Source organism: Crinia signifera, chromosome 6 (genome assembly GCF_055691185.1).
Source record: "Crinia signifera chromosome 6, ASM5569118v1, whole genome shotgun sequence".
Taxonomy (NCBI): Eukaryota; Metazoa; Chordata; class Amphibia; order Anura; family Myobatrachidae; genus Crinia; species Crinia signifera.
The window spans coordinates 160,387,378-160,459,466 of NC_139222.1; the positions used below are offsets into that span (position 1 = coordinate 160,387,378).

Below are 72,089 nucleotides of genomic sequence, written 5' to 3' on the forward strand. Positions count from 1 at the left end.
GACATGCCACGTCAGCTACATTGGATGATGAGGCACCGCTCACGGTTGGTACAATGAAACAACTGCTTGCCTCGTTTAAACAAGACATTACAGAATAATTTAAAACTGCTCTACAAACCTGCCAGCAATCTGTAAATGCACTGGGCGAGAAAACAGACCACCTAGAAAAATAAACTGGGATAAGTCATCAAATCCCACAATCACCTAATCTCGCTACACAAGGACCTCCAGGTGGAGGTTACGGCCCTGAGACACAAAACTTGTGACTTGGAGGACCGATCCCTTCGTAACAAAATTTAAATCTGAGGTACCCGAAATCAGTCTCCAATGCGGACCTTGAGCAATATGCTACGAAGTTGTTCATGAAACTGTTACCTGAGGTCACTATAACCAACTTCCTGCTAGACCAAATTTACTGACTACCAAAAGCAAAAAATGCATCAGATGACGAACCTAGAGACACTCTGATGTGACTACATTATCATCACATTAAAGAAAAATCCTACAAGCCAGCAGACCTTAAAGCCCTTCCACCGCTATTCTGGGCGATCTGCAAATGTTTGGAGACCTCTCCGCTACAACGTTAGCCCTATGAAGGACCTTCCACCCAGTGACGAAAATACTCCGTGAAGCAGAGATCCAAGATAGATGGGGTTTTCAGACTATACTAATCATTCAATGCAATGGATCCACCACTGTTATCTTTACACTGAATGAAGGCGCCAGGATACTAGCAGCCTGTAACCTAGAGAACATTTCTTCTATGGCTTCACACAGCCTCCGAATCCCTTCGGAGTGATCAACGGTTAGTCCCTCCACCCAATACTGACTGTCATTTGCTAGGACAATGGTCGTGCAATCCCCAAGAATCAGCAACTATCAGTACTGCCTTATCTCTCTTTATATCATAACTATCGCTGAATAGAATGTATTCATTCCACGCAGAGGCGGATTGGCCCACCGGGAAACCGGGCCATTTCCCGGTGGGCCGGACCAGATGTTCCTCCGGCTGAGCTGCCTCACTTGTTTCCAGGGCTGCCCGAACCAAGCGGCAGCAGCCGGGTCACAAACGGCACCATTGCCCAAAACAAGTATCTCCAATTACCCCAAACCCATTATTAGCTATACTCCATATCTATCGTGGTAACATGCCTGCCAATGATCGCTACGTGATGGGCTACATTTTGTTGGCCACAAAACTCCTTCTAGCATGACACTGGTGCACCTCTTTTGTACCAACTTTAGATATGGTTGGATCGAAGGTACAACTGCATTGCAGATTTGAAATAGTTTGGATTACCTATTCTTCATCAGCCTCGAACCCCCTGATTAAATGGTTTCAATGGACTGAGTACTGGCTTTCCCGGATGCCTACACCAATGCCTAGGCTCCAACCTTTGTTAACACAACTCTAGACTCTAGACTTGTCTAATTGTTTTGGAAGCTGATTGACTCAGGCCTTCTATATTACTCTCCAACGCCCAGGACCCCTCTTGTTCAGTGAACCCTCATGCGAAATCCATTTCCTATGAAGCATATACTGTAACTGATAAGAGTTGCCTTTCTCTATCCAAACAACCAACATTTACAAGTGTTTGGAGTGTTCCCCACCCTCTCTCCCCACCCCCTCCCTTCCCATATATTGTTTGACTTGTCCTTTTGTTTTGTAACAAATCTACTGTTTGTTGTTATTAATGTGTTTACATTGTATTGAAATTCTCAATAAAAAATGTATACAAAATTTTAAAAAAATCCTGATTTTCTTTTATGTTTGCCTGATTTCTTATTTATTTTTGGCAGTCCAATTTGATTGACCAAAAAATACAAAAATTCTGTAAAATCCATGTGTTTTCACTGGGCCACAGATACTTTTCACCTGAAAATGGGGCTGATTTTGGGGTTTTGGTTTTCGGCTGCCTGGGGCAGGTGAAACAAATCCCTGATAAGCCTCTGCATGCACCGGCTCATGTGAATTCTTTTAATTAATTGTTGCAGGTAATTGGAAACTCCCTTATGAATGTGTATTTTGTATACACACTTGCTAATGCCAGCGGGAAGGAGGGATGATATTTAGTATACTCTTAGTGATTTTCTAACTAATATTGCTCAGAAGGGGGTAAAATGGCGATATTTTTTTTTCAATATTGCTTAGTGTGTAAGAGGCTTTAATCCCAGTTCCTGTGCCTTGTTAAACTTAAATAGTATTGTACATGAAGTGGTAAAACCTGTTAATGTACTGTAATATTACTGTACGTTTTGTTATGTGACTTTAACACAAATCTAGATATCATTTGGTTCTCTGTTATTAGTGTATAATTTTTATGTCATGTGCACACAAGGAGTAATCATTTTGTGAGCTAGGTAATGGGGCCGACCCTATTTCTTTCAAAAATTTAGCAACGCCTCTGCAATGCCCTGGAGCTGTTGGTATTTATGAGGTGATTTGGCAATCTCAGCTGAATCACATTTAATACTGGCAGAGCACGGATAATACATGCCTACTCACCCTTCTGTTCCCTGAAAAACGTGAAAATCTTGTATTTTTGTGTCACAAGTGCTGATGCTCAGTTTTGGATTACCAGAAAAATCCTGCACAATATGCACCACTAAAATGACATCTGCCAGTACTCTTAGGGTGCTGTCTTTCTGTCCTCTGTAAAACAAATATTAGAGAGATACAGTAGATGAAAATAAGTGAAATATTTGTTAAAATAGATTTGCCATTTACACATAACTCCCAATTTTAGACTTCTTTGAATATTGACTTGCCGGGCTGTAGACACAGCCAGTCTGAAAATCGGGCAGAGCCATGACAGGGGTGGGTTTGACCTTGGAGGAAGGGGGCACGGTGTAGCATGGTGATCCCTGTTATTGTCATTGGCGGGCTTGCCCAGTACTCCCAAGCAGCGGGTCATCCCCTGGCTTCCCTCCCTGCACTGCTAGATGCTGTGCAAAGCAGCAGTGATAACAAACTCCCCCAACCTGCGGTACACTGTTACCTGCAGGTGGGACACTGTCCAATAAGCTATAATCGGGACAGTTGAGAGGTTTGCGTAGATGTCTGCTGTCATCATGTGACATAGCTATTAGGCCATACAAAATGATGTTACACCAGGCATGGTGGACAGGAAACAACATGACTGATTCATGCTACATTAATTGAGGATGCAGTGGAGGGATATTTTGCTATTGCACATGCATCCATGCAGTACTGCAGACACGTGGCAATGGTTTAGTGGCGTATCCAGATATATTTGCAAAGTGATTAACAGGTAACCTGTGTTTGATGGAGGTAACTATGGGTTGTTAGCAAAATGCAGACATGATGGGACCATTTTGTGGGCATGCAGATTGATGCTTAATTGTAGAAGCTACGGCATCTTAGGTGATACATACATTCTAAAGCCCCCCAGCACACATCGTATCAGATCGCATCCCATGTGCATGCATTGTGCATGCACTGCGATCCGATACGATGTGTACCTAGTACAAAAAGTACAGTATGTGCAGCACATACTTTTTGTACCGTACTATGTGATGCACGGGAGTGCGCATCGCATAGTACAGAACGGATGCCGGCGAACGGCTCCATGTATGGGCACCTTTAGACAGCATAGGACTGCTCAGATGGTCGCTGGTACAACCGATTTTCCAATTTTTTTGTAAGCAGCATGTGGGAAATGGCCATTTAACAAGTTGGTGTCTGAATTATTAGCACATTGGGGTAGATGTATGAAGCAGTGATATGGGAGGACAAGTGAGTCTGAGGTGAAGTGGCCCATGGCAACCAATAAGCTGCTCTATATCATTTTATATTATGCAAATTATAGATGTTACTTAAGTGCTGATTGGTTGCAATGGGCCACTTCTCCTCTGGCTCACTTCTCCCATAACACAGCTTCATACATGTATCCCCCTGTCACAAGTCTGCAGCGAACAAATTCATAGCTGTGAATATAATTACTTATACCCATGAATCAGGCGCAATGACTCACGGGACTACCACTGTTTAATTAAACAAGAACTATTTGGGGTAAGTAAGACCAGCTATTGCTAGGTACTTCCATTAAAACTGTTCTAGAGAAATTTAAGATTTTTTTTTATGTTTTACTCAAAGATTAAAGGAGTCGCTTTCTAGTATACTGTAACTTATTTCAAACTACAATATACTTAAATAGTAGAATGACAGAAATACTTACACTTTATAATTGAGAAGCAAATCTGTATTTATGATTGTATTTATTCCCACATTGGGTATAAGTTGTGCAGAGATATGAATAACATCAATGGATTGTATGTGAATCCTGCAAAAACAGACAATTCTTCCAAATTACTTTTATATACATTTGAAAGAAGCTTTAACTTCGAATTTACATTGCATTTATATTTCTTTTTACATATTCATTTTAGTACATACTGTATAAAACATGTTTATAGTTACCATGCATTCCAGCAGAGGACACATTTATATTTGGCTAGATTTCTGCAGTTTTGAGTCTACAGGTTGAGTATCCCGTATCCGAATATCCGTTATCCGAATTATTCCGAAAACCATACATTCCAGAAAGTGAAGAATTTTTTTTTTTTATATAAAAACTCACTGGGGACATCTGTAACAGCATCACTGGGGACATGATATGTAACTGGCACTATATATGTACAAGAAAATGATTGCTTGCCATTCAAATTCAGTATCTGAGATAGTACACAAATTTTGTTTCATGTTTTGAAACCTTGTTTTTTGAACAAATAAAATATATTTGTGTGTATTTTATGTGGTAATAAAATATATATGTGTGTATTTTATGTGTTTATACAGCATAAATGCAAGATACTTCAAAAAAACATCATTGAAATATTAAAATATTCCGAAATACGGAATAATCCGTTATCCAAAATTCTCCTGGTCCCGAGCATTTTGGATAAGGGATACTCAACCTGTATTGAAATTAAAAAGTATACTCAAAAATGTTTTAATTTCAATAACCATTTCTCACCCAAAGATACAAGTTATTACAAGACTAGAGAACCTTACACATTTGAAATAATTTTACTCATACCTAACATTATTTTACTAATTTATTACGGATTTAGAAATTATTTCTAAAAATTAAAAAAAGAGACAAAAAAGGTACTGATACTATACATCCATGAATACCACCACATAAAAGTACTCTGTATTATATCATCATTATCTTTAATAATAGGGATTTTTTATCACATCCGTAAATTTACGACATCCAAAATTCTACGAATATAAGTACAGGTCGAGTATCCCGTATCAGAGTATCCGTTATCCGAATTATTCCGAAATACGGACATTCCAGAAAGTGAAAAAAAAATTTTTTTTTTGCTAAAAACTCACTGGGGACATTTGTAACAGCATCACTGGGGACATGATATGTAACTGGCACTATATATGTGCAAGACAATGATTGCTTGGCATTCAAATTCAGTGCTGAGATAGTACACACATTTTGTTTCACGTTTTGAAACCTTGTTTTTTGAACAATTAAAATATATTTGTGTGTATTTTATGTGGTAATAAAATATATTTGTGTGTATATTATGTGTTTATACAGCATACATGCAAGATACTTCAAAATACATCATTGAAATATTAAAATATTCCGAAATACGGAATAATCCGTTATCCAAAATTCTCCTGGTCCCGAGCATTTTGGATACGGGATACTCAACCTGTATGAGTATATCTAGAAGGCTACTCCCTCTATCTGTGTAGGTTTTGCATGTTTGCCAAAGAAATAAACTATATATTAATAGCAGAATGGCAAAATGTATGTGACATACAGTACTTCTATAATACCATTGTTTGAACAGGGCATATCACATACCATATGAAAGATCTTGGTCTGTAGATTTTGGCTTTGTAATTGGTTGCTTAGCTTCAGAGTTATGTGGCAAAGCATCTTCCTGCTATTTACAATATGTCAACATTGTTCTCTGGAAAATGTGACTGTTGGTGAACTCCCCTGATCACCTCGTGGCTTTCCCGGACAACGTGACCTACTGGGAGGTCTGGAAACTGTGACAGTTATTTCCAGCTATCCACTAAGAAGGGATTTTATGAAATTTGACTTTTAAATGGCTGAAAATCTTTTACATTTCAGCTACTGTTAATGGGATCAATTATGATTGGATTGTGTAAAGATCTCAGAATAAGGTGCTTTGCATTTATCTAGATCATCTAACACAGCGGTTCCCAACCTGTGGTACGCGTACCCCTGGGGGTACGCGTCCACAAGCTGGGGGGTACGCCGCGGCCCCGACTGTAATGGCCGCCGCGGCAGTCACACAGCGCGACCTCAGCAGCGGTTTGCCCTAATTAAAAATGGCCGCGGGAGGGCTGCTGTGCGTGTGTGGCTGCACGCAGCTCCTCCCGCGGTATTGGCAGCTTAGGGGGGAGCCAGTGGCCTCTGCAAAGCAGGGAGGAGCAGTACTGCAGATGCTCTCTCCCTGCTGTGATTACGCTGCCCCCCCACCCCCCCCGACGGTAACTCACGGGGATCGCTGTGCAGTGTCCCTTTGGCGGATGTGAGGTCACAGGCAGGGTCCCTGCGGCGGATGGGAACTACTAGCTCCCATCCGCCGCAGGGACCCCGCTGCGGACCCCACATCCACCGCAGGGACCGGGTGCCTGCCATAACAATGATAGGCAGAGGCGGTGACAGTGGGGGTGGACCGTATTACTGCGCTGCTGCTGAGTCTGGAGGGAGGCAAAGAGGTGCTGCCTGCTCATCCAGCGCCCCCCAGCCATCAGCAGCCACCTGCGGTCCCCAGAGCATGGCCACCAGGATGCGACTGGCCAGACACTGGGAGTGGGACTCGGGAGACTGCTCAAATTGACTAAGCAGGAGCCAGGAGACATCAGCAGCAGCCCGGCCTACAGCTCCAGGAGCCAGAGGATATCAGGTAGTGATCTCATTCTCAATGTGCCTTGACATGTGTGGTGGGATTATTTATGTATATGTATGTACGTTTGAGTGAGAGTATCAGTGTGTGTAGTATGTATGTATGACAGCGGCAGTGTGTGGGGCATACTTGTTGCTGGCACTGTGGGGCATTGTTGCCACTGTGGGGCATTGTTGGCACTGTGGGGCATACTTGTTACTGGCACTGTGGGGCATTGCTGGCACTGTGGGGCATTGTTGGCACTGTGGGGCATTGTTGGCACTGTGGGGCATACTTGTTGCTGGCACTGTGGGGCATTGCTGGCACTATGGGGCATTGCTGGCACTGTGGGGCATTGTTGGCACTGTGGGGCATTGCTGGCACTGTGGGGCATTGTTGCCACTGTGGGGCATTGTTGGCACTGTGGGGCATACTTGTTACTGGCACTGTGGGGCATTGCTGGCACTGTGGGGCATTGTTGGCACTGTGGGGCATTGCTGGCACTGTGGGGCATACTTGTTGCTGGCACTGTGGGGCATTGCTGGCACTATGGGGCATTGCTGGCACTGTGGGGCATTGCTGGCACTGTGGGGCATACTTGTTACTGGCACTGTGGGGCATTGCTGGCACTGTGGGGCATTGTTGGCACTGTGGGGCATACTTGTTACTGGCACTGTGGGGCATTGCTGGCACTGTGGGGCATTGTTACACTTTTTTTTTCTCGTCATTATGACTTGCCCCTGTTAAGCCACACCTCTTTTTAGGCCACGCCCCCTAAAATTTTCACGAGGGGGTACTCCTAAATGAAAAGCCTAATCAAGGGGTACGGGAGACAAAAAAGGTTGGGAACCACTGATCTAACATAAAGGACATCTTTAAATTAAGGGGGGGGAGAGAAAGGGGGAGTGCTGGTATATGACAAGCACTTCACGAAATAGTAATTATATAAAAATACCAGTATTCCTCTATGTAACACAACATAATTAATCTATACCTAAGTTATAATAGAGTTGTATTGTTTGTGTCTGTACATAGAATTTTTTGGAAAGAAATGTGCTCCTTGTGTGTATGAACTATGGAGACTTTTTTTTCCAGAACTTATTTTTGTTTGTTTGTCTTTTCGTTCTAGTATCACACAAAAACTACTGGATAAATTTGGATTGATTTTTCGCTATTGGTTAGAAAGTTAGAATTTGACACCAGATAAGAACCTCTTGGTCCATCTAGTCTGTCCTTTTTTATCTTTAAGCAATATGAACCCTTTTTGAACCTTATTTCTTTGTAAGCATATTGTCATGTCTATCCTATGCATGTTTAAATTGCTCTATTGTCTTGGCCTTTACCATCTGTGATACGAGTGGTAGTAGAAGTCCCCAGCCAAAATCTAACCTACAGCATCAAATTGGTTAGTAACGGCTCTGGTCCCCTCAACGTAGCCTACCCACTGTCAGCAGTGGTGGCAGACTCATTTTTTAATTACCCTTCTCTTTCTCACAATGACATTGATATTTCCCTCCTGCTAAATTGTTTAGAAATGCTCCTCACAACTACTGCAGAGGATGCACAGGGGAATCTTATTTGTGTGGTACAAATGATCGCCTGCAAGAAGCAAAGTTGTATTTATTATGTTTGTGTTAGGAGTGTGCAGTCTCCCTATCCATACTATCAATGCCAAATCACCAAATTCCCAGGAGAATGAGCAACAGCACAAGAGAAGTGCCTCTTCTCCATCTATTCTTCGGAGTCAGGTCAGGTCAGAGTATATCTCCTATAATGGAGAGTGCACTAATATACAAGCACGACTTGATGTGTGGTGTAACTCTATAACTACCACAGCCACTAATGGTTATTCTGCATAAATCTTTTAAGCTATCATATCATCAAGACTGCATTCAAGTATTCCTGAACATCTACCACACCTGCAGTAATCCTTTCAATCCTGCAATCTGTTCATGCTAATTAATAAACTGATCCTGGTTAATTGTATCTTTATTTAGGCTCACATCCAATAGAAATCCACTGAAACCTGTTAATCTTCTGCCAAAAATGTATGGGTGCAGGTCTCTTATTTATTTATTTATTTATTTATTAACAGTTACTTATTTAACGCACACATATTCCGCAGCGCTTTACAGAGAATATTTGAACATTTACATCAGTCCCTGCCCCAGTGGAGCTTACAGTCTATATTTCCTACCGCTAAGTGGAGTGCATCTAAATGAATGAGAACATTGATAAGATGCTCTCCATATATATGGACAAGAAACAAGAAACATTTATTGGAATCCAGGTTTATCACACAAAGATTGCAATAATGATGTTGTAAAACCTGACATATGAGCTCAATTCTGTATATTAGTAATAGCCAGGGGTTAAAGTGAGGGGGAACAGGGTGGAACCGAGGGTCTTATTCTAGTTCACTCTTTCTGACAAAATCCTTCTTAGATGGACAAAACCATGTGCACTGCAGGTGGGGCAGATGTTACTTGTGCAGAGAGAATTAGATTTGGGTGGGGTTTTACTTCAAAGTGAGATCTATATTGCAGTGTAAAAATAAAGCAGCCAGTATTTACCCTGCACAGAAACAAAATAACTCACCCAAATGTAATTCTCTCTGCACATTTTACATCTGCCCCCTGCAGTGCACATGGTTTTGTCCATCTAAGAAGGATTTTGTCAGAAAGAGTAAACTAGAATAAGGCCCTGAGTTCCACCACCTCCAATGGTGAGGTGGAACATTTTAACCTCCACATTGGCCCTGTACAGTAATTCTCATAGAAAAGCATTCTAGTTTGCAGGGGGATGCCAAAAACCCTACCACTGGCCCTGTTTCTGAATGGGGTGGAGGGGACGGGGTGTATTTAGGTGGCATAGAGAAATGACTTCCCCCACCTCTGCATGACCACTTTAATAGCCTTGGAGTCATGCGTTGCCAAGCTATCAACAAAGATTTTAATGTATGGGCAAATCTTCTGTAGTTTCAAGCAGAAAACCCCCAAAAAACACAAATGCAAGTGTAAAGCTATACAAGATGGGACATAAGTATATAAAGAGAGTAAACCAAGTGGTAACATAGTAACATAGTAATTAAGGCTGAAAAAAGATGTTAGTCCATCGAGTTCAACCTATCTAACTTGTAACTACTGACTTGAGTAAGTCATATCTATAGGATTCCTTTTGTGGCAAAAAATGTATCCAGTTTTGATATAAATTCAATAACAGTAGGTGCTGTAATCACCCCCACCGGCAATGAGTTCCAGCATGTTACTGCTCTAATGGTGAAAAATGCTCTTCTTAATTCAGTATGGAATTTCTTTTCCTCGAGCCTCAGTTCATGCACGCGTGTCCTAAGTATAGGCCTGTTAGTTAACAAAGCATCTCCCAGTTCCATATGATTCCCAATCCTGTATTTTAACATACTATCACCCCTCAACCTCCGTTTCCGTGAAAACATATTCAGCCTGGATAACCGATTGTCTTCTAGTGATATAAGAACTTTTACTAGTTCAGTCTCCCTTCTCTGTACCTGTTCCAATTCATTTATTAACTTTTTTTAAGGTGCGGTGCCCAGAACTGAACACAATATTCCAAGTGTGGTCTCACCAATGCCTTGTAAAGAGGCACTATCACATTGGCATCCCTTGAATCCATTCCTCTTTTAATGCATGCCAGTGTCCGTTTGCTTTTGCTGCTGCACTTGAGCAGTGTGCACTGTTACCCAATTTTTCATCTATGATGGCCCCCAAGTCCTTATCTACAGCAGAATTCCCTATAATAACTCCATTTAGCCTATACGTAGCTTGTTCCCATAATTAATTACTTTACATTTTTCAACGTTAAACTGCATTTTCCACCTTTCCGCCCACCTTTCCAGTTTATTTAAGGTACTTTGCATCATGGAAACGTGTCAAAAGAAATTAGCCTTAAATGTAGTGGGTAGCCACAGGAAATACTGTTGCTTTATGAACTTAGGAGCCACTAGGGACTTCAACTGCAATCAAAAGTGGTTTATATCTCTAAACACTTGTGACCCCCATATCTGTCAAGGGAATATGAGATAAGTTTTTACAGTAACACAAGTCAGGACAATAATTGTGTGCTGGAGTATGTTAAAGATTAAATAATAGCAAGATATTAAGTATAAGTTATTTGTGCGACATCTAAGAAACAATGTACTGAAAAAGAAGGGATAGTCCAATTTGCACACGGGCAATGTATTGTTTACAATAAAAGGGGGGCTAACATTGCTTCAGCTACCCTGTGCCAGCTGCACATCCTGAACCCTAAATGTCACAAAACATACTGGAGACTTCAGCCACAGACCCTAAAACATATCAATCCGGGCTCTGTCTGATCTTCTGTGTAGACCCCTGGGTGTTTGACACTAACTGTCTACATCTGCTGCATTCTGAGTCTCCTATTGGGGAAGCAAACTCCGGTCTCATATCTGGTGCTTACTATACTGGTTTCAGTCCAATTCCAAGCAATATTGGCTCCAAGCAATACTGGTTCCAGCCTGGTTATGTTACATCAGTTCCAACTAATTGTGAGTCCAGCCAGTTAGAAGCAATAATGCTTCCAGCCCATTTTCACAAAATACTCATTCATGGCTGGTTCCAAGTAATACCTGTTCCTGTTCTTCCTGTTCCATCAATCCCAGTACAAATTCTAGTTCTGAGGCCTTCTCCAAAGACTTTTCTCTTGACCCTTCACCTACAGACTTTTGTCACACTAAGCCTCAGAACCCATTCTAGTTGAGTATTTTTTTCAGTCCAAGACTTTTCCTGTCTACAATATCAACAAGTGGGAGGTTTGTGATACCATGTACAGTGGAGAGAGAAAACCATGGTTAGGAGGCTGTGTACCTATTCAGGATCACATTTTCTTCCTCCCACCTTCCCTCCCCCTATTTCCATCCAGTAGGTGCGCAGAGACCAGAAAGTGGACAGGTTCTGTTATTTGGGAACCTCCTGGAACGAGTCAGAGAAGTTCACAAAGTTGATGATTGTTGAGCCACACAGAACGTGTGGAACTGCAGCTGGACCAGCTGAGACCGTACTCCCGCATCCTTGTACCCAGAGCCATTCCTATCATGGGTAGAAAACAGGCTCTTCAGCTGGAAGAGATTATGCACAGACCAAATTACAGCCTGGTACTGTAAGTAAGTGGGTGCTCAGTGAATAGGCTGGGAGCTCTCTGCACCACTATGGGTCTGACCTCAGTACTGTATAGAAGCACCCTGCTGTAATTGGAAGTGATATTGCATTAATATAAATATGGACAATTTTATAACAGCACTGAATGTACCCCATCTTGCAATGCACGGTACTCTACTCCATGGCATGCACATTCTCACCACCTCCACAGGAGACATTTTCCCAATGCACACCTCTAATTTTCTTGTCTTTGGCTATGACTTGGTGCTCAGGACATACCTTTAGAAGGTACAGTAGCACAACTAGTCACCAGCAATTTTGATTCAGCCTACAGTAGCTCAGAGGGGGGGTTGTGGGAGCAGTGGTAAGCCATTGTGGGTAAAGTGGGCAATGATCTTGGCAGTGGCACTCCTGACAGCTGGCTGTACATGTGCAAACAGTGGCGTGAATAAACAAAACAGATACTATTATCTTCTAGAAGGTGTTAAAGAAGTAGATTCTGATTGGTTGCCCATTGTAACATCTCAGACGTGAGTTTGTCATGTTTTCTTTTTTTTAAACTGACTTGTTCCTACTTAACCATCCAAGTGTGCATAGAGTCTGCAAAGCACAGCGAGTCACGTAAGCGGGTGTGGTACACTAATACGATCTCCATGTCGACATACAAGCAACAACAACAAAAATAATTAATAAACTCATGTTGACCTTTTCACATGTCGACCGTTTGACCATGTCAACCTAATGCCTATGAACCGTTTTCGTGTGTTGGCCTACTGCCTGTCGACCAATAGTGGGTGACATATTGAATGTTCGACCTAATTATCCATATCCTGTTTATAGACACCTTTGTGCATTATATTATACTTATTTTAGCATTTTATGTCAGTTACTTGTAAAGGGATTGCTCAATATATGTATTCTAGCTTTTGTACATGGGAAGCAGTACATACTTCTGTGCACCTGATATATCTCCGGATACCGCTGTAGACATTTCACTGTTGCTTAGAGCATCTTGCAGCCGAAACCTCTGTGCCTGAAATACTGTCAAATAGAAAATAAATATATGACAAATTTTGCTTTTGGACCCTGAATGAATGGTGCACAATAAACAGATACATTTATTTAATAATACCAAGTGTTATAGCGACTGTAGAATTACAAGGTACAGTAATGGGTGCACATGATATAACACAGTATAAGAGGCAGGTAACAATATAATATGACTGTGGTTTAAACAGGTAATAAAGAACAAAGGCAATTCACAATAAAAACAGAGACATTTGTGGAAGTTTCCAAATGAACCTAAAATATTGAAGCCAGAGGCGGAACTACCATTGGTGCAGCAGGAGCATTGCACTGGGGCCCCTGAGGACTAAGGGGCCCAGTGCTGCCCAACCCAGCAGCTTGTACTCCTGTCACCCACTGGTGTTGGCTTCAAATTATACTTTTGCTCGTGGCCCACCAATCACAAGTTCTGCCATTGATTCAAGCTCATCTAATCATTCATCTGTTGCTGCATCATCATTAGCCACTCACTGCAATAAACTCAATGGCACCTGTGAAATATTTATTATACTTACTGAGCTCCATGGCCTTCTCGCTGTATCTCAGCAGGCCAACACATGGTGGGATTGCAGCGTCAGTCTTCAGTGCTAGTCCCAAGAAAGCTACCATATAGTAGACTGCAGTCATCTTCCCAGACTCCACAACACTGATCAAAACAAAGCAGACAATAAGCCTAGATTTCTGTTTTTTGATAAACTAAATATGTTTTTGTATTCAGCATTTTAGCCAGAGAAAGACTAAAAACAACTCTTTTTTTATTTAATAAATGGAAAGTTTACATATGTGTGTGTGTGCAGTCCCACTCTGTATATATATTTAGAGAGATATATATATAGAGAGAGGTTGTGGCTGGCACTCTGTAGACAGTAAAAATAGTACCTAAGTGCCTTCCCCAGGTTGTTGGAGAACAGTCAAGGTAGTAATGTACAGTATGCAGGGAGGAACTCACCTGGATTTCACAATGTTGAAATAAAAGACCAAACTGTGGTATAAAATCTACACCGGTGAGTGCCGCCCTGCATTCCTCGATATATATAGAGATATATATCTCTATATATATCGAGGTATGCAGGGCGGCACTCATCGGTGAGAGAGAGAGAGGTAGTAGAAAAACCACACACCACTTAATTGTTCACAGGTGGGTGCTAGATCACATACTATTATTGATACCTTGGGTTACATTTAATCGACTCCGATTTTGTTTTTTTCTGCGATAATTAGTAAACAAAATGGTGTTATCGCATTTTTTTTCTCAAATCGTTCATTTAATAGGGTGCGCAAAGGGCCGTATATCTCATTTTTTGTGCGAAAAATCGCACTTTCTAAATGTGCATTAAAAATCGCATTCTATTAAATGTCACCCCATGCTTCTGAAATATTTGGAAATAGAGATCTTCACACCAGGGTATACTGTAAGTACTTAAATCCAAGTTTTTATCCAATAAGAAAAAATATAACACATGGCAAATTGTGTAGCGTCTGTGTATTCCCGCAGCTGGCCCCATTGCCAAGAAGCTCGACAGCCTGTTTCGGTGGGTTTACCACCTTTATCAAGATATATAAATCACTGAAGGACCCAAAGGTTCTTTAAAAATTATATAATAAAGATCATTTTCTTCCTATTTTCCTAACCTGCTTCTTGGTCACTTTGGGTATGTGCGGTGGTTACAGTGGATATGATATCATCATAAATGCATGACAAAAGGAAGCCAATGCATGACAAAATATATAAATACAGCTGCGAAAAAAGATGTCATGAAAAGCAGCAATTTTTTATGACACTTTTCGTCATTGTTGATAAATAGACCCTTTAGTCTGAAATAGGAAAAAGCCGCATTTTAAATTGACATATTGTTGTCTCAACTTCCAGGCAAATACACAGAATATACTGTATGTAAAGCTGCATACACAGGTGCGATTTTGGCTATGGCCAATTATGACTACAGTATGTACATTTTCCCTTGATCTCCCCAGAGGCCAGAATTATTGATATTGACTATATACACTATGCAATTTTGCCTATAAGGATTTCCCTGGAACCCACCAGAGGCCAGAACCACCTTTATTGACTATACACACTGTGCAATTTTGGCTATGCCCAATTTTGTCTATGTAAAGTTTTAACTATATTGTACTATAGATTGACACTTTCTAGTCAAGATTGTGCTGCCTTTGCAATCAATGTTTTTCTTACGATACCAACCCTGCAATGACGTGCATAAACATCACAATCTGTATACACATGGTGCAATGTTACTATGTTTAAAATGGACTATAGAGCCAATATCAGTAGTTCATAAATGTCAAGGCCTGGTGGGATAGGTGCTTACGCTTTTGGACAATCCAACAGATCCTGCTGCTCAGATTCCCTTTCATTGTGGGTAGACATCACATCTCCCTACCAGTGTCTGCCTCCTGCTTGTCCAGTAGCGGGCAGCCATCTTCTCTAGGTCCATGATCAGATGGCCAATTACTGCACACCATCCATCAGGAGAGCCCAGAGGGTTTACAGCTGATTCTCTTCAAACAGCAGGTGCTAGTACAATGCTTCACAGCCATCCCTTAGGTGTATTGTCCTGAGCTGCTTCTAACATATTCAGAACCTGTTCCAGCTTGTTGATTCCAGTCCAGTCAGCTTGGTAATTCCCTGATTCCTTATTCTTCATTTCTTCATTTCAGCCTAGTAATTCTCCGGATCCATATTCTTTGTTTTTCCAGTCTCCAGTACCGGTCCAGTCAGACTAGTAAAATTCTGGATTCATATTCTTAATCTCTTCAGGCTTCAGCTCCAGTCTAGTCAGCCGTGTAACTCTCCAGATCCATTTTATTTGTCTGTTCAGTCTCCTGCTCTGGCTTAGTCAGCCTGGTAATTTCCAGGTCCATATTTTTTGTTTCTTCAGTCTTCAGCCTGATATTCAGCTATCCAGTCAGCCTAGTAATTCTCTGGATCCTTATTCTTTGGTCTTCAGTTCTGGTCCAGTCAGCCTGGTAATTCTCTGGATCCTTATTCTTTGGTCTTCAGTTCTGGTCCAGTCAGCCTGGTGATTCTCCAGATCCATATTCTTCATTTGTCAGTCCTCAGTTCCAGTCCATTCAGCCAGAAAGTTCTTTGAATCCACATCCTTAATTCTTCAGTATTCAGTACCTGAAACCACTTCATTAGCCATCCACATCTGTTCACAGAAGATCCCAGGCAGGGGGCCGTGACTTGCATGTCAGGTGCCGCTAAAGTCCAGACCTCCTTGCGGGGGTTCTTGGTGAACAACCCCGGTGTGTTAGACTCTGCGCCTCTGTCCTGGGTCACACACAGTACATATTTTTTTTCCATCAATAGATATTTATTAAAGTTTAATTCCGTTTTCACAGAAGGGTAAGGGTATAGAAAAGGAAAAGGGAAGGGGGAGAAAAGGGGAGAAGGGGAGCATGGAGTCAGCTGTTACCAACCAATATTGTACAATACTATATACAAAGACCTAACCACCATCTCAAATATTAGAACAATTTACATTGAAACATAATAAGCATAAGTATATGCACAAACAGTATAGTAAGCCTGCAAAACTACAACTCCCAAATCCAAACTCCAACAGTACTCAAGACTTTCAGCCAGGTCCACAAAAAAACACTAGCATGACAATATGTATGTGTGTATGCCACATTAGTAATAAACTTGTAAAATTGTAAGCCAATCATTTGAGGTGAGTTGTAAAGTGCTGACATCTGTATTCCTATTTTGTGTATACAAATACTCTAAAGCAGGTCTCAATGGTAGCTTATCACAGATCATTTAAAAACATTGTAAGGTACTTATGTAATATCTGGGCTCCCGGTTTTCTTATGAGACCGTGCCCGCTCGCCATGCTTCGGGCACGGTGGCTCGCTGCGCTCGCCACACTATATAAAATCAACTCCATGCATAGTTGGATAGTAGGGGTATGAAAAAATGGGGTGCATTTAACATGGGAGTTCAGATAATACATAAGTACCCATTGTAATTAGAGATGTGCGGCGGCCACTTTTTTGGTTTTGGTTTTGGATCTGGATCTTCCTTCGTGTTTTGGATCTGGATTGGTTTTGGCAAAACCACCCTTGTGGGTTTTGGTTTTGGATCTGGATTTTTATGAAAAAATGCTAAAAATGGCTAAAATAACAGAATTTGGGCCTGTTTTTGCCCCTAAAGTATTATTAACCTCAATAACATTAGTTTCCACTCATTTCTAGTCAATTTTGATCACTTCACAGCTTACAAAATTGTTTTCATTTACTGTAGTTGGGCCAAAAGGTTATACCGAGGTAGCTGGATGACTAAGCTGAGCGACAGCAGTCGGCATCACATACATGTGGACCTTACACTTCCAACCTGGCAGAGCGGCACTGCAGGGGCAGACAGGGTGGCAGTTTATTAAACTATCCCAAAAAAAGATAAATGCTCCAAACAGCAAATACAAAGAGGTATCGGCCTTGTCATGACTGGTGGTAGCAGCTTCAGCACTCCCACTATTTCCTCCTCCATCATCCTCCAAAAATGTGCTTTTATTTTATTTATTACTATTATTTATTTTTCTTACTTTACACTGGACACAGCCTGTCACACTGGACACAGCACCTTGGACACTGGACACTGCCCCTGGAAACAGCACCTGGACACTGCCCCTGGACACTGGACACAGCCTGTCACCCTGGACACAGCCCCTGGACAATGGACACAGCCTCTGGACACAGCTCCTGTACACTGGACACAGCTGTCACACTGGACACAGCCCCTGGACAATGGACACAGCCGTCACACTGGACACAGCCTCTGGACACCGCCCCTGGACACAGCTCCTGTACACTGGACAATGGATATATGTCACGCTGGACACTGGATATATGCCGTCACACAATGGTTAGATGTCACACTGGCCACTGGACATATGTCGTCACACTGGACACAGGATATATGTCGTCACACTGGACACAGGATATATGTCGTCACACTGGACACTGGATATATGTCGTCACAGTGGACACAGGATATATGTCGTCACACTGGACACAGGATATATGTCGTCACACTGGACATAGGATATATGTCGTAACACTGGATAAATGTCGTCACACTGGACACTGGATATATGTCGTCACACTGGACAATGGATATATGTCACGCTGGACACGGGATATATGCCGGCACACATTACATGTCACACTGGACACAGGATATATGGTGTGACTTGTGACACTGGACACAGGATATATTGTCGTCACACTGGACACTGGATAGATGTCGTCACACTGGACACAGGATATATGTCGTCACACTGGACACAGGATATGTCGTCACACAGGACACAGGATATATGTCGTGAGTGACTCGTGACACTGGACAATGGATAAGATATAGGCCGTCACACTGGACACAGCCCCTTGTATTACTGCAGCCCCTGTACACAGTGTACTACTCAGCAGCACTGCAGCCCCTGCGTGTGAGCACTGCAGCACTGAGTTAGTTAGTTAAATCACAAAAAACACAGGGTTCAGGGCTAAATAAATCACAACACAGGGCTTAGGGCTAAATAAATCACAACAGGGCACGGGCCACAGGACAGCCCCTGGACAGTGGACACTGCAGCCCCTGCGTGTGAGCACTGCAGCACCTAGTTAGTTAAATCACACTACAGGGCTCAGGCCTATAAACAGTCACTGACTCTCAAGTCTACAACACAGGGCAGTGAGGGCAGGTCACGGAGCACAGCACAGGGCAGTGAGGGCAGGTCACGGAGCACATGGCACGGAGCACAGCACAGGGCAGTGAGGGCACAGGTCAGGTCACGGAGCACATGGCACAGAGCACAGCACGGAGCACACGGAGCTTCCCAACCACCCTCTTCCCTCTCCAAGATTGGAGTGAAGATGGCGGGGCGCGCGTGCGTCTTTTATAAGATCCCGCTCCCGCGAGAATCCGACAGCGCAATGATGACGTTCGGCCTCGTTATTGGTCCGGAATTCAGGCGGGAACTCCCGAGCTGGCTCGGATCTGGCCCGGATCCCCGATATTCGGATCTGTCGGATCTCGGGGATCCGGACCCGCTCATCTCTAATTGTAATTACAGCAACCACAAGTAATGCACTTACTTCACATATTGCAGGTCCATTGTGTTCTGTGTTTATACAGTACACACACAATACACACACACATATATATGATGCAGTAGAATGCACAACATAATATTGATGTACGCTATTTGGCAGGACCCTCTTCCTTCTCTTGTTTTCCATCTAGACCAAGGCATGTCACCAATTTTGTTGCCTGAATTTACTGTATGTGATACTGTTGCATTGCTTCCCCATACAATAGGTGCAGGATCACTGACCACACACCAATTCTCACCATTGCCTGTTCATGGAAGCTACAGTGTTTTGCCATACCAGTACCCATGGTACTGTAATCTGCTGCGTACAGTTTATTTTTTCTTGGGGGAGGGTTTAACCAATAAGGTGCAATGGGGAGCAAAAAATTATTTTTTTTTTTTTTTTATTTATTTATTTTTTTTACAGCTATTTCACCAATATTTTTCACAAGGCATCCAATTAGGTCTCCTGTAAAAACAAAGAGTTTTTGTGTGAGAACACACAGGTTCAGCACTTATGTGGGATTTTGTACTGCCTGCTTGGTTATCAGGGCTAATTGGATAGCCCTGGGCAAAGCAATTTCCCATGATGAAGTGATCAATGATCGTGGGTATTTGGAAACTCCCTTTGTACAACATAATAAATAAAAAATCATAATGAATAACAATATACGAAATTGTACTGTACCTGCCGTAAGCCTTTTCTTTCCTATTCCTTGATCTTCTTCTTTTGTAGCTATAACCAATTCTTCTATTTTCTGTAATTGTATTTTTATGTTATTCTAACTGTATTCCTCATTTATAGCCTCATTATCTGGAAAGTCTCTATGCTCATAACTTTGCTTTTATAGGGTGAAGAAACAAAGTTATAAGCAAGGGCTGAGATTGATATACAGGAGGAAAACAAAACAGACTCTCCCAAAATGTAATTCTCTGTCAACAGAACTAGCTTACAGGCTTGTATATAGTGAATTGTTGTAGTATAATAACATAGCAATCCAGATTGTCTGCTCTGTTTGTAGTGATATCACAATACTGTACACACAAAAAAGAACACTATTTACTCTGTGAATCTCCCCTTTATAATATAGTAATCATTTCTAATATGCACACTCTGTATCAACCTCTGTAAATAATACCCCTTTCACATCGCAGACACGTTTTAAAAACCGGTATTTTAAAACGGTAATTAAAACGGGTCAGAGCCTTAACAGTGACCCAGATTACCGTTTTAAATACCGGTTAAGTGTCATTCACATAGCACTTGAAACGTTTCATCCAGAACACGTTTCAAGGCAGTGTGTGACGATTGCCTGTCATATGAGTATCAGTGCCAGAGGAAGTGACGCCAGGGGATTGGCTGTTGTTGGGACACGTGACCCGTCGGCCCGCAGTACAGATAGTGTTGTGTTGTTGTGACAGTCGGGTGAGAGACTGAGGAGGGCGGCGGGTGACAGGAGCAGGGTAGCCGGGCAGCAGCGAGTCCCGGGCAGACACTTGTCCTCTGACCCTGCGGGCACGTTGATGCGTGCAGCCTCCCGAGTGTCCCCCAGCTGCCTATGTCCCAGCGGGGCTCTGATGGTTCGGGCGGTCGCGCTGCGCAGTGAAGCCGGGGGTAGAGGGGGACAGAGCCGCGGAGGGGAGATGGAGCCCTGGGACGGCGTGCGGCAGAGCCTCGGTTACATGTAGCGGGCGGGGGTATGACGAGGAGCGGGGTGACGATGCTGTAATACCAGTCGGGGAGAGGGAGGATGGCCGTGGGATTAGCTCGGGAGAGCAGTGAGCTGAGTGACTGCTGAGGGGAGCGGGGGTCGCGCACGGTCCTGGGGGAGGCGGCGGCGGCGAATCAGCCCCCTGTGACCCCGCGGCGGCCGCGACCTTGCTGATCGCATATTGATTAACCGGAGTGACAACAATGTGTCAGCTGTGAGCCGGGGGAGGGGTCAGCTGTGTGGATGGCACCGAGGAGACGTGGCTGACTGGCGGTGACCCGATCCGGGTGACTCACCCGCTGATCACACAGCCCCCGGGCTTTCCTTCCAGTCTGCCTGCCCCCCCCCCCCCCCCGCCCCCCGGAGAATGTACTAGGCGAACGGGGATGGCAGTTCGCAGGTGAGCTGAGACAGTTTTCTGCCTGCCTCGCCGCTCCTGGCCACAGTGATCAGATAGGCTGTCTGATCACTGTGGCCAGGAACAGCGCGGCTGGTGGAAAACTGAGCTGTCAGCACGGACGCAGTAAGCAGGGAGACGGGGGAGAGGAGAAGAGTGGAGGAGAGAGATCTCCAAGCCCCAGCGCTCACCTCCGCTGGCTATTTGCGTCCAGCCTACCCCGCTCGATCCCCGGTGCCTGCTGACATATAGGAGGGGAGGGGGCGCCACAAATTGTGCTTGTGCTTGTGTTGTTTGCCTGAAATACCGTTTCAGACAAACTGTACACATTCATATTGCACAAAATACGGCAAGGAACCGTGTAGGACTCTGCTTTTTACACGGTTCGAAATGCCAGTTAACTTGAAACGGTAAATTGGCTGTGGTGCATTCACAGTGCAGGCTTAAACGTTTTAAAAAGGGAAAAAAACGGCAATATACCGTTTTAAAAGTGCGATGTGAAAGGGGTATAATATGCTTGGTTACATAGGGAGAGGTATCAGCAGTAGAAAGAAAGAAGTAATAATGCCACTGTATAGGTAATTGGTACGACCTCATCTAGAGTACTGTGTTCAGTTCTGGAGGCCATATCTCCAGAAGGATATAAATACATTAGAGACTGTACAAAGAAGGGCAACTGAAATGGTGCATGGCCTACATCACAAAACGTACCAGGAAAGACTAAAAGATATTAATATGTATACTTTAGAGCAGAGAAGGGAAAGGGGGGACATGATAGAAACTTTCAAATATATCAAGGGTTTGTGGGAGACATTCTTCACAGGAAGAGGAGCAACAGAACACGAGGACATGCACTGAAACTAGAGAGAGGAAGATTCAGGGGAAATTTGAGGAAAAATTACTTCACAGAAAGGGTAGTGGATAAGTGGAATAGCCTCCAATCAGAGGCGGTACAGGCAAATACAGTAGTACAATTTAAACATGCTTGGGATAGGCATATTGATATCCTTATAAAAAAAATTAGGATCAAATATGGCTTGAGGTAACATGTTTAAAAACGGTCAGACTAGATGGGCCAAGTGGTTCTTATTTGTCCTCAAATTCTATGTTTCTATGTTTCTAGAAGTTCTGCCCTACACCAGCTTTGATCATAACCGCAATGCAAAGGCAAAAACATTGACACTCTGAGTGCCTCCTTAGCTGCACAGAATGATCGCAGGGGCTGCAACGCTGGCACTATGTTTTATGTGTACAAGATTGCAGTTATAAGCCAAGCCACTCCTCAAAAACAGCCATGGCATGTAGGTCTTGCAGACACACCGGGGGGAATTTTCTAAAAAAAAATTGTGGAAAAAACAACGTATTTTCATATGAAAATACAATTTTTTTTGGTGTATATGTATTTTTGGCATTTACTATGCCAAAAAAAAAAACGTATTTTCGTATTCTTAATGATGGGACATTCGTATGTGTATTTACAAATACGAATGTCTACACCATCGATAGAATACGACAGGAATCACCATTTAAAAGAATGGTGGTCCCTGATTTATTAATCAGCCGTATTGATAATACGGCTGCTAATTGGCGTGAAACAGCCACGAAAATACGGCAGGAAAATGCACCTTATTTTCCTGTCGTATTTGGCAGAACCCTGCACGGATCAGTCAGATCCGTGCAGGCTTCAGTGTGTAAAAAATAGAAAAATAAATAAATAAAAAAAACAGCGTGGGGTCCCCCCCACAGCCGCAACCAGCACCAGGCTGAAAGACCCGGGGCCGGTAATTAAAAATCAGGGAACCTGACAAATAGGGGTTCCCCGATATTTATCAACCAGCCCCAGGCTCCAGGTCCGAGGCTGGTTCCCAAAATACGGGGGACAAAATGACTAGGGGTCCCCCGTATTTTAAGAACCAGCCCCAGGCCAAACAGCCAGCAGGGTAATGCCACAGCCGGGGGGAGACTTTTTATACAAGTCCCCCCGGCCAAAGCATTAACCCCCTGACCGGTCAGCCTGGCCAGGGGCCCTGGGGGAGTGGGGACCCCCCCCAATAAAGGGTCCCCCCCCTCCAGGACTTACCTGACCAGGCTGAAGCCTGGTGCTGTCCTCGATGCCCCTGTGCGGTGGGCATCGAGCTGATTTGAGTGTAAAAAATAGAATAAACTATTGTTTTTAACTATGAGTCCCAGCAAGCCTACCCTGCAAGCTGGGACTTGGAGAACCACAAGTCCCAGCCTGCGGGGCATTAAAAGGCCCGCTGGGTCTTGTAGTTCCACAGTTAAAAAAATAGTTAAATAAACACACACTGACACATAAGAAAAAAAACTTTAATAGATACATTACACACATACTGATACTTACCTATCTTGATACCGTAGGTAGGTCCCAGGGTCTTGATCCGATGCCTTGTCCTGGTCCCGGATCCATGTCAGCATTCTTCTCCATGTCGATGTCCATGTCGGCGGCGTCCGTGTCGTAGTCCGGTCCGGGGTCCGAAGAAATCCATGGGGGAGCTGTGGAAGGAAATCCTACTCACCCAGGACCTCCATGGATCTGAAGTCTTGATCCGCCGTAGTCCTGGACTTCTTCAAGCTGCTGGTGATTCCTGGAGCTCCCCGGGTCGGACTGAGAGGCGCAGAGATCCTTCATCCTCCGCGCCTCTCATCAGAATGATTCTATTGGCCACTAGGCGGCCAATCAGGAGCTGAGAAAGTCGGCCGTTAATACGAATTAATATGACATCGGAGGGTTACAAAGCAGTCGTATTTGACTGCTTATTAAATCCCCCTCCTGAACACGACTTGGCATACGATGTATGCATTCGTATTCATTCGTATTAAGAATACAAATGCAATGTTTTGCATTCGTATTCTTAGTAAATTTCCCCCACCATGTTACCTCACACAACAGCCTCTTCCATTTAATCACTCTGCGACTGATTCCTTAGCAGCATCCCAAAGATACCTTGGCGCATGTGCATAATTGCTCAGTGTTTCCAGTGATCTCTCTACTGGACCTTCTCAAATCTTTGGAGAAATGGTGGCAATGGTGACAATGGTGACAGATAAGTAAATGTTATGTTTGAATGCAGGGTTTGTGGTTTGGGCCCCTGGAACCAAGGGGGCTTGTATGCACTGCACACCCTGCAAATAGTAGAGATACACCTAGGCTATATTAGTGATAGACACATAATTACATTACCCTCTCCTACAGTATTTCGTTGTTGCTTTTAATCTCTGTGAGAAGTTTCTGTATAAATACATTATTGACACAACATGAGCTGCCAATGACTGATAAATCCATTGCTATGATGGTTTAATCCTAGGAGCTATGCTAAGAATGCTTATTATTGCCTCCCAGAATCCTTTTACTTTGCTTTTAGGCTTGAAAACTCAAAACTAACAAAATAACATTTACTGTAATCCTAGTATTTGTAACTGGATATCTACAAGTGAATCTCATGGGAATGTTTGTTGATCTTTCGAACGTAATGTATATGACACATTTGTAATGTATATGTGACATAAATATACAGTATGTAATATGCTCTGGAAAATTTTGAGTTTATATTTTGTGAACAGTACTGTTTCTTTTGTCACAGTAACTTTAGTGTCTGTGAATTCTTGTCAGGGTCTGAAAATTGCGTACCATACTCACAAAGGATAAAGTGAAGATGTTTCTGTAAAAGGTATCTCTTAAGGCAGGCATGTCCAAAGTCCGGCCCGGGGGGCCAATTGCGGCATGTGATGTCACTTTAAGTGGCCCGCAGCCTCCAGCCGGAAGCAGGCTGAGCATTAGAAGCAGGACGCACAACGCAGTACTGTAGAGGCGGGGCCTACAGCGAGCGCACATTACCATGTGCGCAGCGGTAAGAGGGTGCCGGCAGCCACTGTTCGGCATCTTCATGTGAGTCCCCCGCCCGGGCTCCATTCCATCTTCCATCTGCAATCTCTCCGTCTGCTCGCGATCACAGTATCCCAGGAGGAAGGCGCAGCATGCAGAGCAGACTCAGCAGAGGAGGGCGATGACGGGAGCGGGGAACACAGGCATCTTTCTCCTTTCCTTGTGGTGCCTGCTTGGCCTCTCCATCCTGTGACTTACAGAAGGGGCCATACAGAGAAGGAGGGTCAGGCAGGGGAATATACTGTGAAGGAGCAGGCTGGGGGAAATACACTGAATGGGGGCAGAGAGGGGGACATGCAGAGAAGGGGGGAGCAGGCTGGGGGAAATAGATTGAATGGGGCAGAGTGGGGTACATACAGAGAAGAGGGAGCAGGCTGGGGGAAATACACTGAATGGGGGCATAGTGGAGTTAATGCAGGGAGCAGGCTGGGGGAAATACACTGAATGGGGCAGAGTGAGGGACATGCAGAGAAGAGGGGAGCTGGCTGGGGTAAATATACTGAATGGGGGCAGAGTGGGGGACATGCAGAGAAGGGGGGAGCAGGCTGGGGGAAATAGATTGAATGGGGGCAGAATGGGGGACATGCAGTAAGCAGGCTGGGGGAAATACACTGAATGAGGCAGAGTGGGGGACATGAAGAGCAGGCTGGGGGAAATACACTGAATGGAGGCAGAGTGGGGGACATGCAGAGAAGGGGGGAGCAGGCTGGGGGAAATAGATTGAATGGGGCATAGTGGGGGACATACAGAGAAGGTGGGAGCAGACCTGTACTATTTACTGCAGTCAAGATCTCAGTATCACCCTTCACACTAGAGCAGGTAAGACAAGTTATTTGTTTAGTCTTCTGATGTGATTCATGGTTCAGGCTAAATTGTCGGCCCCCACACATTTTCACCTCACCAAATCTGGCCCTCTTTGCAAAAAGTTTGGACACCCCTGTCTTAAGGGATTGATTTTCTTATGTTCAGTATTTGTGGTTTCTCCAAAAGTGTATGCAGTTTACTAATTTCCAGTCTCACATCAGCAGAGAAGTACATCCCAGCTATTTGCTCAGCCTACCCCTGTACCCAGGGTTGAAAGAAAAAGTGGGTATGTAAATTTGATAAATGCCCTCTAAAGTATGCATTTCATAAGATGGTCACTTAAAGCTGTGACATTTAGGGCAAAAGTCACCCTGAAATGCCCCACCATATTTAGACTATTGGTATGAATATTGTCTGATGTGGAATAAAATCAAACAACATGAATATATGAAATGTATTACTTAAGGTTTTTATGAATAAATGTTATTTATAGGTCTTCATTTTTGTGATATTTAATAGCCTCACTTTTTCGATTCATCCATACTAACATTATTAGCACTAGCACAGATCTGATTTTGTGCTCTATAGAGAATAATCCTTACAGTATTTCCCTAAACTGCTGCTGTTCCTTTGGGAAAATTTAGATAATGCAGCAGATTTTGAACTCTGTTATTTACTTTGAACAAAATTTGCAGCACATTTACAACATAAATGTATATGCCCATATATAATGGTCAAGCAGAAAAATACTGTACATACAGTAGTTTATCCAATCTGCCTAGTGAAAATATAGTAAACAGAAAAGTACAATACTGTATTTCAGTCCCTGCCTGTTGCAGTTCACAGGTGGATAGCGTGGATGCTGACTTTTGGATTGGTGGATACAGAGGAGAACAGAGTCATGGAATGTAACGTGCAAATGGTTTTCACCAGGCGCCCCTGCAAGGAGGTTTGGTCTTTGCTGCCCCCAACATGCAGTTCACAACTCTTTGTTTATATTTCACTAGAACACAGATTAGGGTGCTGATACCGCTTGTCCCTCATAATGAGAATTCATACATTAGTGAAGTGATTATTATGATCTCTGGAGAGTAGTATACTGATAACCTGATCATTTGATATAAGAACTCTGTAAAGAAAGTCTTTCAGAACCATTTCATACTGTGTATATGGAGTCCATTGCATGTTTCTACTGCAGATGGCAGACGGTTGTTTTATGTTATTGACCTTCTAAGTGTCTGACTACAGAGTAGACTACATAGCCAAATGGGGATTCTGCTTACAACAAGGCAAAAAAAGAATGTACACCAAAATTGGATCATTTTTTTACTATTTATTACAAGTATTTTTAAATTTGCTTTAAGTCTTTGCCGATTTTTGTGAACCATATTATTCTTGAGGTATATCAATAATATTATAAATACATTTGTAGTTACAACATTTTTGGTTCATAAAAATATATTGTGTACAAATACTGTACCACAATTATCATCTCAATAATGCATTTAGAATGAAAAAAAATGCTGGTTTTGTCACCCTGAGAAAGATTTTACAACAGTTTTGCTTTCTCAAATGGGGGCCAGATGACTCACCGACAGTTGGGATTCTGACGGTCATTTCTCTGACATCGGAATCATGACTCTCAGGAGCCCAACAGTTGGTATCCTGACTTACGGGGCTATTTTTCCTCATGGGGTCCACAACCCCCATAGAAGGAGAACAGAATAGGTGGCGAGCGCAGTGCAGCTCACCACCAAGGGGCTTCAATGTGCTCGCCCCCCTGTCGGACTCCTGACAGTCGGGATTCTGATGTCGGAGAAAGGACCGTACCATACCCTCTCAAATAGACATGCCATTATGTAGGAAGTAAACCATCCGATCTTCTAAGTTCACACTTCTGAAGAGTCTTCTTTCACATCTGCTGCCAGCAATGCAAACCCCTATAATACATAGAATATAAACACATTAAAAGAAAATATAAATATCATTATATCTTATTATAGCTTTGCATACAAAGTTATTTCTCGTGTGAAGTATATTTTCATTTCGCCTATCTTAACCTATGGGCACTATCTTAATCTTTACCTATGGGCACTCTAAGGGGTAAATTTACTAAAGCTTCTAAAAATAAAAAGAGGTGATGTAGACCATAGCAACCAATCAGATGCGGTCTATAAATTTTTAGCATGCAATACAGAAATGATAGACAGATTCTGATTGGTTTCTCTGGGCAATATCTTTTCATATTTGGAAGCTTTAGTAAATTTACCCCTACGTGTGTGTGTGTGTGTGTGTGTGTGTGTGTGTGTAAAGAGCTGTGCTGAATTGCTCTCTCAGTATAGATTGTGAACACCCAGAAAATCAGCATTCATTAACCTCTTTGGTGAACACAAATGGACTCATGCAGGTTCTGATTAACCATTAGGCTGATTAGGTTTGCACTTAGGGAGGAAGTGACAGCACAATAATAGCGCTGGGATAAGAGCGCTTCCTGCTGCCGCTGGAGTTGGGGTCAAGCAAGTTCTTTTGACATCTCCCCTGGTAACAGTGGTGCCTGCTGGGATTGCCAGCATCATCTAGGCAGGGACGCCGGGAACAGGAGATCCCATGGGAGCTGCCACTGGCTCAACTGTCGAGGCTGTGATTGAAGCCACTGATGCTGTTACCAGCACTGTTAGGGCAGTAAGTGGCAATATGACTGGAGTTGAGGGGTAGATTTATTAAGCTCGGTGAAGTGATAAACTGTCTGTTTTTTATCACTGGCCAATCAGCTCCTACCTGTGAAGTTACAGGCTTGGTTTGAAACATGACAGGTAGGAGCTGATTGGCCGGTGATAAAAAACAGACACTTTATCACTTCACCAAGCTTAATAAATCTACCCCTGAGTCACCAAAGCAGGAACTCCAGGAAGAGGAGATCCTGTGTGAGCCACCTCTAGCACTGCCGCCAAGGCTGTGATTGATGCCACTGACACCGTTGCCAGCAATGCTAGGACAGTGAGTGGCAATATAAAGCTAAGGACCAGATTTTTAGCGGATGTAATTATGGACATGATATGCCCTGTAATCTATATGGAGAAAAATATTTTGAAGGAGAGAACTCCCCTATTAAAGTCCCTCCCCCCTATCTCTTGCAATATTTTAATGTTTTAAAAATACACTGAGTTGGTGCCAACATCACTATTCTGGGATCGGTCACAGTGATCCTGAATGTTCCCTACTTGCAATTACTCTACTTCACATTCCCCCACGGCGGTTTTAAGATACGTCCTTCGCAGCAAAGGGTAAAAGCCTCTACCAGTTTACCATTTACCTTTGTACTATATTAGATAATTCATTGGACTTGAATTGTTTAAATTTCAAAAAATCTGGTTCGAAAACTATTTCCTGGTAGTTTTATATGTGTTATTGTTGTAATAAATAATATTAAATGAAGCCATCTGAAATGATGCCATAAATTCCATCACATTCCATTCCATTATTTCAGCTAGTCTATACCAGCATGATGTGACAAAGAATAGATACAGTATGACTGAATTGTACTTTATGTAGGATGAATCACAATGTGTCTCACCTCTTCAATATTAATTGAGGAATTCACCAGGAAAGTGGCACGAAGATACATGCCCTCGGATATTTGTTCTGCCAAATAAAAAAAGAAGGTATGAGTTGTGTGAAAAGAGAGATTTGTGTGAAGATTCTCTGATTAAGGCAGTGATTACTTTCTTACCATTAACAGCCGGTAGTACCACCTCATTAATTAACTTCTGAACTCCTTTCTCTGTCACAATGACCTGGATATAATAAGAAAAAGCACACTATTGCAGATTACAGAGAACATTAAAGATACAGTACTTCATTCATTCTGCAATCAATATGGAATAAATGACCAATGCAGCAATATTAATGAAAAAATACTAATGACAAACCTCTGATTTCAAACAAACGGATGCCACAAAGAACAGAGGAGAACAGATATTAGTAGTTTCAATGCGGAATTTAAAAAAAGACATATCGGATGTATAACAGCCACACTCCTCATCATGGGTATAGCTTTAGCGGGTACACACATAGGCGATAGATCTGGAGTATCAAGGGTGCAGTTAGTCCCCCCAAAAAAATGTATTTGAGAGATACCAGTCTTGGTTGCAGGGTACAGTGCACCCACCATCTACAGTCAATATGGCAGGGTCAGAACAGAGATAATACCATTTTTGGCTGTTCCACCTCTTCCCATAGCCCTTCTCTGCCTGCCTCCAGGGCCCTATTTCCCCAGCACCCAGCTCCAACTGCTACACTGTGGGGCTAGTTACTGTGGGCTGGTTTCTTATCTGGGATCATCTCTGTGCCCTTCTCACTTCCCATTTCATATGTTCCTCTTAGCTCCCCTTTGTCCTCCCACTCCCTTCCTTTGCAGCACTCATTGACCTCCCCACCTGGTTCATCTGAAAATGTCCCAAGTAAAGTCTCTTTCAGACACGGCCTGATCCAGAATAATCGGAGCCCAGTGAGCAGGTAAACACTAGTCCGCTGCTCCTGTGCACGGCTGTGGATGCATTTGCAGACGTGCACACAGTGGAAAAATCACTCACCATTGAATGATTTCCCCCTACTTACCGCGTTGAGTAAGTCTAGTCGGTACTTGTTTCATTTCACAGCGGCAGCATGGCCGGCCGCTACTTCCGGGTTCGGCACTCGGCAAACTTTCTAAAATAAAGTCCATACCAATGTGAATAGTTCATACCCCCACTATCCAAGTTAGCATGGAGTTGATTCTAGATAGCGTGGCGAGCGTAGCGAGCCACCGAGCCCGTAGCGTGGGAGAGCAAAGCGAGCCCTGCAAGGGGACACAGACGCTGCTGCGACTGAGACGCTGCCACCGTGAAACTAAACAAGTACCGTCTAGTCTTGTGTGGCCGTGGGGAGAAGGAGGATGCTGCTGACATCAGCAGCCCTCCATTCCAAAAGCTGGGGAACGTCTGCATTGTCCAGGACATTCCTCAAAAATTCCTGTCAATCCCTTGCAAGTGGCCAGCGAAGGCTAGTCTTCACATGGTCTGTTCGCAAGGTGACACCGTGCATGCACACAGCGGGGTCTCTGATAAACATCAGGGCTGCAAGTTTGCAGCCCTGAGTACGGGCCCCATGTCTCTTCATCTTCTATATAAACATAATTCAGATGTTACAGCTATATTTTTAGAGCATATAATATACATAGTAAGTGTCCCCTGAGTATTAGTTCTCTGTACTAAAATAGCCAAGCCTTGACTGGATTATTGAAGGTTTCCTACCTTTTGCACTTTAGTGTCAGACTGACTCTCATCCATTTGTAATCTGTAAGGAGGAGACACATTGTCTATGAGTTTAGTGATCAATATCTTATATAGCAGGACACAAAATGTAATAGGACAGTGTCATCGCTATTGTGGGTGTCACAGTTTGCTGGGGGTGAGACCGAAATGTTCGCCCCTCTGCAGTGACAGGAGCCAAGAACAGCAGCACATTCTCTGGCAGCACATACTGTGTGGATCCTGCCACCAAGGAGAAGCTGCCCAGCATCCCTGGGAATTTTGGGCACACCTTGGATTGATGCAATTGGGGGTTTAATGAAGCCTCAACCCTTCTCAACAAGGCTACTTAATGATAGAATGCCCCCCTTTTCTGGCACACGTGTCTCCATGCTGGGAGATATGGGGTACGTACAGGATGTCACCAGTCACAGTGATGCCTCTGTAATGCTGTATGACATAACTGCCAAAACTGCCATTAATAATGTTAACCTTGGTACAAAGATGAGGCCCTGCCATGATGTGTGGGCATGGTCACATCACTTTGGAAATGTTATGTTTCTGAAGGCAGCATGGTCCCACTATGTTGGCAACCCACCTCCCTATTGAGGGGGGGGGGGTTGTGCGGGGGGGGGGGATTCAATTAGCTGTGTAATATTTACTGTAGGCCAATTGATCCTCTGGGACTTTTCAGTTAGCCCCCACCAAAAGCATTTGTCATGGATTTTTTTTTTATGCTTCTGAACAGAACTGAAAAAAATCATCTCCAAAACCCAGTGGGTAAATGGGTGCTGCCACCCTGTTAACATAAATCCAAGAACTATTCACGGCTTCTGTGTGTTACTGCTTGCTAACACGTGTCAATGTCCATTAACACAGTCATTTAAAGTAAATTAAAAAAGGGTCTTGGGTGAAAAAGGTGCATGCAATTGAATAACCAAGGCCATTAAATTCCAAGGCTTCCCCTATTCCCCCTTAAGCTTCAGTGGATAAGTACCTAATGTAAACATGATGCACATAATATTAATGACAACAATAGGATTACTATCACCTGCTCAAACTGATGGAAGCCGTGAGGTTCAAACCTGGAGCACCGTTGGAATCTGACATGGAAAAATTGGCTTTCAAGCTTGCCACCTGTATACGGAACGAAGATATAAATCAGCTATATTTGCAGTTGTCATCAATAAATGAATAACATCATTTTTACTGTATTTCCCTCAGACTGTCCCATGTACAGTGACACTTACTATTTTAGCACTGAACAGATACTGAGGGGTAGAATTCAGAGGATAAGCAAATGTTTCTATGAACCCATAAAAGTCAGCTGTCATATTGTTGGAATGAAGACGCATATTTGGGGAACGAGTAGCAGATAGTTTAATTTTCACAGGTGCTGTTGTTGGAAAGTGTTGAGAAATCTAAAAGAAAAATGTATATTCATATAGCATGTGTCCATATTTTATATGGGAATTAATAAAAGTGATTCCTTGAGTGTTTAACAAGGGCATGTTGAATGTTTGCGCTCACCTCTGGTATGCAGGCAGCCAGTTCTGAGGTTGTTATAATTTGGGAACCCTAAATAAGGTATTAATTGTGTAAATAAGACATAAGTAATGTACAGTAGCAATGCAGTTGGTTCATCGTGTATTTTTCTTCCTTTCATACTTACTGCCATATGGGAGACCTCATAGTTGAAAGCCCCAGTAGAGTAATAGGCACCAAAGAAAGAGTTTACTGAAGCCTCCGATATTCCAGCATACAGCATGGACTTGCTTTGGACAGAAAGCAACATGGGTGTGGGGGAAAAATCAGGTGTGGTCATATTACGTGAGTAGAAAAGACCCTGCATGGAAGAGATCATTTCAGTATTATTTCTTTTTCTGCCCTGAGCATGTGCAAACATGTTGGAACATATAAACCACAAGACAATATAGAACATATTGCACTTGATGAGATCATACTGATAACAACATTCAGTACACCGGGAGGTGAAGAGAAACAGGGGAAGTTAGGGTTAGGTACTGAGGGAAGGGCATGCCAAGTGTTGCTACTATAGTGGGATTTGGCATATTGGGAGAGGTTAGGATTAGGTACTAGGCGGAAGCTAGGGATAGGCTGTGGGAGTGGGATCCGATGCATCAGGGGAGATTAGAATGAAGCACTGGGGGAGGATAGTGTTAGGCTGAAAGAGGGAAGGTTATGGTTAGGCTGCTAGAGGGAAGGTTATTGTTAGGCTGCCGAATGGGAGTTAAGGGGTTAGGCATGGGGTGAGGCTATGGATTAGGCTGTGTGAATGGAGGTTAGGGTTAGGCACTGGGGTGGTTAGGGTTAGATTTGGGAAAGATTGTTTAGTCCACTTGTATTTATATTCAACCCTGACTCCTGCATGTAGCAGCCATGGGAGATACAAACATGGTAGAGACAGATGAAGTACCAGCCACTTTTACTGTCTTGGACTGAAAGTCAAAACTCTTACCTTTAAACCTATGTCTGCATACTGTTCTGTAATATCAGGTTTGCCCACAAGAGATAGGTCCATGTTGATGAGATTATTAATTGACAAATTCACTGCAAAATAAATAAATAAATGGAATTACTGTAAATAACACTAGCCAACAGTAAAAATGCTTCCGAAACAAAAATAGTAATTTCTAGTTTATTTGAGCATGGGAAATACGAATATGGCATTTAAAATGCTTAGTTAGCTCTATGTTCTGAGGGGATGCAGTTTAAATCCCGGCGTTCAGAATCCCGACGCTGGAATCCCGACCGCCGAAATCCCGACACTTTCTCCCTCCGTGGGTGTCCATGACACCCCTGGAGGGAGAATAAATTAGCGTGCCGAGCGCAGCGAGGCACCAGGCCTGCCGCGTGGCGAGCGCAGCGAGCCCGCAGGGGGGGGGGGGGCGATCCACGTCCCCCCCTTGTCGAGATTTCGGCGGTCGGAATTTTGAACGCCGGGATCCCGGCCGCCGGGATTTCATACTGAATCCGTTCTGAGATATATAACCATATTTCATTAAATGCTAGAGCATTTGAGGGATTTTTCGAAAAATGCTAGGGATTTTTTTTATTTAAATAAATTGTAGGTGGGCAATCCTTAGTACAAGTATCCTGAGTTATTATCAGACATATTTTGTTACTCAATATATATGTTAGTCATATATGTCACTCAAAATTCATTTTCTCGATTCTCATCTGGACTTCTTTCCTCTGAATTGTGGTGCAGTAAGTGATGAGCATGGTGAGAGATTCCACCAAGATATTTCAACCATGGAACGAAGATATCTGGGTAAATGGGATGTTTCCATGCTTGCAGACTACTGTTGGACGGTGACAAGAGATGCTCCAGGACAAGAGTACAAACGACAAGCAAAACGAAGGCGCACTCATAAATAGGTCGTCATATGAAATAGTAAGGCTTGTTATCTTATTTTCTGCTAATTTACCTGTACATAGATTGAATTAAAACAATTGCTACTTCTGTTGTGTACAGATATCATATTAATATAATATTGGTTTTTACTACATAAGTACATGTATCACAAGTAGTGTATTTAAAAAACTAGAGCTAATAAACAAATTCTAAGGTGATATTCGGTTTTCCTGACCCAGATTTAGTAAGAAAAAAGACTATTTTTGTAAAAGAAGCAAATAAAAAGTTGTTTTTTGTTGGCTAGTGTAATTTAGCTAATATTTTCTTTGAGTATTATTTTTATCTTCGTATTCTTATTATTATCTATATAAGAAAGGCCATGCTACTGTGATCGCCTCTCTCTCTCTCCTCTGCAGCAGGGGAGGGGATGCAGGACCCGGTCCTGGGTAAAAAGTATCCCCCCCTCAATGGCACTTAATACAACACAATAAACAGACACCCTTAAGTGAACCCTTAAACCCTTGAGTGGTGGGTTTTCCTGGGGCAGGATAAACCTACCAGGGCAGGTTTGTCCTGCCCCAGAAATACTCACCACAGTAGGGGTAGCCGCTACCTTCTGCAGCAGCCCCTGCTCCCCTGGGGAGCAGGGGCTGCTGCTGCCAGCTTCCGCTGTTTGCGGCCGCTTAGAGAAGTTTGGGGCTGCTTGGGGGGCTTGGGAACAGTCAGTTATATGGGCATTTCTGTATAACCTTTCCTGAGCAACCCTGATCCTCCCCGAGTAGCCCTGATCCTCCCTGAGCGGCAACAGAGAGGATCAGCAATGGGGGTGGTGAAAGAGTGGCTCGGCAACGGGGGGGCAGGATCAGTAATGGGGGATGGTGGTGCACCAGCGGGTCACCACTGGAGGCACCACTAGCGCACCCTTTCTTTACAGTGGCATGCACGGAAATTTCTCGGGAGAGCCCGCTACTGCAGCACAGCTCAGCCTGAGATATTTCTGGGCATATCACTGACGGGCCTTAAGACTAGTAATGCTTATGAATACATAACAGCATGAAACATTAATTCAATAAGAATGTCTATATTGTGTGGGATTCAAAAGAATTAGGGTCTGATTCCAAGGTATACAGACTGCCTATGTCAGTCAAAGGGTGGCAAGTTTTCTACTACTCAGTGGACTGTCTCCATGTAGTCATGGTTTTTGTTTCAGACAAACAAAAGGAAAAGTTTTTTAAAAAGGTAGTGGGTGTTCTTTGGTTGTGAAAGGTGTGGCACCTACAGATGCAAAAATTCTTTCGCCGCCCGACCCCCCGCGCGCCCCCCCCCACCCTCCCATCCTCCTTTGATCTCCTCCTCCCCCTGGTGTCACAGCCGGCTGGACATCCGGCTTCAGGGGGGAGGAGGAGATGCAGGGGGACGCTGGCAGCCGCCGGGAGGTGACGGAGACCCCCCAGCGAGCCCCCGCGAGGGGATGCGCATTACTTCACAAGTATTACGCGTACGCTCGCCACACTTTGGGCTCGGTGGCTCGCTGCGTTCGCCACACTATATAAAATCAACTCCACACCGACGTGGATAGTGGGGATATGAAAAGGTCGGAGGACGCGTACTGCAGCCGCTTGCCATGCTTCGGGTTGGCGTTGATAGTGGGGTGGCGTTAACAATGGGGGGGGGGCATTTAACATAGTCATTACCCATCAGGGTGGGTGTACAATCTAAAATTGGGTCTGGGGGGGCATTTAACATAGGAATCAGGCATCTGGGTGCCTGTACAATTAAAAATCGGGTACAATCGCATCGCATCAGTTCGCATGCGATCATATCGCATGCGATGCAATGCAATTTTTGGTCCTACAATGCCCTGCGATGGAATTCGGGGGCGCCGTGATAATACACAAGTACCGCCCCCACAGTACCAGATATGCCCCCAGTGCCAGATATACCCCCAGTGCCAGATATGCCCCCACAGTGCTAGGTATGCCCCCCACAGTGACAGATATGCCCCCCACAGTGCCAGCCATATGCCCTCCACAGTGCCAGACAGTACCAGATATGCCCCCACAGTGCCAGACATGCCCCCAGTGCCAGCCATATGCCCTCACAGTCCCAGACAATACCAGATTTGCCACCACAGTGCCAGATATGCCCCCAGTGCCAGATATGCCCCCACAGTGCCAGGTATGTCCCCCACAGTGCCAGGTATGCCCCCCCCCCACAGTGCCACACATATGCCCACACAGTGCCAGATATACCCCAGGTGCCAGATATGCCCCCAGTGCCAGATATGCCCACACAGTGCCACACATAAGCCCCCAGTGCCAGCCATATGCCCCCCACAGCACCAGATATGCCCCCAGTGCCAGATATACCCCCAGTGCCAGATATGCCCCCACAGTGCTAGGTATGCCCCCCCACAGTGACAGATATGCCCCCCACAGTGCCAGCCATATGCCCTCCACAGTGCCAGACAGTATCAGATATGCCCCCACAGTGCCAGATATGCCCTCACAGTGCCAGATATGCCCCCCACAGTGCCAGCCATATGCCCCCCCACAGTGCCAGACAGTACCAGATATGCCCCCACAGTGCCAGATATGCCCCCAGTGCCAGATATGCCCCCACAGTGCCAGATATGCCCCACAGTGCTAGGTATGCCCCCACAGTGCCAGATATGCCCCCACAGTGCCAGCCATATGCCCCCACAGTGCCAGATATGCCCCCAGTGCCAAATATGCCCCCACAGTGCCAGATATGCCCCCCCCCAGTGCCAGATATGCCCCCACAGGGCCAGATATGCCCCCAGTGCCAGCCATATGCCCCCACAGTGCCAGGCAGTACCAGATATGCCCCCACAGTGCCAGACATGCCCCCAGTGCCAGTTATGCCCCCAGTGCCAGCCATATGCCCTCACAGTCCCAGACAGTACCAGATTTGCCACCACAGTGCCAGATATGCCCCCAGTGCCAGATATGCCCCCAGAGTGCCAGGTATGTCCCCCACAGTGCCAGGTATGCCCCCCACAGTGCCACACATATGCCCACACAGTGCCAGATATACCCCTGGTGCCAGACATGCCCCCAGTGCCAGATATGCCCACACAGTGCCACGCATATGCCCCCAGTGCCAGACAGTACCAGCTATGCCCCCACAGTGAAATATATGCCCCCAGTGCCAGGTATGCCCCCCACAGTGCTAGGTATGCCCCCCACAGTGCCACACATATGCCTCCACAGTGCCAGACGGTACCAGATATGCCCCCAGTGCCAGATATGCCCGCACAGTGCTAGGTATGCCCCCACAGTGCCAGATATGCCTCCCACAGTGCCAGATATGCCCCCGCAGTGCCAGATATGCCCCCACAGTGCCAGCCATATGCCCCCACAGTGCCAGACAGTACCAGATATTCCCCCGCAGTTCCAGATATGCCCTCAGTGCCAGCCATATGCACCCACAGTGCCAGACAGTACCAGATATGCCACACAGTGCCAGATATGCCCCCACAGGGCCAGGTATGCCCCCAGTGCCAGATATGCCCCCAGTGCCAGATATGCCCATACAGTGCCACACATATGCCCCCACAGTGCCAGACAGTACCAGATATGCCCCCACAGTGCCAGATATGGCCCCAGTGCCAGATATGCCCCCAGTGCCAGGTATGCCCTCCACAGTGCTAGGTATGCCCCCACAGTGCTAGGTATGCCCCGCACAGTACCAGGTACAGTATGCCCCCCACAGTGCCAGATATGCTCCCCACAGTACCAGATATGCCCCCACAGTGCCAGCGGCAGCACAGCACAACTCACCGTGCAGTGCTGGCTGGCCTGGGCGGCTCAAGTTGTCTCCTGCTGCTCTGCAGCCTAGTCTCTCCCGAGTCCAGCTCCAGCCGCTGCCTCCCGCCACTGCCTCCCGAGTCCCACCGCCACCACCGCTGCTGCTGCTGAGGGAGGGGAGGGAGAAGAAGGAGAGACGTGCGATGCGCTCCCTGCCCCTCCCCTCCACAGGGAATCTGCTGTGGAGAGGGGCGGCGGACCTGTACAGGCCACGCCCCCCCCCCACCACTTACATATGCGCACATACAGAATGTTCTGGGGGGGGGGTAATTCGGTATGGCGGTACGGGGTACCGGCACACTATGTTTTAGTGGTACGCCGTACCACCCCGTACCCCCTCACTTGCAGCAATGCGCCCACACTGCTCCCTGCACAGTGCCATTCATTAAACATTGCTCAAAATGGTCTGTGGGAGAGCCATGGAAATACTCATTGCAGGTTTAAGCAGCATTAGCCCATGTTAGTCCTCAGGGGGCCCTATGCTATTCACCTGCTGCACCAATGTTAGTTCTGTTATATGTTGAATTACTCACAATCTAAATGACTCAAGGACTCATCCCATTGTTTCACATTATCTCTCAGTGCTGCACATATCTGTAACAAAGACAAGATTTCTTCTTATAGCAAATTACCTTAGGCCATACACGTTTACTATATATCCCATACTGCTATATACATAAAAATGTTTACCACACACTCCCATTTTTAAATGTTAGTAGTATACATTTTATTCGATGAGCTGAATTATTAATAAAATAACACAACCATTAGGGCTGCCTGAGATAATACTGGGGTACATATACAATATACGTATCAAAAACATTGGTACATAATAAGCAACCAGTAACTCTATAGTTATTGTTGGATATTGGCCAGAATTAGTGAATACATACTAATACCTGCAGTAGCCATCTGAAGGGAAAATATTGCTAGCTTCTCAGATCCGAAATCTAAACTACATTATGGGAAGATCCAAACTGGCACTCATTTCAGATCAGATCTCTCTCAGAGGGGCAGATGTATTATCTGTCGTTATGGGGGAGAAGGGTATCAGCGCACGTTATGTGCACTGATACTGCTTCTCCCCCATGTATGATAGAGCCGGGATGCGGTAATGGACAGGAGCGCTATGCTCCCTTGTCCATATCGGCGCTGCTATTAAAATGATAGCAGGCCGAATGTATGAACGGTCAGCATCGCTGACCGTTCCGCACGAAGCCTGCTTTGGCTTCGCCAGCATCAGGCTGGCGAACCCTATCTAAACAGCAGGGACAGCGCTGTCCCTGCTGTTAGGTCTGGGCTGCGCTGGGGATCTCGCGTGAACAGCGAGATCCCGTGCATGCCCAGTGCGGCCGGCCGGGGGACAGGAGATAGCACATCAGTATTAACTGATGCGCTATCTCCAGAAAGGGACATCGCCGGAGGGGGGAGTTAACGCTCCCCCGCTTCGGCAGACAAGATGTTAATACATCTTGTTGATGTCCCTTCCTGCTTCGCCTTGCTATTGAGGCGAAGCAGGAAGTATCATAGCGGCGCTTATCGCGCCGCTATGATACATCTGCCCCAGAGATCCTTACCAGGTTTTGGTTCAGTATAGATCAGTGGTCAGGGAACTCGTTCCTCATTAACCCACACAGTGCATGTTTTGCTGGTAACCCAGCAGGTGCACAGGTGTACTAATTACTCACAGACACATTTCATAAGGTCCACAGGTGAAGTTAATTATTTCACTTGTGATTCTGTGTGGTATTTGGTCCCGACAGTCGGGATCCCGACAGTCATTATCCCGACTGGCCGGACTCGGGGTGAGCGCAACGCTGCGCTCGCCACGCTGCGGGGACAGTGGCTTGCTACGCTCGCCACCTATTCTATTCTCCCTCTTTGGGGGTCGTGGACCCCCACAAGGGAGAAAACCGGTGGTCGCCAGGACCCAGAGTGTCTGGGTTTTGACTGTCGGGATCCCAACATCGGGGTAATGACGGGATCCCGACAACTGTCCGGCACCCGCTAGAACTGTTAGTACATTGTGCTACAGCGCCATCTAGGTAGCCTGAAGAATTGCATGTGATTACATTTAGCCTTGCTCGCATTCCACAGAAGCAAAGCCTGTTACATACAACTACGTTACATATGCCTTCATGCGCTGTATGCCACCCTCAATCTCATACTCCCCAACATAAATTTCACCACTAGGCAAACCACTTTTCTTTAAAAGGCTGTTGGAATGTATGATATGCACTCACAGTACTGCACTTAAGAAATCGCTAGATCACTGTCTAGCTTAACCCTTTGAGTGCCAAGATCTGTGAGAGATGTGCAAAATATCAGCTAAAAATGCTAGCATCACCCACATTATTATATAAATTCAAATAATTGTTAGTGTAAAAAAAGGAATATATTTCCTATATAAGGTAAACTTTACAGGTCATTATGATGAATAAAAATGTTTGCTTGGCAATTTTCAGATCTAGTTTGACAAATTAACTTGGCACTCAAAGGGTTAAATATGCTCCATCTCTCCATAGATAGACATACACAAATACCTGTAGACCGAGAGATAGACAGGCAGATCTAACTAAAACAAGTAAACATTGGTTTACCTTATACGCAGAGATACATACAGTATTATCCACTTACTACAATAATTCCTTCTATAATAAAAATTGCAATGCTCAGTATTGTATAGAAATTTGAAGGATTATAAATATTGAATGAAAACATTTTATTAAAATCCCAAACCCCTAAATTCTCATTAATTCTAGAGCCTTGATGGCTAACCTTGGCACTCCAGCTGTTTTTGAACTACACATCCCAGCAGGGCCGCCAAGAGAAATCCTGGGCCCTGGTACAACAACTTCCTGGGGCCCCCACGGACGGAGATCCCCGCACACTCTGCGGACCCGGTGTTACGCCACTGCTTCCACGGTGGATACACGTACAAAAATTTACACTGTAATGTCTATTACACATGTCACACACCCATTACATATTATACCACATGCCATAATTCTCATTACACGTTATGCCACACACCGTAATGCTCATTGCATATTAAGAAGTTAACATGCTCTACCAGGGGTTAACATGCTCTGCCAGGGGTTAATATTCTGTGCAGGGATTAACCTGTCTGTCCTGATTTACATGCTCTGCCAGGGGTTAACATGCTCTGCCAGGGGTTACATGCTCTTTGCAAAGGATTTACACATACCCTCCAACATGGCCCATTTCATTAGGTACAAAATGCTCTGTTCCTGGACTTCCCTTACAGATGTGAGCCTGCAGCACAGTCTAATATTAAAAAGGGGGGGTCACATATACTACCACCCCAAGCATCACTGTCCTGGACTCACTGGCAGTTGATGTGACTGCCCCTCTTTGAATTTTGGACTGTGCTGGAGTCCAACCTCTGTAACTACCACTGTCAGGGAAGTCCAGGAAGAGAGCATTTTGTACCTAATGGAATGGGTCATGTTGGGGGTACTTGCCACCAAATAAAAAAAACCTGTGTGTCCAGACCAGGGCCCCCCTGACAGGCCCGGGCCCAGGTAAATTGTACCTGCTCCCCCCCTCTCTCGGCACCCCTGCATCCCAGCATGCTCTGCATCAGATTTAGCATGGCCAAATGTCAAGGTTAGCCATCAAGGTTCTAGAGGGTATGGGTCATAGGGTCTACAGTAATAATCTCAACAGTTAATAGGTCAACCACTATTGGTCGACAGGCCATATATCGACACATGAAAAAGATTGACATGGCCCAAAGGCTGACACAAACAATGGGTCGACATTGAAAAGGTCAACATGAGTTTTTAACGGTTTTAGGGGCAGATTTATTAAGCTTGGAGAAGAGAGAAACTGGAGATAAAGCGGAGAAAAGGTAAAAGGAGATAAAGCACCAGCCAATCAACTCCCAACTGTCTTTTTCAAACACAGCTGATTGGCTGGTGCTTTATCTCCTTTTACCTTTTCTCCGCTTTATCTCCAGTTTATCTCTTCTCCAAGCTTAATAAATCTGCCCCTTAGTATCTCAGCCAGAAATGGTGTACCGCGTCCCCTCGCGGCTTCGGAAACGGTAACTCGCCATGCTGCGCGCACTATTATAAACTAACTCCACGTCCACTTGGATAGTAAAGTATGAAAAAACACCAATTTTTTTTTTTTTTTTTTTTTTAAAAACTCATGTCGACCCTTTTCATGTTGATTTTTTTTCCACGTCTACCTATTGCTTATGTACACCTTTTGACTATGTCGACCTAAGGTAGGTTCATATTCTTCATGTGTTGACCTATGGTCTGTCCATATTGACTGTCGACCACATCCCATAATAGATTCCAGTTTTAGAGAAAATCCTACGTTTTCATACAATAAGTACTTTTTATAATTTTTCTACATTTCTGTTGGAACCCAAGTCAGACTACATATACTGTAATTAGGACATCAATACTTCTGCACTCCTGTTCATGAGTACTACATTTTTCTTTCAGGTCTTACCTGTTGATTAATATTTGTTTGAACCAATTTCCTGATATCATCGTAGATATAACTTAAGATATAACTTAAGAAAAGAGAAAGTAAGTATTAGCTCCTGAGAAAATATGTTTGTTACTTGACATTATTTATATTGGTTGTTTATAGTGTACTACTACTATTAGGTTGTATTTTGTTTTCAATAAAGTTATGTTTTCCAATAAAACACTTTTGTTACTAAAGGTAACATTTCCTCCCTGCTCCTCTTTATCTATTTAGAGCTAAGTTATCAGTGAAAGATATGGGGTGACATTTTATAGGGTAAGAGATTCAGAAAGTGAGAGATTTGGGGGGAGATTCTCTAAACAAGAAATGCGGTAAAAACCCGGTTATCTGGGTTTTTACCGCATTTTGGGATGCTGTAAGCATCCCCCGCCGGGTTAAAGCGGCGGGGGGCATCGCCAGAAAAATCTGGCGATGCCCCATAGAAGCCAATGGGCTTCTACCGCATCCCTCCGCCGGTGAGATATCTCCAGGTTCTTTTAAAGCGGCAATCACTTACACTGCAAAATCAAACTGGTTTTGCAGTGTAAATGATTGCCGCTTTAAGAAAACTGGAGAGTGCAAAGTGTTTCAGTGAGGCAATTCCATGCTGGAAATACTGTGGTTCTCTTTACATTGTGCTCCACCTTCTAAAGGGGAGTTGGCCTATGTACCTTACTCAGGTTGATTCGCAAGGCTGTGCATTCGCAGCCTTGCAAGTTCACCAAACCCCACCTTGGGAATGGCAGCTGGCCGCCACCCATTCGCAAGGCAAATTCTCATGCAGAGCATGCGAATGGTGGTTACCAGTTACATCCAGTCACAGGTCGCCGACCATCAAATGATGGCGAAGGTTCACGCATATGTAAGGTTGCCTCAGAGCAACCTTACAGGGGTATCCGGACTATTGAGTCATTGAGGCCATCCAGGGGGGTTCCCAGCTCCGGACTACCACCCTCCAGTGGCAGGTGCCCTAGGCAAATGTCTAGAGCTGCCTAGTGGTGGCGCCGGGCCTGATTGTCGCTTTAAAAAAAATTGGAGATTTCTTACCAAATCTCTCACTTTCTGAATCTCTCATCCTATTAAATCTCACCCATGATTCCTTAATCTAAAGTTCTCATTGCAGCATGGGTTTGACCAAATGCACTTGCTCTTTCTTACTTTATTCCCATCCTTGACCTGAGACACTAATAGGGTTATGTTAGAACACAGAATTTCTCTACTTTAATTTACCCCAGAAGCTTGGAGTAGCAGCTTGATACGTATATTTTCCATGCTGGCCAGATAAACTATTCTAAATGATCCACTAATGATTATCTATATATGTCTAGTGTCTCATTGTGTGTCTCCAAAACACTGCCATCTGTTGGCAGCGAGTGAAACTTCGGGTGACATTTAATAGAATGAGAGTTTTTCGCAATTTTTTAAATCGCCGCACATCACACTTTTTTTCGCATTTTTCCCTTGTAATCCGCATATTTAATGAAATGTGAATTAGCTGGGAAAAATTGCGATATGTTGTGATTTGTGGCGATTTTAAGTAATGGAAATGTGCGCATCTTCAGTCATGAAAATGTGCACATTTCAAAACTTGTGATTTTTCGTTAAAAAAAAACCAGCGTGAGGTCCCCCGTCCTGAGCATAACCAGCCCCAGGCTCAAAGAGCCGGTCCTGGTTTTATAAAATCACGGGGCAAAACAAATAGGGTTCCCCTGGATTTTATAAAACCAGCACCAGGCTCAAGGGCCAGTCCTGGTTCCCAAAATACGGGGGACAAATTGACTAGGGGTCCCCCGTATTTCAAGAACCAGCACCGGGCACAACCAGCCAGCAGGGTAATGCCACAGCCGGGGGAAGACTTTTTATACAAGTCCCCCCGGCCAAAGCATTCATCCCCCTGACTGGTCAGCATGGGCAGGGGTCCTGGGGGAGTGGGACCCCCCCCCCCCAAAGAAGGGGTCCCCCCCTCCAGAACTTACCTGCCCATGCTGAAGCCCGGGGCTGTCCTCCATGCCCCTGGGCGGTGGGCATCGAGCTGATTTTGTGTAAAAAAATAGATGATAAACTATTATCTTATACCGTGAGTCCCAGCAAGAACCACAAGTCCCAGCATGCGGGGCATTAAAGGGCCCGCTAGCACTTGTAGTTCCACAGTAAAATAAATAGTTAAATAAACACACTGACACCCATTAAAAATAAAACTTTAATACATACAAAGCCCACACATACTGATACTTACCTATCTTGAGCCCGTAGGTTGGTCCCTTGGTCCGGGGTCCGTTGCTGAAGAGTCCGGGGTCCAGGATCCGAAGAAATCCATAGGGGGACCTATGGAAGAAAATCCTACTCACCAAGTTCCTCTGGAGCAGATCTGTCATCTTGATCCGATATTGGCCGCCTAAAATCATTCAGAGGAGAGACGCTGAAGATGGAACATCAGTCTCTCTCCGTATAGTTCGTCACACGGATACAAGCGGGAGTAGATGCAGAAGACCTGACGCGGGACAGAAGACCTGGACTATGTCGGATCAAGATGACAGATCTTCTCCAGAGGAACTTGGTGAGGAGGATTTTCTTCCACAGGTCCCCCTATGGATTTCTTCGGATCCTGGACCCCGGACTCTTCAGCCCTGGTGCCCCAGACCTCGGAGCAACAGACCCCGGACCAAGGGACCAACCTACCGGCTCAAGATAGGTAAGTATTAGTATGTGTGGGCTTTGTATGTATTAAAGTTTTATTTTTAATGGGTGTCAGTGTGTTTATTTAACTATTTATTTTACTGAGGAACTACAAGTGCCAGCGGGCCCTTTAATGCCCCGCATGCTGGGACTTGTGGTTCTCCAAGTCCCAGCATGCGGGGGAGGCTTGCTGGGACTCATTGTTCCACGGTATAAGATAATAGTTTATCATCTATTTTTTTACACAAAATCTGCTCAATGCCCACCGCCCAGGGGCATCGAGGACAGCCCCGGGCTTCAGCATGGGCGGGTAAGTTCTGGAGGGGGGGACCCCTTCTTTGGGGAGGTCCCCACTCCCCCAGGACCCCTGCCCATGCTGACCGTTCAGGGGGATGAATGCTTTGCCCGGGGAAAACTTGCATAAAAAGTCTCCCCCCGGCTGTGGCATTACCCTGCTGGCTGGTTGGGCCCGGTGCTGGTTCTAGAAATACGGGGGACTCCTAGTCATTTTGTCCCCCGTATTTTGGGAACCAGGACCGGCCCTTGAGCCTGGTGCTGGTTTTATAAAATCCAGGGGAACCCTATTTGTTTTGCCCCATTATTTTATGAAACCAGGACCGGCTCTTTGAGCCCGGGGATGGTTATGCTCAGGAGGGGGGACTCTACGCCGTTTTTTTTCAACTCTATTTTAACACCAGAAACATGCACAGATCACAATGATCTGTGCATGTTACTGACCAATTCGCACATCAGACCCTGGTCTAAAAAAAGTGCGATTTATAGACACCTCAAAAGTGCTATTTCAGTTTGCGCATTCCATTAAATATGCGTTTTGTATACTTTTCTGTGCGAAAACATCTGGATGCGATACAAATGCTATTTTTTGCGCACTTTTAGAAAGTGCGATTTATCACCAGAAAAATGCGAAAAACGGGCCGTTTCGCACCCTATTAAATGGACGATGTGGGAAAAAATGCGATAACGCCATTTTGTGGCGAAAATATCGCAAAAAAACCACAAATCGCATTCTATTAAATGTCACCCTACATTTCTTTCTCTCTCACACACGCACAAACACAGAGGCAATCACAAGGTAGCAGACTAGTTTATGAAGCATTTGCTTTGAGTGGGCTTACTAGCAAACTGATATAGCCATATTACATGACAGTTACCTTAGGTCGCTTAAAAGCTTGACATCAATTCCTTGAACACTAGATCGGCAGTCTAGCAGAGAAATAGATGGAATGCCTGGATCACCTTGATTAAATCCCAGGACCATGGAGACAGATATATCACTTAAAGTCAACACACTTGCTCCAGTGTCCTTTCTGAAATTAAAATATAAATATCTCAGTTTTCATTTTGTCTTCAGTCAATAAATAATATTAATGCAATCATCAGAAATTCCTACTTACAACAGCCAGCTGTCTATGTTCCAGGTACTATTGACTGTAGCTCTACCATCCTTCATTGATATGTGCAGTCCCGTTCCAGACTCCCATTTTGTAGTGATAGTTGGACAATATAAACTTACGATCCGTATGCTGAAAAATTAAACACACCGATAAAGAGCTCAAGTAAATATGATGTTCCGTATTCGCTTGACTTTCTACTGATGTTTTATTACAAAGGTTTTAATAGATATTTGTTCAGGATATGGTCACGAGGTCGAATGTATCTAATGGTCTGTATGTATCTAATGCCCCTTTCCCACTGCAGCCTAAAACGGTATATTGCCGATTTTTGAGGGCAAAATACCGTTTAAGGCTGCAGTGGGAAAGCGCCAGAGTTGAAATACCATTTAAAGTTAAACGGTATTTCAACCCGTTTCCAAAGCAGAGTTTTACACGGTAATCTACCGTTTAAGAGGCAATGGGAATGCATCTTAAACGGTAGAGATGATGGCTGATTTTTTCAGCCATCATCTCCGTGTGTGTACGCTGCCGGGCTGAAAGATTAACCACTTTCAGCCCGGCGGTACGCCCCGCTGCCACCCCCCCCCCTCCTGTTATACTCACTTGTCCACGCTGCCCCGCTGTGTCCGGCTGGCTGCTGCTGCGGCTGGATGCCGTTAGCGACGCTGGTCCGGTCCTCTTTTTCTTGTCCTCCCGGGTCCGGCCACATGCCCCGCCTCCCTCCGTCCTGCTCCACACGGAGCAGCACTGGCCACCAATGTTTTATTTTGTAAGCCAGTAATATATAGATTGCTGGCACATGCCAGCAATCTATATATTTCTGGAACCACTGGGCACCAATGACAATCCTAAGCCAGTAATATATTAGATTGCTGGCACATGCCAGCAATCTATATATTTCTGGAACCACTGGGCACCAATGACAATCATAAGCCAGTAATATATAGATTGCTGGCACATGCCAGCAATCTATTTATTACAGGCACCACTGGGCACCAATGATTTAGTTATTAGGCAGTAATATATACATAGCTGGCACTGGCCAGCAATGTATATATTACTGTCCACCATGGGTTAAATTGAGCCGACACATAGCACAAATGTTGACGGCTGCAGGATTTGTACGCACCACTGGCCCCTCCTTTTATTATGTGAAAACAACTGTGGGTGTGCACCTTTTTAACCCTGAAAAGCCCATTAAAGTCACAGGCACTCATTTGTGCTGTGAAAACGTTTTGAAGAGCTAAAACGTTTTACCTGCAATGGGAATGGTACTTAAATGGCATTTTAAACTGTAATCTGCTGCAGTGGGAATGCTAAATACCGTTTAAGATTACCTGTAACTTAAAACGGGTCTGCAGTGGGAAAGCAGCATTAGATACATACAGACCATTGTGACATATATATAATATATAAATGGAATGTTTAATTTTTGTTTATTCTTGATGGTTTTCTTTGTTTATTAAGCAGCTACACAGCTGCAGCACTTTTCCTAATTAAGGATTAGGTATATATATGGACACTCATGGACACATTTCTCATTCTGCTCCTGGGGAAGCTCGGAGACCTTTCCCAGGGAAACGCGGTGAGCCATATTATTTGACCCTGAGCATATTAGAATTCCCGTGACACTTGCTTACTCCTGAGGATTACAAATTTAACAGCAGTTTCTATGGGACTTTTCTCTACATCAGGGGTGAGGAACCTTTTTTGTGCAAAGGGCCGTTTGTATGGGGAAAAAATCCTTCGGGGGCCATATGTAAAAATTTCTCTTACAAATTGTCCTGCTGCAGCCATTTGACGCTCTGGCGGCTGCCACTGAATAGGACTGACAGTCTCCGGCTGCTGTTAATTAGGAGGAATCTCGCAAGAACTACCTACTTCTTGCGAGAATTCCCCTGTACTTGACTCCTGGCAACGGGTGGGAGGGCCACTCACACCGGCTACGGGGGCCGCATACGGCCCCAGGGCCTGAGGTTCCCCACCCCTGCTCTACATGGTCTTCAATCAGCATTATTCCTATCATGGACTGACCAGCGGCATTCATTTACCAAACAACCCGGATATACCGGACCAATTATCAGACACTATCTGCAGAATCAGCCAACTGGTAATATTATCTGCTGCACTAAATAGAGACACCACACTGCTATATATCCTGGATATAGGAGTATTATCCAATGTGTCTTAAGGGTATATTATCATTTTAACATTATATTTCTTAATCCATGAGAATCATCAACTCTTTTTATATGATTTTTATATTGTCTAAATAAATTTGTTTAATTGAAAGAGACCATCATATTTTCAAAATTATTTGAGAAACATAGCCAGCGCTGGTTGCATTTTTCTTCTACAGTGGCAATGATGTCTTACTTCCAGAATGTATGCTGCATGACCATAGTTATTCGGAAGGTTGCGGTTTGCCTATATGAATCCAATGGGTGCATATTTTTATGCAGACACTGGGTACAAATTTGCATCTGCATTGGCAATTAGCATACCTCTCTGATTCAGAGCGGCAGAGGTCAGGGGATCTCCGGCGTAAGATCGCCGGAGTGGAGGTGGTGGGACTCTAGAGGTGGTGCACCTGTGGTGCACACATGGACACCACTGTCACGCACCTACTGCATATTAGTGGTATGCCCGGAAAGTTTCCGGGACAGCCCGCTGCGGCAGCGCAGCTGAGCCCAGAATATTTTCATCCATATCACACAAGGGGTTAAAACATGTTCACCACGGCTCTGTCTACTCACTTTTTAAATGCATATTTCATTTCATCATCATCTACAGTTGTACTTCCAATCACATCAGGCAGTTGATAGTCTTGGCTCTGTGAAATTATGTTGTTCATTAAATATTTCACACCTGTAAAAGAGAATTAACAATCTGGGGTCACAAACTTTTGTCCAGAGTATCAGTTTTAGGGGTATTTTTGCAGGGTGATCCTCAGCTCTCTCTATGTCATAAATACTGTAACAACAAGTGTCAAAGGTGTTGTTTGGCGATATAATGGTATAGCTAAATCCAGTCGATGCCCCAGTCTGCCCCTACATACAGTTCATACTGATTTGGTGTCCCCACCCATGCAGGAGTGCTTTAAGAGTAGAGGAGGCCTGTGTGCACCCTCCTCCGTCCAGGCCCCCTTCTATCTCCCGGCCACATTTAGGGGAAATTTACTAAGATGGTAATTTTATTTCACATGAGATGTTGCTAAGGAAAAACAAATCAAATACTACCTATTATCTCTAGAGATGTGCGGGCTCGGATTCCTCAGATCCGAGCCAGCACGGACGTCATCAATCCGGGCCCGGATACGAGCAGCGCTCGGCGCTTCCCGCCTTACTCGAATCCGGGCGCACGGGCAAAACGTCATCGCCCGGCGTCGGATTCTCGCAAGATCACGGAACCCTTAAATTCCGCAACCTTGCGCCGCCATCTTCACTCCAATCTCGGAGAAGGGTAGGGAAGGGTGTGCTGCTGCTGAGTGTGGTCTCTGCTGGGGCCTGTGCTGCTGTGTACTGTGTCTGCTCAGTGATCAAGACATCACCATTGCAAGGATGACTGGTGCTGTGTTCTGTCTCTTCTTTGTGCTGGGGCCTGCCTCTGCTGAGTCTGCTCGTGTATAGTCAGTCACAGTGTGATAGTCCACTGGTGCTGCTAGTGCCACTGCCTGCCCTGCACTGCCTAGTGTCTGCTGCAGTCTGCTCTCTGCTGATGCCACTGGCTAGTGCCTACCAGTACCTATTGCAGTATAGAATTCCAGTGTGCTGTTGCCCCTGGCTATCAGTACCTATCACAGTATATAATTCCAGTTTGCTGTTGCCACTGGCTACCAGTATTTTATTTATCGCAGAATATAATTCCAGTCTGCTGTTGCCGCTGGCTACCAGTATTATTTATCACAGTATATAAATCCAGTCTGCTGTTTCCACTGGCTACCAGTATTTATCGCAGTATATAATTCCAGTCTGCTGTTGCCGCTGGCTACCAGTATTATTTATCACAGTATATAAAAATCCAGTCTGCTGTTTCCACTGGCTACCAGTATTTATCGCAGTATATAATTCCAGTCTGTTGCCACTGGCTACCAGTATTTATTGCAGTATATAATTCCAATCTGCTGTTTCCACTGGCTACCAGTACTATCAGTCCAGGGGTGCCCACATGTGTGCTGTATCCATCCAGGGGTGCCCACATGTGTGCTGTATTTGTCCAGGGGTGCCCCCATGTGTCCTGTATCAGTCCTGGGGTGCCCGCATGTGTGCCGTATAATTCCAGGGGTGCCCCATGTGTCCCATATCAGACCAGGGGAGCTGCCCTTTTTTTTAATGAAAATAAAATGAAGGTGTTTTTTTTTTTTTTTTACTGCAAGGGCTGTTAAATGCGCTGTAGTCCAGGGGTGAGCCAAGAGTTCTGTATAATTCATGGGGTGTTGCTAAGTAAGGTGTGCTGCTCTTTTTTATAATTAAAAGAATACACATTTTTATTTTTACTGCAGGAATTTGTCTGCCGTATAATTCCATGCCTGCCGCCATGTTTGCCGTAACAGTCCAGGGGTGCCGCCATCTGTGCCGTATAATTCCATGTGTGCTGTATCAGGTCAGGGGTGCCACCATCTGTGCCGTATAATTCCTGGGGTAAGCCAAGTCTGCCGTATAATTCATGGGGTGCTGCCAAGTGTGCTGTATTAGTCCAGGGGTGATGCTAAGCATGCCATATCAGTCCAGGGGTGATGCTAGGTGTGCCGTATTAGACATGGGGGGATGCTAAGTGTGCCATATCAGTCCAGGGGTGATGCTAAATGTGCCGTATCAGTCCAGGAGTGATGCTACCTGTGCCATATCAGTCCAGGGGTGATGCTAGGTGTGCCGTATCAGACTAGGGGGGATGCTAAGTGTGCCATATCAGTCCAGGGGTGATGCTAAATGTGCCGTATCAGTCCAGGGGTGATGCTACCTGTGCCATATCAGTCCAGGGGTAATTCTAGGTGTGCAGTATCAGCCTAGAGGGTATGCTAAGTGTGCCATATCAGTCTAGTGTTTGTGCCGCACACTTGTGTGGCTTATCATAGTTATCCAGCTACCTCGGTGCAACCTTTTGCCCTAAAAACAATATTGTAAGGTGTGAGCTGTTCAGAATAGACTGTAAATGAGTGGAAATTAATGTTATTGAGGTTAATATAGCGTAGGAGCAAAAAAAAATAAAAAATTCTGCGATTTTAGCAGTTTTTATGCTTTTTTAACAAAAAAATCAGAACCCAAAACCCAAGAAATCCAAACACAAAACACTTAGGAGGTGTTTTGGCAAAACCCATTAGAACCCAAAACCTCAATGTAATCAGAACCCAAAACACAAAACCCGAAAAGTGGCCGGTGCACATCTCTAATTATCTCTAGAAGGTGTGATAAATAAGAAGCAGATTCTGATTGGTTTCATAGCAACATCCCATTTGAAATAGAACTCCCATGTTAGTAAATTTCCCCCTCAGACTCTACAGCGTATGTGCAGACCTCCAGAAAAATGGCATGGCAGACATTTTTTCTAAGATATTGGCAGTGCTGTGCCTTCATTGGAAGACTCCTGAGGGTGGAGTATTGAAAAAAAAATGGGTGCACTGAGCCATTCAGAATATGGTGCTGGTTCATGAGCCAATCGGAGCTCACACTCCTGCAGCCAATTAACCCTTTGAGTGCAAACATCTCTGTGAGAGATGTTCAAAATATCCCATAAAAATGCAAGTGTCACATTTGTTATACAAAATCAAATACAAAATGATGTGTAAATAAGTATATATTTCTTATATAAGGTAAACATTACAGGTCATTATGAGGACTAAAAATGTTTGCTTGGCAAATTTTACACCTATTTTGACAAATTCACTTGGCACTTAAACGGTTGATAATTGCTGCTGCTGGTTCATGAGATCTGATTTCCTAGTGGCCGGCACCACATATACAATCTTACATGTGCTGCCCTGGAGCCGGCCCTGCATGGAAGGGTCCCTGCACTCCCAAACCACTGCAGGAGCTATCCCTTCTCAAGTCCTGAGCTGTCTCTACACCTGATTCCATAAAGTGTACAGTATATCTGTGAGCACTCCAGCATCAATCAGCATGCTGACAGTTATTTACTTTCTGGCTGCAGACTTGGAGGTAGGTAGAGTATGCTGCCTACTTGCACTGATTGTATGTAATTAACAATCAAAAAACCTAAATAGCATTTCTACCTGCCTCCCAAGAAGCTACACAGACATCAGCTTACCTCTGCTCAAAGGCCCTTAGAATTGTGGCCCCCTGGGTAGCTTCCCAGAGAGCACACACATACAGGAGCCAGTAAGGTCATATATTGGATCGAATCTTCATTCCTTTGTTTACAAAGGGACCATATATTCATTTTGGAGCCCATCCCCAAAGTTTTTTGGTGTAATTACAACTTAAAATTAAAATACCATAAGGAGACGTGATTACAGTTTATCCACTAATGGTACCTACAGGACCAGAGGGAAAATAAATATAGGTAGCCCTCAAGTACCAATTACAGTAAAAGGCTTAGGCCTATACTTGGACCAGTCGGTATTGAAATCTATTGAAATCAGATAAAAGTGTTTTTGGATCGAAAAGATCCTTAAAGATCTGTTTTTAAAAAACTGTTCATCCCTGATGAAGTCTCATAAAGAGACGAAACGCGTCAGGTATCCGTTAATCTAAGGAATACACCTTTGATACAAGATCCAATTTTAAGAAAAAGTTTGATTTGTTTTAAATGTTTTAAATACATGTTTTATATTATATATTAAAAAAATAACGTTTATGTTGATTATGGTATTATGAATTGAAGGAGAGACAGGAATTACCCAGCAAATTGCATATGGGCGCTATACAACACTATTGTTTTGGATATTGGTATTGGGATCTCTCTAGTAGGGGATACAGTGTTATCAAGCGACCAATCTAGTATAGTGCAAATTCCAGAGATATTGTACGATATATATGTATATGTATATATATGTATAGATACGTATATATATATATATATATATATATATATATATATATATATATATATATATATACGGGAAGATATATGCGGCACTCGGGACTTAGATGAACAAACGACAATCACACACTCCGCAGCTCTCTCTTTGAAGGCACCGGGCCATTGCTGCTTCAGGAACGAGTGCCAGCTACCACCGACATTGTATATATATATATATATATATATATATATATATGTGTGTGTGTGTATATATATATATATATATATACATACACACACACACACACACACACACATATATATATATATATATATATATATATATATATATATATATACAATGTGTGTGTATGTGTGTGTGTATATATATATATATATATATATGTGTGTGTGTGTGTGTGTGTATGTAAATGTGCAAAAATGTATTTAGGGGTCTGATTTTCTACTAGGCATCACGCCCACTTTTAATAGACCATGCCCACTTTATGAGGCCACACTCCCTTTCCCGGGAACACGCACGCCTTCGGCTTGCGCATTAGGACAAGGGGGAGGGGATCAATAAAGAGTGAGGTGGCAACCCTATCACCAGCACATGAATGATGCATAATCAACATGTAACAAGCTATAGTCTGTCCCAAATAAAGTGCAGGTTATGTATTACAGTACATCAGGCATATGCTGATCACAATAAGCCACCAGATGCTCTCTCTGGGATGATGATTGAGCATTCAAAGCAGACACACCCATAGCAGGCTTGGTAGAAAAATCTGCTGCCACTGGGCATTTTGCAGCAGCTTCATTACTCTCTTTATACTGTATGTAGCGGTGGTTTCTGGGCAACTGGAACACCCCTCCCTTAATTTGCCTATTATGCGAGTACCATACAAACTTTTGCAGCAAATCTTTAGCATATATGTAATTGCAGTTTTCGCATACATAAGTTAGTCATAATTACATTTATATTTTTTGTGTTCCTAATTTTTCATATAATGTTATTACCTATTTTTGCATGTAAATGTAAATGATATATCTGTAAACAGGGGCATAGCATAGAGCCATGGCACCCCCACACAAATACATACAGACAGACACACACATTGGCTCCCACGGGGAAAAAAACACAGATTGGCCTACACAAAAAAAATTATACCCCTTTCACACTAGGAAGCCAGTTCGTAACCGCCTTGTGAACCGGCTTGCAAGCGCTTTCACACTAGCGGCTTGACCCAGCATAAAGCCGAGCGGGTAACATCATCAGGAGGCAGGGCCGGGGCGGAACATAATCTTTAGGCACTAAAAATAATATCCAATGAAATACACTAGTCATTGCCAGCAAAACCTTTTCAAACTTTGTCCTAGGGTATCTATATCTTATTGCGACATCTGCACACAATATATCAGCTAGTCAGTACTCACTTTTATCAATGGCATTTCCTGTGATCCGGATCTTCATCCCCGGATTGTCTGAATAACATAGGCCAGACAGACTCAGCAGAATGAAGGTAATTGCGCTAAACCACAGCATTGCTTCTTATTGGCTGTAAATACAACACATTTCTGTCACTTTAGCAAACAGAATAAGACATAGTGACATGACTGCAGCAGCTGATTAAGCATCCGTATCTACCGTACCTTGTTGCTGGTGGAAACAGCAGGGTAATGTTTTTAATTATTTGGGGTTGCTATGAGGAACATTAGCTTTTTTTAGATGCTTTAGTAAATTTACCGCATTGTAATTATCTATTTACAGAAAGCCCAAAAATGAGTAATAAATGAACACATAGAGTGACGTCTAATCAGGTAAAATGTAAAGCAAGGAGAACAGAAAGTTTGTACATGCAGTTTACACAGGAGTGTATCATTAACACATCACACCCTCATATATATATATATATATATATATATATATATATATATATATATATATATATATATATATATACACACACACACACACACACACACACATAAACACACCAAGCACACACCCAACACATACTTGCCTACCTGACCCTCTCCATGAGGGAGAAAATTATCTGTGCCTGGACTTCCCTGGTAATGTATTTCCCTCACCTGTGGTGAAATACCTTTCTTAACAATTACAATAACTAGCTCCCCACAGGTGATGGCAATCATACATTACCAGGGAAGTCCAGGAACAGAGCATTTTCTCCCTCATGGAGAGGGCCAAGTAGGCAAGTATGACCCAACACCACCATTACTAGGTTCAAAGACATACAGGTACAGTATATGTGTGATCCAGTGCTCCTCACTCCAGTGTCAGCAGACAATAATCAGCTGTTGCTTATTTGTACTGATCGTGGACAGCCGACTCATACAAAGATGTTATAATTACAGTGCCTGATCTGGTTCTTCTTCTATTCCGGGTGTGGAATCAGACAGCATGTGACAGTAATGTTGATGACGAAACATTTTAATATTAACAATAGAAGGAGATCCATACCAAACTACTATTGTAATTCTAATGATAATCATTATTTGATCTATACATCAATACATGCTTTATTTCTTTTTCATGTATCTTATTCTACATCACCTGCAGTGTCAAAACATAAGTGGGGAAAATTACTCTGGTTATGGCCGATCCCGTGTATAAATAGGTACTATCAGGATCAGCCATGGACGGCCGGAAATACAATATTTTCCGATGGTGAAGTGATTCGTACTGTACTTGGTTGCCGAGTTACCGGGCAGCCAAATACAGATGAGGCTGAAGCATCAAATGGATCAGTCAGATCCGTGTGATGCTTCTCAGTGAAAAAAAAAATGAAAATGAAAAAATTAATTAAACCCCCCCCCCCCCCCCCCCTTCATGAGCATAACCAGCCCCAGGCTGATAGAGCTGGTCCTGGTTGAAGAAATACAGGGCAAAATCTGATTTGGTCCCCTGTATTTCTATAACTAGCACCAGGCTCTTGGCCCGGTTCTAGTTCCCAAAATATGGTGGGCAATACGTCCTCCGTATTTTTCAAACCAGCAATGGACTTCAACAGACAACAGTGCCATGCCACAGCTTGGGGAAACTATTTATATTATTTCCCCCGGCCAAAACATGACACCCTGGCTGGTCAGTCCAGGCTGGATCCTGGGAGAGTGGTAACCCCACCAATAAAGGGTCCCCTGGCCCCAGCTGAAGTCCCCAGCATCCCTGGGCTATGGATGCTGGGCTGATGTTGTAAAAAAGAGAATTACACTAATCTAAAAAATATTATTTGTATTCTGTAGTAGAACTACAAGGCCCATCAAGCCTCCTCTGCATATTGGAACATGGTGAACCACAAGTCCCAGCTTTCAGGACATTAATGGGCCCACTTGTAGTCCTAATACAGAACCAATACCCAAAGAACATACACATACTTAAAATAAAGTACAGCTTTATTACACACCACATACATCCATACTCACATATTGGGTCCACCGTAGGCCTGTCCTCTTCTCGAGTAGATAATCCATAGGGTACCTGTGGAAAAATATATACTCAGCATCCCTCTGGTTAGATCGCATCCACTTCAGTCCATGTAGCATCCACTGCTGTGAAAAAAAAAAAGAATCCTTTATCCATCGGACTGAGGAGCCGAAAGTGTGTTGACACCTGCAGCCCCTCCCTGAGACTGAGGGAATTCGTGGTGACAACAAGATGGAAGAGGGCCTTGCTCTGAGGAGCTTACAATCTAGTGGGAAAGGGGGGCAGACAGATAACATGAGGTGCAAGCAAAATGGGAGGTGGCCTGATGGCAGGATGTAAGCAAAGCAGAGATGGTCAAGGCATGAGGCAGGGGGTTGGAAGAGCAGTCCCAAGACTATGCTATGCAGCAGAAGGTTACGCTTTGATGAATAAGTGGGTTTCCAGTGCCTGTTTGGCAGAGTCTAATGGAGCAGGAGTGTGTTCCACTGAAGGAGTGCAGCAAGGGCAAAATCTGGAACTTGAGCATGGAAAGCAGTGACCAGGGTAGAGGAGAGGTGACAATCATTGGCAAACCAGGGAGGGTGGGAGGGAGTATTAAGGGAGATTAGGTTGGAGATGTATGATGTAGTGGAATTAGAGATGGTCTTGTATGTAAATGTGAGAAGATTGAAGTGGATTCTGAAGGGGAATAGGTGCCAATGCAGATTTTGTCAAGGGGGAGTGACAGAAGTGGAGTGGTGGGAGAGGAATATAAGCCTAGCCACAGAGTTGAGGACAGATTGGAGAGGTGCGAGATGGGAGTGAGCAAGGCCAGTGTGGAAAATGTTGCAGAGGAGGAGAGGATGATCCACAGTGTCAATGGCAGCAGAGAATTCCAGAAGGATAAGCAGAGAGAAGTGACTTTCACCAGGGCAGTCTCAGTGGAATGGAGTGAGCAAAAGCCAGATTATAGGGGATCAATGATGGAGTTGTCAGAGGTAGCTGTAAGTCGGCTGTAAACCAGCCATTTCAGTAGTTTTGAGGTGAATGGGAGTAAAGAGATGGGGTGGTAGCTAGTGGGTGGTGAAGGGTTGACATTGGTTTTTTTTAGAATCAGTGAGACGAGGTCTAGTTTGAATGATGAGGGAAAGATGCCAGTAGGGTTGAATAGGTGAGCAGCCTGTGGGGGAATGGGAGGGGGTCCAAAGGGCAGGTAGAGGGGGAAGAGGATAAGATGAAGGAGTGGACTTCCTTGTGTATAGTGAGGCAGAAGGAGGACATAGTGGGATAGTTTCAGGGCCGGTGCTAGGCACCGGAGTGTCCCAGGCAGGGGGGGCGCCCCGGCGCCCACCCGCTCCACTGGAGGGGGGGGCTTTGCGACGCGGCCACCGCGCCGCTACAGGGGTGGGGGTGACGCGGTCGCTCCACTGGGGGAGTGGTGGCTTGGGTTGCCGGGTGTGATGCGGCCGCTGCTGCTGCATCGCTCCACGGCGGGGTTGGGGTGGCGGGTGGGCGGCCGGGATGCCACCAAGTCATTCGACGGGGGAAGGGGGAGCGATGTAGTGGCGGCCGACGAGGTTGCTGGGGGGGAGTGACAGCAGCCACTCACCTTCATCCAGGGGGGGGGGGTCCGTTCTCCAGACAGCAGGGTTGGAGTGGCGGGCGGGCGGCCGGGATGCCGCCAAGTCATTCCACAGGGGGGAGGGGGGCGATGCAGTGGTGGCCACCGAGGTTGCTGGGGGGAGTGACAGCAACCATTCACCTCCATACCTCCATCCAGGGGGGTCCCTGCTCCTGACTACCGCCCTCCAGTGGCCGGCGCCCTAGGCAAATGCCTAATGCTGCCTAGTGGTGGTGCCGGCCCTGGATAGTTTAAGGGGAAGGATGATCGGGTAGCTGCACAGCAGAGCGGTAATAGGAAGAGATATTGTGCCGGAGGCAAGGCAGCAAACTTGTCAAGGAAAGAGGGGGAGGGGGTACGGTAGATTACTTCTACAATGAGGTGGATGGGGTAGAAGAGGCAGATATAGTTCTTTCAAGAAGTGGCATGGGCACACTGGCTTTTGGAGCTCTGTGCTGGATTCTGACATACAGATGGACCCCTACTTCTTTTGTCCCTCTTATTTTGGGAACCAGAACCGGGCCAAGAGCCTGGTGCTGGTTATAGAAATACAGGGGGACCCCATTTGATTTTCCCAATCGGTATCAGCTCAATGAGCCGGGGCTGGTTATATTCGGGAGGGAATTCCACTCCATTTTTTTAAATTATTTAATTTTCTATTTTTTACACAGAGACTGATCCGTGCAGGCTTCAGCCAAATAGGCCTGGAAATTTGTATTTTCCAGTCATCTTTTCTGCTGATTTATGGTCCAAATTTTGCAGTACGAATGATAGTAAATGAGCATACCACCATGTGATGGCCCTATACAACAGAATTTGATTGAGCCCTCTGTATATATAAATACGGCAAATCAGCCAAATTTGTCTGGTAGTAAATTAGCTGATATTTTATATTGAATGGATAGGAAAACATGCATTCATACCCATTTGATCTAAATTTCCCCCAGTATATTTTAGATTGTTCTGTAACAGGGGATGCGGTTCCCCTCCCACGCACATCACATCGCAAAGAACAAAAAGTATGTGCATGCAGTATGTTTGGTACTTGTTTCCTATCTGGGCGCCCAGGTTTTCTACGTACGGCACCGTAATGAAATCGGATCGCATCGCATCGGATTCGGTACTCGGTGATGTACGATGGCATACGATGCTATCCGATCCGATCCGATTTCATTTAAAATCGGATCGCATCGCATGAGGTGACGCGATCAACCCCGATTTTTACATTGGAATCAATGTTAAATGGTCCCTGAGACCCGATTTTACATTGATTTCAATGTAATAACCCCGCAAACCCACGAATTGTATAGGAACCCCCCCCCCCTGATGGTTTAAAATGCGCCTCCATTGTTAACGCCACCCCAGTATTGACGTCAACCCGAAGCGTGGCGAGCGCAGCGGTACGCGTCCTCCGACTTTTTCATACCCCCACTATCCACGTCGGCGTGGAGTTGAGAATAGAATAGTGTGGCGAGCGCAGCGAGCCACCGAGCCCGAAGCGTGGCAAGCGCAGCGAGCCCCGCGAGGGGATGCGGATACCTGTGAAGCCCGCGAGGGGACACGGATACCTGTGAAGTATCCGCGTCCCCTCGCAGGGCTCGCTGCGCTCGCCACGCTTCGGGCACGGTGGCTCGCTGCGCTCGCCACACTATTCTATTCTCAACTCCACGCCGACGTGGATAGTGGGGGTATGAAAAAGTCGGAGGACGCGTACCGCCGCCCCTCGCGGGGCTCGCTGCGATCGCCACGCTTCGGGTTGACGTCAATACTGGGGTGGCGTTAACAATGGAGGCGCATTTTAAACCATCAGGGGGGGTTTCCTATATATCCTATGGGCCAACCATAAAAGCGGGAACGAAATCGGATCGCATCGCATCGTTCAATATCGTGTATGTGCATTTGTGGTATCCGATGCGATGCGATCCGATTTTTATACGGAGAATAGCATGGTGCACAATTAACGTAGCGGGCGCCCAGAGAGGAAACAAGTACCGTATGTTTTGTACTAGATTACATCGCATCTGTAGGAGCAGTTATGTGCTGATGGATAAGATTCTCTTCTGTTTATCCACATATTTTATAACTGGTAGACACCAGCTCCTTGTTTTGCCTAATATTAATAATTTGAATTGGTCCTCCTGGACAACCAATATAAGGCACCACTAAAAGTGTCCCTAGGCACATCAGGGTGCCACGGCACAGTTTCAGACAACTGATCTATTCATTTACGCCCAAACCCAAGGCTTTTTTGTTAGAGAATGCCAACGCCTGGCTTTTGTTTCTGCGCATGCGCATAATGATTTATGCGCATGTGCAGGCTCTCTTGGGGAACGGACTCATCGACTTGCATAGTTGCCGGCCCATTTGCACGGAACAGTGCGGGAGGGGGACGTTGGGTGACGGGTCTGGGTCGCGCCCATGGGAACGCCCAGCATTTCATGGGCGCCCCCATAAAAATGCTGGGCATTCCCATGGGATTACAGCAGGTATGAGGAATGGCGAAGGCGGGCGGCTGACAACACATGACATCAGCCGCCCACCCTGTCTACATCCCGCAAATATGTCAGTCTCCACTCACTTATATTTTTGTGGCACGATGAATTAATTTGATGATCGTTGACCATCAAATGATTTATATGCCAATGGGAAATGTGAGCAGATGTGTCTTAGTGACACAACACCTCGCATGGTTGCAAGGGGATATGGCGGCTGCGGGGGGTGGCGATTCGGCGGTGCAGTGAGACGGGCCCTCTGGAACTCGGTAAGCTGATAACTTTGCAGTGTACCGAGTCAACCACAATCAGGGCCTAGAAGTAGTGCTTCTATTTTCAAACATGTAGGGGGGTATTAAATAACGGGTCACAACTGTCGATCCGTCCCGACAGCCGTGACCCCAGCCTGTTTTTGATTTGCTCGACAGCATATCACCAGGCAGGATTTAATGTTGATCAGGGAAAAGGGAGTGTGTCTGCTTAAACGGCCGTGGATTGTCAAGATATATAGCCATAATCGAAAAACAGGCCCGTTCCTTCGATCTGCCTCTTCAATGCTGTCGGACAAGGCGGGTATTGAATAACCCCCGTAGACTTCCTTATCACTACCTCAGTTTTTTTGCAATCTGAATCATTGGACTGAAAATCTAATCATTTCTGGGAGCAAATGGCAAATGACAGTTGGCTCCCAAACATGGAAAACAGACAAAATGGTCTTTCAGACAAATTGGTTAAAGCCTTTTGATTTAACTCATTAATGCAAATGACAGTTTTTGTCCATTTTCCAGCTTTTGGGAGCAAATGGTTGATTGTTCCCAGACTTTAACAGTTTTTTAAAGTTTTAAGCAGTCAGATTGGAAAGATAATCTGTAAATGAAAATACTAATTATTTTCACCAATGCAACATTTTCCTTCCAGTCCTGCCCTTTATAGATGTCCTGTAGTTAACACATGTGATTTCCAGTATACCTTTCCATTCCAATGTGTGTGCTAATTGCAAAAACACCTGTCAGTCTTATGTACACATGTAATACTAATTAGCAGATAATAAATTACCCTATAAACAGAGGTCACCTCATATATATTGAAGTGTGTCACTGTTCCAAACCCAATATAAATAACATTAGTTTTTGTCTTATACATCATATAGAGGTTACTGAAACTCATGGCACCTGTGCCCAGGTTGTGGGGAACATTTGGCATAAAAGCGATATCTGTTGCTTTGGGTTATTGAGTTGATGTATGAACTGGTAGAACATAGTCTGTTAGGCAGATGTAAGGGGGTGGGTAGGTTAAAAGGACTGGCTGCATGATGAATGTATTAAAAGGGCATACTGTATTCATAATTATATTTATTTATAATTAATTTTATAATTTATTAAATGTATAATTAATTAATTATATTTATGGCCAGCCCTCGAAAATTAAGATTGCTTATTCCCTTACCCAGTTGTACCAGAAACCATCCCAGTGTTCTGCTTTGCTCCCTCATTTAGATCTCTCTTTCAAATAGAAAAACTGTTAAAGGTTGCCCATAGGCAAACGCAGGGTGGAAGGGGGGGGGGGGGGGCTGGAAACCCCCCTCCTCTTGGCAAGTGCCTTAATTTATCACAAACTTAGCACTGGTATATGATATGATCAATCGAGATGACACCACAGCGATTTAAGGGATAGAGCACATGTCTAGTGTTCCAGCTTCTTCTACCACATTTACTGTATGTGTCTGTCTGAGACCTCAAACATCACAATGGACCAGAGAGCAGCTGCCAGGAGGAAGAGACAGTAGCCTTACCATGAAGTGGGAGATTGTGAGTTTAGTAAGTGCAGTCCTGGGTCTATTATGTTTGTGTATTTATTAAGATATGTTAACCTTTTCCTGATCACTTATCTTATTCAATGTTCAAAACAGTCTATACTATAGACCATCAGTAATGTTGCATTTTCTGTATTCCATACAGTATCCAGTGTATAAAAATTTTCTTATTGAGAAATTCATAAAAAATATGTGAATTGGGTAATATGGTCCCAATACCATTCAGTGATGTCCAAATTCGATGTCCGTGTAGGAAAGATGGGAGGGGTCATTAAATATGCGCAGTAGCCGGGCCGAATTTCCACTAGGCAAGTGAGGCACATGCCTATGGGCGACACCTGCTGGGGGCGGCATGGCATTTCCCCCCGTTGTCATTTTTTGACAGCACAATTACACTACACAGCTGATGGGTATGCAGTACACCTCACGCAGGAGCCAGGGGTCTGCTGCTTCTCGTGGGAACTGGTTTACTCACGTGAGCCAAGAGCTCAGGTCTGACCCTCACAGCACCCAGGAGATTGCACCCAGAAGCGGAAGCCCGGAGCTTGTGTCTGACCTGCGAGGCACCCAGGAGATGGAACCCAGGAGGGGGAGTCCGGTGATGGGATCTGACCCTCGTAGCAGCCGGGAGATGAGAATCAGGAGCTAGCGCACGGAGCCGTGATCTGACAGCTGGAAGTGAGCTGTAAAAGCAAGGAGCAGTAGCCACGGTCTGACAGTTGGAGGTGATCCAGGAGGTCTTTTGCAGCATAGGATGCGGCTCCTTAGGACATTAGGCAATCTTGCCCTTAACAATATCTCTCCCTCTTCCCCTCTCTATCCCTCTTTCTCTCCTTTCTTTCCCACCCTATCTCACTCCTCCTGTCTCTCTCTCTCTTCATCTCCATTTGCCTCTCTCCCTATCTATCACTCACTCCCCTTCTCTTTCTCCCCCCTCCTTTCGAAGGGGGACATGGCTGATACAGGGGAAGTGGACATGGCTGACATGGGAGGGGGACATGGCTGACACTGGGGAAGGGGGACATGGCTGACACTGGGGAAGGGGGACATGGCTGACACTGGGGAAGGGGGACATGGCTGACACTGGGGAAGGGGGACATTGCTGACACTGAGGGGGGGACATATTAATGATTGTAATGTATTAATTAAAAAAATAAGCGGGGGGCGGCCAAAAATGTTGTGCCTTGGGGCGGCTGGACACCTAAATTCGCCCCTGTGTGGGAGCATGCATTTTTAACTACACACTAGACGAGAAATTATAATATATTGCACAGAAGGACCTTTTAATTTCATGTTTCGTGTGTATGGAGTTTAAGAGATTGTTTCCATTAATTTAAGCAGTTTGGAGCAGCTTTTGGAGGCACAAGTCCACCATTAATTATAGCAAAAATAAAATGAACAAGTCAAAGACACTAATTACTAAGATGGGAGTTCTATTTTACATGGGATGTTGCTATTGGCAACCAATCAGAATCTACTACTTATTTTGTTAGCACCCTCTAGAAGATAATAGACAGGATCTGATTGGTTGCCCACAGCAACATCACATGTGAAATAGAACTCCCATCTTAGTAAATGTCCCCCTAAATATCATCAGCTTATACTGCAGTATAAGATTTAAGTAAGATGTAATATACATCAGGATTGTGTAGTAATGTGTACTACAGTACAGTATATGGATTTATGTTTATGGAAAAAATTGTGTAAATGGAGATATACAATTATGAGGCCAACTTATTCTTATTAACACTTCTACAATGACATTCTAGACTACTACATAGCAACAGTGATTACCTGTAACTAAACAAACTGGTTAAGTAGATGATTGTGTTAAGATTGTGACAGAGTTGTTATCGTATGCCATGTATTTGCCCGCGTTACTTAGGGAAATGTTTTACCAAGAAAGTTCTTCCAAGAAACGCTCCAGAACAAATAAAGTCAACAGCATTTATGTTCACTGTGTTGTCTATATACAACTAAAGGTGCAATCATTTATTGTGACAGTTGAAATATATTTTAGTTCCCAAAATGCTCATTGACAGCCATTTTATACTCATTGCCAGGGATTTCTTGCTTGTTGTCAGGGGTTCCTTGCTTGTTACCGGCATTGATGACTCTTTTGGGAGGGGGGGTCTAAAATGAAGCAAATTGCATCATTTAGTACTATCCCCTCCCCACAGAGCCATTAATCATGGCATTTACAGGGCTGGGCTTAATGGAGGCAGATCTTAATGCAAATAAGCCCCACCCCTGGAAAAGCTGCAGAGAGTCTCCTCTCCGAGCTTCTCCCAGAGAAGAAACTCTGACTGTAGGCAGATATGATATACAGCATATGTAACTGTTTCCAATATCTCTTTGAACTTTATAATTTCTAAGTATTACTACTTTGGCATTCTGGTCCCTGTGCTTCTCCAACACGGTGGGGAGGTGAGTGCTACAGTATATATAAATAAGTTGCCGTTTTGAGACATAATGGAGCAAACTTACATCCATGTTTCTTATTATATTAGACACATATACCAGAGTGTGTGTATTTAAGTTTAATGGAAATAGTTTTAGTACTGAATGCATAACCTTATCGTATTTTCATTACCATATATGAACAAGTTATGTAATAAAACCATGGAACTTATTCAGTATTCCCAGCAATTCAGCCATTTCTGCACTTCAGTGCATGCATGCATGCGGCAGTAAGCATGTGTGAGCCCTTAAACTGCAGTTGCATCATAAGTGCTGATGGGGATGGGGGCAGTGGGCGGTGACACTGCACTTGCGGGGCAGGTAGCATCAGCTGCGCCAAATCATACTCCATCACTGCAGTGGGAAAAATGGCTGCCTGACATCTGTCTTCACAGATAAACTGCGCAAAATTTTGAAATTACAGGAAGGGATCTGGCATGCGGGCCGGCCTTGTCCTGCGCTGGGAGGACCCCTGCATTACAGTGTAAGGAAGTGTAGTTTAGCAATTACTCATATTACTTGTAGTTGTAAATGAACCCAACAATAACAACTGCTTAGTAAAGGAAATCAATTAAATAACTGAAATTATAAGAGATAACCAGAGGAGCCATATTGTACAATACAATAATAATCAGTTGTGAAACATCATTAGGGTTTAGCCATGCTGTTTATAAATGCTCTCACACGTGTTAATATACCGTAGGGCATCGTCCACGTTTATATTACAGTTTAATATATTGACTCACATTTTGGTCTTACATATGTACACACCCTTCAAAAGAATCTTACTTTTCCAGTGAGTCACCAGGAATTTTAAACAATTCCCTGGACACATTTAAGTTATTCAGGTCATAAGCAGGACACTGTGACTGCAATGCATATTATATACATCTAGGAAATATTCCACCCATCTATCATACAAGACACTGCAAAGTTTAATTCATCTACTTATAGAGCCTGATTCAGAGGTGGATGTAGAAGTGGATGCGACTACATGTATTGGTGGACTCATGTGTGTGACATTATGCAAATTCCGGTACAAAATTCTTCCCTATGGTACATCTGTGCGTATGAATATACATGGGCTCAGACAACTTCTGTGTAGGTATTGCAATACTGCCTGGTTCACAGATTGATTGTGAGAAATTGTTGCTACTCCTACACAGAAGCTTCATTCCCTGTACCAATATGGCCAATGAGTCTACTGCTGAGCATATGAGGAGCCATCTTGGGACAGCCTGAGAGTGCTAAAGTGGAAGACAGATCTTCCACTTATCTCCAGTAAGACCCACTACTGTCTGCTGATCTAGCATCCTGCACTGCTACCCAGTGCTTACACGCACTCACTCTATGGGGGGCTGCAACACTGTTGCATTAGCCTCTGTAGCTTATTTGCTATACTGTGCAAAAACTACTGTGGGCACTGAAACCCTCCCCTACAATGGCCACACACATGCGTGGGTGGCAGACCACGCATGCACAGTAGCACTTTAGAATCGCAAAACAGAAGTGCACTGACTGCTGGGGGATTAATTTGTGATGATCACAGATACCAGTAATAAGAAGTTACAATTATTATGATGTGCTAAATAAATGCTCTCTAAATAAATGATCCAGGTTTCCAGGAAGTGATCAGTAGATGTTCAGTGTGGGAATTGTAGTCTTCACATAGTAGGGATAATGATAATGCAACTGAGGGTGAAGGAGGTGAGTTGCACTTGCAACAGCACCAAACATCAGCAACTGCACTGCATCATATACCCCTCAAGCTGGGTGTAAACAAACTTGCGTGACTCAGGGCTGCCATAAAATGCAGCATTTCACAGGGGAGATTCAGTATCAGTTGCAGATTTGCCAGTAAATTAACTCAAACATATTTTATTCAAATATTAATAATGGATATCACTTTCATATAAGGTTAAAAACTAGCTAAAGCATCTTTTATCAGCTAGCAAAGAAAATACAAAGCAGGTGCAAACATCATGGAACAGAAAGATGTTCAGATAAACTACACACAACTTCGAGTCCTGTGTTTATGTCAGACAAACAAAGGCATTAAAAGAATAATGCAAAATAAAATGGAGGAGACAAACGCCATTTTCTATTATAATATTACTGTAATGTTAAGTTCTGTTAACCCTGTGTAAATGTGTGCTACAGATGGAGCACAGGTCATTCAGTCGCCGCAAAGGGGGCGCTCGCGCCCGATGCAATGGAGCTCCCCCTGCTGTCTGCTGCCTCCCCCGCCACCACGACCCCCCCACCCCTAACCTTGCCCGTCTCCCTGAAGTGGAGATGGGTAGGATCCCACCGCCCAGCAGCCGAGAGACTGGGATGCACGTGAGAGGCACGCGCGTCCCAGTCTGCTGGAGTCCCTCTCATTTGGCTGTCGCCAGCGGGGATGTTCTGGAGAGAGCCGGGCAAGCATGAGAGGGGCTCCATCTGTATATGCACCTCACAGTGAACCACTTGTGGTGACTTATAAACAAAGCAATAATACTAACACCCATTTAATAATCCTTGAAGAGAGATAATGTGCACAGAGATAAAGTACCAGCTAGTCAACTTCTAACTGCAATGTTACAGACTGTGCTTGAAAAATGTGGGTGGGTACTTATTCACTATAAACTTTATCTCTCACAAAGTCTTAGAAAAAAAAAAGGCTTGAACATAGGATACTGAACACGTGTTAAAGCCAGGACATCAGTACTAATATCCCTTTCAGACCTTGATGATGGACACTAGTTATTCATGGGTCATCACCGTTCACACTGGACTCTGGTCTACGTTCTATCAGCGGATTCTTATAGATGAAATCAACTCACAGCACTACTGTGCCCAGGGCCGACGCCACCACTAGGCCCATTTGCCTAGGGCGCCGGCCGGTGGAGGGTGGTACTGAGTCGCCGAGGTACCATAGAGAGGTACCAGAAAGCAGGAAGCGGGGAGCAGGTGAGTCCATGATCCTCCCTCTCCCCTCCGCCATCCCACCCGTGGCGTGAATCAACGCTGCTCCCGCCGCGCTGCCCACTGGGGGGATTTCAGCGTAGTATCGCCCAACTCAGTATCGCCCGCACCTCCCCTGTGCCGCAGTATCATCCTCACCCTCCCCCCCCCGCGGCGGGGGCGGCTGGGCGGCACCGGGAGGGGCTTTGCCTGGGGCGGGCGGGGGGCTTGCATCGGCCCTGACTGTGCCATCAATCCCCTCCTTTTAAGTAGAGATGTGCAGGCTCTGATTTCAAAGCAGGATCTTATTGGCTATCCCAAATCACATGACAGTTGTTGACAGTTGATAGCCAATATGATCCTGCTTTGAAATCAGAGTAAATCAGAGTAAATCAGACCCTGCACATCTCTACTTTTAAGCATGACCTGGGTCATCATAACCTGGGTAATGCCTTTCATACCACAGAAAAACCTGGTTGATTCCATAAATAACCTTGGTACCTAGCATAATCACTGGCCTGGTTTGGGCCTGTTTGGTTGGGCCAGTTCAGACATATTTGAGACCTGGGAGCCGCAAGTCCTAGCAATATCCCAGGTCTAAAGGTCTCATCTGAATCAGGTATAAGGGGAACATTTACCAATTTTCAGGGGTGAGATTTGGCAGTTTTGCATGGGATTTAAGGTAATGTTTCTTTAATGTTTCACAGCATGCATTGTTTTTTAAAACGGAGTTCCACTTAATATTCCTTGGCAAATCTGCTGGAGAACCATAGAAAATCAGCCGATTGATAAATAAACCTTTTAATCTCATGTTAATTTAATCTCCAAATGAAAACAGAATAATCCTATTTCCGTGTAAAGTGAATAGTATGTTTATTATAAAAGAGAAGGCTGAATCATACACTTGAAAGGGCAATTTGGCTGTTATTATCCAATATCAAGCAGGCTGAGCAGAGGTGACTTATACAAAAGAAGCTTCTACCTTGCAGGTACACCAATATATGTATGAACATTGACTATTTTTATCTTGTAACATTGTAATAGACTACAGACATTCCTCACTTAACGACCTACCTGTTTACCGACCACCCGGACTTACGACCCGTGCCTTCGTTTAGCGTCCGTGCTGTGACTCCTCGGACTTACGACCCCGCCTGCTCTGATTTACGACCTGCCCGCCTACCCTCTTGCAGTTACAACCTGCACTGCCTGTTTAGCGACCCGCATCTCAGAAGTCTTAAGGGGTTTTATATAGGTTCGTTTAACAACCAATTCGCTTAACGATCGGGTCGTAGGAATGGAACCTGGTCGTTAAGTGAGGAATGTCTGTACAACTACATTATTTAATGACTTATATCATGCAACAACACAAGTGTTCTCAAATGGGGAGATCCTATGGGTAAAAAGTAATTGCTTGCAAACAGCTATGCCTGTATCAAACTGGATTTATATTGGTGGTTTCTCTGGTGGTTTTAAACAGTTAAGCTCCATCATCAGCTAAATGTCTGGAAAGCCACCACCCTAAAAGATACTGCTAAACTCATCACAGTCCCACGTGAAGACCACAAATCATTAAACTGTATGCATCTATCGATTGTTTTCACACCAGCGGAAAACTAACCTAGCAAATAAAAAGGTTGTGATATTAATATTATTATATTACTATATTAGAGACCAAAAATAATATAACATTTTATTAAGAAGACAATATTATTAATTGCTAACTGATGCAAAATATTTTATAGTAGGGTCTGCATTTATTATTTTATGACTATATAAATGGTGCCTACATAATAAACATGGCACCTGTCTAGGAATGGGAATAGGAAAGAAACATACTGTATTACAAACATGGATTACTTTTTTTTTTTATACTTGAATTTATTGTTTTCGTGATAACAAAACATAGTTATACATTTTAATTTGCATTGCAGTTATGCTATTGTGCATATAAATGGGTATAATAGTTTTTTACAGCACATTTAGACCTTGCCATATATGTTTCGTATACACTTTTTTTAAAACAAAGAAAAAAGACATTTACAATACCTAGACAACGAAGAAGACAGCGAGATATCCAGCAAGCATTATTTATTTTTATCACTATGGGTGGATCGGGGAGTTAGCACATGTATACAATATTGTCTTGACGTTACTGTGTCCGGTGCTATATCCTATAATATTTTAGGGCCTTTATTATTCTCTACGCCATTATGACCTTACCCCAACAATAAAATCAATTTCTCTAGTATTCCCTGACTTTATTGGATGGACAGACATTAGACAACTCATTGTGTGTTTTAATTAATTGTTTAGTACATTTTGAAGTGAGGGGGAAAAAAAAAAAAAAAAAAAAAAGAAAAAAATTTGGTGTTGTGTTATTAAGTGACTTGTGTATATTTATAAATGAGTGATTTGAGCATCGTATAGCTATCTCGTATTTGTGATGGAACTTCCTTTATTATTATGTGTCTCCCACTGATCTATTTTCCCCATCCTACCCTCCGTTACCCCCCTCCACCCCCCCCCCCCCCTTACCCTCCCTTTTACCCACCCTCCCTATTAGGTTACTGTGAAACAGTTGATATATTAAGTGTTGTGTAATTTGACTCCAGCCATCTGTGCCAAATCTTACTGTGTACATTTAATTTTTCCCTACTTAAATAAATATATTTCTCTTGCATTATTGTGTAGTTGATCAATGCTATCCATACCGCGAGTTCAGGTCCATCTTTGGACATCCAGGTTCTGGCGATCAACAGCTTGGCCAGTGCACACATATTAAATACATACATTTTATCAAAATTATTTACTGATCTATCTGTGCAAATACCCAATATACATATTTTAGGGTTTAACATTGATGATGGAATACCTGTCTCAGCAAGGATACCCATCACCTGACCCCAGAATATTTGTAGCTTATCGCACTGCCAGACCAGATGCCAGAACGAGCCTGTCTCTCTTTTGCATTTGGGGCATATATGAGATACTCTACCCCCCATGTTCACCAGCCTTGTGGTGGATAAGTATGCTCTATGCAAAATATATAATTGCACCTGTTGTGCTCTTATGGAGTTAGTTGCATATTTAATTGAGTTCTTGGCCATTTCCCATTCTCCTGCTGAAATAGGACCTATATCTACTGCCCATTTCTGAGCCAGCTTATCTGTCCCCTCAGTGCCCATGTTT

At 44.3% G+C, this 72,089-nt stretch overlaps 1 protein-coding gene across 1 annotated transcript; it reads right to left on the reverse strand.

Annotated features, from left to right (window-relative positions):
* Nucleotides 1–27,457: 27,457 nt before the first annotated feature.
* Nucleotides 27,458–55,694, reverse strand: LOC146007123 (BPI fold-containing family C protein-like). The gene is made up of 15 exons (XM_083145498.1): nucleotides 55,576–55,694; nucleotides 49,917–50,028; nucleotides 47,161–47,289; nucleotides 46,918–47,073; nucleotides 43,049–43,112; nucleotides 39,094–39,154; nucleotides 33,831–33,922; nucleotides 33,024–33,197; nucleotides 32,882–32,929; nucleotides 32,602–32,772; nucleotides 32,403–32,488; nucleotides 31,355–31,397; nucleotides 29,794–29,857; nucleotides 29,638–29,705; nucleotides 27,458–28,003 (listed from the first exon to the last, which is right to left on the reverse strand). The coding sequence occupies exons 1-15, from the start codon at nucleotides 55,682–55,684 to the stop codon at nucleotides 27,953–27,955; spliced, it is 1,428 nt and encodes a 475-aa protein (XP_083001624.1). The 5' UTR covers nucleotides 55,685–55,694; the 3' UTR covers nucleotides 27,458–27,952.
* Between the last annotated feature and the right edge of the window lie 16,395 nt (nucleotides 55,695–72,089).

Excerpts from the sequence above, each read along its gene's own strand:
- LOC146007123 (XM_083145498.1), bottom strand. The coding sequence starts at position 55,684 with ATGCTGTGGTTTAGCGCAATTACCTTCATTCTGCTGAGTCTGTCTGGC. Across the intron at positions 50,029-55,575 it reads AGGAAATGCCATTGATAAAA|GTGTGAAATATTTAATGAAC; the intron begins GTGAGTACTGAC and ends TCTCTTTTACAG. Across the intron at positions 47,074-47,160 it reads AACATAGACAGCTGGCTGTT|AAAGGACACTGGAGCAAGTG; the intron begins GTAAGTAGGAAT and ends TTTTAATTTCAG.